Source organism: Equus przewalskii, chromosome 1 (genome assembly GCF_037783145.1).
Source record: "Equus przewalskii isolate Varuska chromosome 1, EquPr2, whole genome shotgun sequence".
Taxonomy (NCBI): Eukaryota; Metazoa; Chordata; class Mammalia; order Perissodactyla; family Equidae; genus Equus; species Equus przewalskii.
Window position 1 is genome coordinate 158,729,175 of NC_091831.1, and position 72,089 is coordinate 158,801,263.

At 36.6% G+C, this 72,089-nt stretch overlaps 3 long non-coding RNA genes and 1 gene segment (V, D, J or C); all 4 read left to right on the forward strand.

Annotated features, from left to right (window-relative positions):
* The first annotated feature begins 11,574 nt into the window (after positions 1-11,574).
* Positions 11,575-15,711, forward strand: LOC103540223 (uncharacterized). The gene is made up of 2 exons (XR_011541657.1): positions 11,575-11,814; positions 11,940-15,711. It is a non-coding gene; the product is annotated as an uncharacterized lncRNA (long non-coding RNA).
* An 11,293-nt stretch (positions 15,712-27,004) lies between these two features.
* On the forward strand, positions 27,005-30,219 carry LOC103540225 (uncharacterized). The gene is made up of 3 exons (XR_011539327.1): positions 27,005-27,324; positions 27,434-27,875; positions 29,413-30,219. It is a non-coding gene; the product is annotated as an uncharacterized lncRNA (long non-coding RNA).
* Positions 30,220-38,497: 8,278 nt separating this feature from the next.
* On the forward strand, positions 38,498-38,954 carry LOC139077681 (uncharacterized). Its single transcript, XR_011530197.1, has 2 exons — positions 38,498-38,615; positions 38,736-38,954. It is a non-coding gene; the product is annotated as an uncharacterized lncRNA (long non-coding RNA).
* A 6,557-nt stretch (positions 38,955-45,511) lies between these two features.
* LOC139084645 (T cell receptor alpha variable 13-1-like) lies at positions 45,512-46,825 on the forward strand. The segment is given in 2 exon segments: positions 45,512-45,591; positions 46,492-46,825. Coding segments are annotated over 2 exon segments (414 nt in total).
* Positions 46,826-72,089: the final 25,264 nt, after the last annotated feature.

The window sequence follows — 72,089 nt, forward strand, 5'->3', positions numbered from 1 at the left end:
ACAATATGATAGGCACTGGTGTAGTGATTGAAGATAACTTATTCCACAACATAGACAAGTTTCCTGCACATCTGGAATTTTTATTCTACTGTGTGGGGAAATAGAACAAGGAAACAATTGAACAAATGACTTCAAAACACAAGTGACATTAAGAAAATAAAACAGGGTGATGGGAAAGAGATTCACAGTGGTCATGGAGCTCTCTGGAGTGGTGATATATGAACTGAGTCTTGAATGACAAAAAAAATGACAAAAAAGCAGGTGCTAAGACATGGGATGAGGAAGAATTTTCAAATGCAACAGTGGTCATTAGGCAGAAGCAAGTTTGGTATATCTGTGAAAGAAGGCTGATGTTCCCAGAAGGTAGTGAGGAGAGTGGTAGATGATAACGGCAAAGAGGGAGTCAGGGGCCTGATCATATGTGGCCTTGTACCATTATGGCTAGGTTCAAATTTTATTCTACATGTAATGCGAAGCATTTGAAGGGTTTTAAATAGGGCAGTCTAATCTAATTTATATTTTAGAAGGATCGCAGTCTGTGCTCTGAGATGGCTCATGCGGGGAGGGTAGGGCAAGACTATGGCACAAAGACAGGAAGAGCTTTTAAAGAACCCAATGAGACCCAATGGAGACCTGATGGAGACCAGTGCCAGGAGGAATCCTATAGTGTGGTCACATGGTCTTTATGTGAACATTTCAAAAGTAAGCTATTTTAACAACAATTGGTTAAAACCAGTCTCTTCCCATACTAATTACCTCTCTATCAGGCTTTCCCTCGTTTCAGTGGTGTTGGAGTGGCTTCAGACATTTTTGGGAATCAGGCCAAGGTGAGATTAAGTTGGCAACACATTTAATTTGCATTAAGTAAGATATAGTTATGCATTCACAGTGACTTCTGTGTATAGTTGAAACTCTGCTAGCCATTCCTTGTGTAGGAATGGCTTCCAGGAATATTCTTTCTGCCTACTGAGTCCACTCACCAAGGTTTGAAATATACAGATTTGTGTCATATAAGTAAGTAGTTTGCCTATGCTAGGCATCTCATATAAGTAGAATGAATTGTACAATATTTGTCCTTTTGTGTCTGGCTTATTTCACTTTAGCATAATGTCATCCAGGGTCACCCATGTTGTAGCATGTCTCAGATTTTCATTCATTTTTTAAGGCTGAATAATATTCCATTGTATAGATAAACCACATTTTGGTTTTTTGTCAATTGATGGACGTTTGGATTATTCCCACTTTTTGGCTATTATGAATAATGCTGCTATGAACATTCATGTACAAGTTTTTGTGAAAATATAACTTTTAATCTGAGACTTGAAGGATAAGAAAGAACTAGGCAAAGCTAGCCAATTAATGAGGGGTGAAAATCAGGAGTATAAGAAAGATAGAAGTAATCTGGGGCCAGATCATTCAGACACTTGTAAGGAGTTTGAATTTTATTCTGAGTATAGTGTCAGAGCCATTGACTGAAGGAATGCTCCATGTTGCCATAATCTGATTTGTGTTTTAATATTGTCACATTTACTGCTATGTAGGGAACGTATTGTAGGGTGAAACACAGTAAGAAGACCAGTTAGAAGACTGCTGCAATAGTTCAGATGAGGGGTGGTGATAGCCTGGATTAAGTTTATGACAGTGAATTTGAAATTTGTGAATGTATTCAAGATTTCTCTCCTCCATCAGGCTTTTTAAAATTAGATATAATTGATGTATTGTGCAAGTTTAGGTTGTACAACATTTTGATTTGATGTATAAATATATCATAATATGATTACTACTGGAGTGTTAGCTACATCATGTCACATAATTATTATTTCTTTTTTGTGGTGAGAACAATTAAGATCTAGTCTCTTATCAGTTTTGAAGTTTGTAATACAGTATTGTTGACTATAATCACTATCTCTCCAGTACTTATTTATCTACTAGTTGTAAATTTGTATACTTAAACAAATTTATTCCTAGGTACTTTATTCTTTTTGATGCAACTGTAATTGGGATTACTTTCTGAATTTCTTCTTCAGATATTTTGTTAGTGTATAGAAATGCAATTGATACTTGTATATTGATTTGTATCCCGACACTTCACTGAAATCATTGATTAGGTCTAACATCCTCTTGGAGGAATCTTTAGGATTTTCTGTATAGAAAATCACATTTTCTGCAAATAGAGTTTTACTTCTTCTTTTCCAATCTTAATGCCTTTTATTTCTTTTTCTTGCCTAATTTCTCTGGCTAGGACTTCCATACTATTTTGAATAAAAGTGGTGAAAGTGGGTGCCCTTGTCTTGTTCCTGATCTTACAGGAAAATTTTCAGCTTTTCACTGTTGAGTATGATGTTAGCTGTGGGTTCTCATATATGGCCTTTATTATGTTGAGATATGTTTATTTTGTACCCATTTTATTGAGAGTTTTTTATCATGAATGAATGTTGTGTTTTGTCAAATGCTTTTTCTGCACCTATTGAGATGATCATATGATTTTTATCCTTCATTCTGTTAATGTGGTGTATCACGCTAATTTGTGCCTGGAACCATCCTTGCCTCCAAGAGATAATTCCAACTTGATCATGGTGGGTGTATGATTCTTTTAATGAACTGTTGAATTTGGTTTGCTAATATTTAGTTAAGGATTTTTGCATCTATGTTCATCAAGGATATTGGCCTGCAATTTTCTTTTCTTGTAGTATCCTTGTCTGGTTTTGGTATCAGGGTAACACTGACCTCATAAAATGAATTTGAAAGTGTTCCCTCCTCTTCTATTTTTTGGAAGAGTTTGAGAAGAATTGGTATAAATTCTTATTTAAATGTTTGGTAGAATTCCTTCATGAAATCACCTTGTCCTGGACTTTTGTTTGTTGGGATGTTTTTGATTACTGTTTTAATCTCCTTACTAGTAGCTGGTCTGCTCATATTTTCTATTTCTTCCTGATTCAGTCTTAGTGGGTTGTATGTTTCCAGTAATTTACACATTTCATCTACGTTGGTCAATTTATTGGTGTATAATTGTTCATAGCAGTCTCTTATGATCCTTTGTATTTCTGTGATATCAGTTGTAATGTTGCCTCCTTCAATTCTGATTTTATTTGAGTCCTCTATCTTTCTTTCCTGATGAGACTAGCTAAAGGTTTATGTATTTTATCTTTTTCAAAAACCTGTCACTTACTTTTGCTGATCTTTTCTATTATCTCTTTAGTCTTCCAAACCTGAGACTGAGGCTGAAACCCCACTTCATTTTTTTGGCTATAGACCTTCGAGTCTGTATTGTGTTTTAAACACATAGACATTTTAAACATCCTAAAAGAAGATCAGTTTCAAAATGGCCTGGTAAATACTAGAACATTTTGCATCAACAATTAAGGGGAGTTAGTGATTTCTTAGTTAGATATCGGGTTTTTGGGTTGACTTTATGGACCATTCAGAGTTCTCTCCTATCAAGGACATCTTAGTGTCAATGTCAAAGAATACCCTTCTTGATGAAAAGATTGTTATCTCTTAATAGCAATTATCAACTTTTCATGGTTATAAAAATATTAACTGCGTGTTATAGGACAAAAACCCCAAAAAATATAAAATAGAAAGTTAAAAAAGAATCCTGTCATCCGGATAAATCATGGCTAACATCAGGTATACTTTCTCCATTAAAGTCTTGTTAAAAATTAAGACCCCGCAGACTGGTATTTTGACTAACTTCCACTTAATAGCATATCCTAACCTGAGCAATTCACATTTGTCAAATCTTATAAAATCTAAATTTTTAAGGATTCATGACTGATTTTATGTTACTATTTTACTTCTTCTTTGATAATCTTGTGGAGTTGGAAAACTTTTCCCTTCTCCCCTTCTAGATTCTTTGGCTTGCCTAATAATTAAATTGACATAAGACAAGTTAATAGGAGAAAAACAGCTTTCATACATATGGGAGCCCCATATCAATATGAGACTCTCTGGTAGCCAGGTGATTGAGTCTTATATACCATCCTGAGCTTAGGTGAAGGGGGTAGGGGTCTGGGGCTCCAAAGGGGAAGAAGACAATTCACAAGAAGATGAGAAGAACAAACGTTCAGTAAATAAATGTTTGCCATACTGTGCAGATAAGTCTTTCTGATATAAAAAGGTATCTCTGGTAATAGCTCTTTCTGGTACATGGTCTCTATCTAAATGCTTTCAGGCACTTAAGGGGGAGGTAAAAATTCTTCCTGAGTCTGCTGGGCCCCGATTGTCTTTAGCTCAAAAAAATCCACATGCCGAAGCGTCGCATTCTGAGGTGGCATTTTCTTCTACCCCCCAATCCCCTTATATTTGTGGTAAAAGGAAATATTTTCCTGAAATCAGATGTTACCCTTTATTTGCTTATTTATTTTTTTGGTGAGGAAGACTGACCCTCAGCTAACATCTGTTGCCAATCTTCCTCTCTTTGCTTGAGGAAGATTGTTGCTAAGCTAACATCTGTGTCAATCTTCCTCTATTTTGTATGTGGGATGTTGCCACACCTGGCTTGATGAGCAGTGCGATGTTTGTGCCCAGGAATGAATAAATAAATGAGCTGAAGCAATAACCTCTCTCTTATTTTATTTTCTAGCATTTTTATTAGTTCTTCCTTCTTGATTTAAATGTTGAAAATTCTTTTAATGAAAAATAATGCATGTACCTGGAAAACACAAAGCTTGAAAGAGAACAAAAAATGCATACAGTAAAAAAAATAAATAAGTCCCAGATTTTTGGTTAAACACAGTTGATTAAATATTCATGTTTATCTCTGCTCCCTCCTGAAACCTTACTAAAATGCTGATTAACAAATTTCAAAATATATATAAGCACACAAACACAAAGTGACCAGAAAAGATAGTGAGAACACAGGAGACATCAAGAAGATGTTAAAAGGGTGGAAAGCAAGTGAAGAAGAGAGAACTGGTTTAGCAGAGGGAGAAAATCTGTGTGTGCAGTGGGGAAAGCCCAGAGGAAGCACTCCTATTGCTGCTACAGCATTCTGGAGATGCTCAAGAATTGGAAGCACCCATTATGCTGGTGAAATGGTGCCAGGCTACAAGCTGCCATCAAACATAGAAAATACTGAAGATTGCCTTTCTGGTTATTTTGAACTAGACAGCTTCTGGATTAGGGAATACCCGAGGCATCTGAGGATGGAGTGAAGTGAGGTGTCATAGAGACAACAGGGGGATTAAGTGCAATTCTTTATTTCTAATGGTAAATCTATCAGCCCTTATGTTCAGTTAAGTTTTCAACTCTAGTTTTCCAAATAATTTTTCATCATTTTAACATTTATTAGTTCTGATAAGAAATCCAATGCCTATGTGATTCTTTTTTTTTCTCCCTTTGGTGATCCTTTTTACTTTTCTCTCTATATACTTCTAGGATTTTTTACATTATTCTTGATGTTTTAAATTTTCTAGGATGTATTTAAGTGTAAATCTTTTTATTCAGCAATATTTATACTTTGTGGGCTCTTTTAATCTAAAGATACAATGCCCTTCAGTTGCAGAAAAATTTGTTCCATCACTTTTCTTTGGTAATTTTTTCTCTTTTTTCTGATTCTCTTTCTCTGGAACATATATTATCTGCTTATGTTATCTCCAAGATTGATTTTCTCTATAGTATTATATTTTATTTTTTGAATCATTGTCTTTTCTTATGTGTCTTGAGAGATTTTCTTAATTTTGCTTTTCACACCATTCAATAATTTTAAAAAAGTTTTGACAGTAGTACTTTTAGCCTTTAAGAGCTCTTCCTGATTGTTGAATCTTTGTTGTTGAGTTTTTCAGGATATATTAAGCAGATATTTTTCAACATTTTCTCCCATTCTTAAAACATTCTGTTTCTTCTTGAGTCAGGTTTTTAAATTTTTTGTCTTAATGTTTATCATTGTATTGCTTGCTTTATACTTATGAGTAGCCCGCCTTCTGTTCTTTCATATTATAAGAATGAAAGACTGTGTAGCTACTAGATATTTTCTGTGCCATAGTTTAAGCAGTTCTGCTTTTTTTTATTCACTATGATTGCAATTATATTTTTAAAATGTCAGAGAAATAATGGGAAGAAATACAGCAAAATACTAACAAGGGTGCTGTTACATTCATGATAATACATTTTTTCTTTTGTCTAGTTTACAATTTTTTATAACATAGTAATGTCAAAGAAACAACAGTGGCGACAACTAAATAGGTCAGTAAATGAACAAACAAACAGTGCTCTGGCCAGATGAGGAGAAACAGGAGGAGAGGAAAAACACCTGGAGAGGTCAAGGATCTTCCCCAAGGTCAGACTATAAATCAGCTGAAAGAGCTAAAAACAGAGCACATAAGTAGTGATGAGAGTCACACCCTCCCTTGATCCAACAACGAGGAAAATGCAGTATAACAGGGACAGCATCAGTGTTCCCAACTCAACCATCACTTTGCTTGGAGGCCCCTGTTTAGAAAAGCAAAAACGTGTGTCCTTTCAGCAGAAGCTACAGAAACAGCCACTGAATCGTGTGGAGATCCAGCCAGGAGAACAGAGGCCTTTCTCTCTTTAGCAAAGGGGACTCACATCCACTGTGTGAGTTGCCACTAAACACCAGCCATATCTTTAAAGCAGCTTGAGCCTGATGTCTCAGCAAGCCCCCAACCTCCCTTCTCTGCTGCCTTCTCCCTCAAGATAAAGAAACCATTACCTTTTCATGTTTTTTTTTCTCACTGCATTTTACTTATTTATTTATTTTTGATATTTCATGGTTTTCTTTTTTCTTTTTTCTTTTTTTATTGCAATAACATTGGTTTATAACATTACGTAAATTTCAGGTGTACATCATAATATATTTTGATTTCTGTGTAGATTACATCATGTTCACCACCCAAAGACTAATTACAATCCATCACCACACACATGTGCCTAATCCTCCCTTTCCCCCTCCTCCCTCTCCTCTTCCCCTCTAGTAAGCACCAATCCAATCTCTGTTTCTATGTGTTTGTTTGCTGTTGTTTTTATCTTCTGTTTACGAGTGAGATCATATGATATTTGTCTTTCTCCCTCTGACTTATTTCACCCAGCATAATACCCTCAAGGTCCATCTATGTTGTCACAAATGGCCGGATTTCATCATTTCTGAGTAGTATTCCTTTGTGTATATATACCACATCTTCTTTATCCATTCATCCCTTAATGGACACCTAGGTTGCTTCCAAGTCTTGGTTACTGCTGACAAATAAAAATGGCAAGCAATAGGATATATTGGAGAATATGAGGAAGCCATTTGGTATAAACCTAATTCGGCCTGACCTTGTCTTTCCAAAAGGGCCTGATGGAGGCCGTTGAGCATGCATTGTATATCTGCTTTAGATTTTCCCTATGGCAAGAACAAAGGCCCTTGAGATAAAGGTGCAACTTCCCTCCCCCTCCCAATGTTGGCGTCTCCTTAAGGATTAAGCATCTTTCCTTAGGCTAGAAACTGATTGCTGCACTCACCTGTGACTGCCCAGCTCGAGACAATAGACTTTCCTCCTGCTATGCCCACTGAGATAGCAGACCCACTACCTGCTGTGTCCATCAAGCGCTGTGCTGACAGGGCAATCTTGTGACTATTCTAGGAGGGACATTTCAATCTTATGTGAAACACCCTGTTTGGGGGTATATAACCACTTCTGTGCACCCCACTTCTTCGGTGCCCTTTCTTCCTTTGGGAAGAAAGGTCCCGGGCCATGGTCCTCAGATTTCAGCTCAGAATAAACTCACCCAAATTTTCATTTACAGATTGGTTATGGATTATTTTCGTCAACACTGCAAATAATGCTGTGATGTTTAAGTAGTTCTGTTTTTTAATAGGTTGTTTTGCAGATGTGTTAAGTTAAGTACCTTTAGATAGAAAGATTATCCTGGTAGACTCAATCTAATCACTCAGGTAATTAAAACTGGAGAAACTTCCCCTGCTGTGGTCAACCAAAGGGAGATATGACTATGAAAGAATGGTCAAAGAGATGAAGCATTGCTGGCTTTGAAGATGGAGGAAGGGGCCATGAGCCAAGGAACATGGGCAGCCTGTAGAGGTTGGTAGAGAAGAGACAAGAAAGTGAATTCACCCCTAGAGACTTTAGAAAAGAATGCAGTCCTGGGGCCAGCCTGGTGGTGTAGTGATTAAGTTACTGCACTTTGCTTCAGAGGCCCAGGGTTCACAGGTTCAGATCCCAGGTGTGGACCTACACACCACTCATCAAGCAATGCTGTGGCAGTGTCCCGTATACCAAGTAGTGGAAGATTTGGCATGGATGTTAGCTCAGGGACAATTTCCTCACCAAAAAAAGAAAATGCAGTCCTGCTGACACCTTGATTTTAGCCCAGTGAGCCCCGTGTTGGACTTCTAACCCACAGAACTGTTAGATAAGTTTGCAGTAATTTGTTACAGCTGTAATAGGAAACTAATACAGTAGTCAAAATATGTCAATTTTCAGCTTTTTACTGAGAGTATAAACAATGTTTTGATGCTGCTTTTCAACCTCCTTACTCTTGCAGGGGAGGAAAAATTTTCCCTCTTCCGTTCTAGCTTCTTTGGCTGGTTTAATAATTAAATTAACATAAGACATACATTAACAGAAGAGAAACCCATTTAATTTTGCACATAAGGGAGCCCCATAAAAATATGAGACTCAAAAGGAAGTCAGGCAAGCAATAGAGGCTTATACGTCATCCTGAGCCAAGGAAATGGATAGAGGCCTGGGGCTTCAAAGGGGAGGAGGTTAACTCACAGGATGATAAGAAGAGCAGGTACTTGGTAATTAGATGTTTGCCCTGCCATTCAGGTAGGTCATTCAGACAAAAAAGTTATCTCTGGTAATAGCTCTTTTTTCTGGTACAGGCCCTCTATCTAAATTCTTTTAAGGAGTTAAAGGAGAGGTAAAAGTTTCCTCCTGGGGCCAGACCAACAGCATAGTGGTTAAGTTCATTCATTCCACTCCAGTGGCCTGGGGTTCATGGATTTGGAACCTGGGTACAGACCTACACACTGCTTGTCAAGCCATGCTGTGGTGGTGTCCCACATATAAAGAAGAGGAAAATTGGCACAGCTTTAGCTCTGGGACAATCTTCCTCACCAAAAACAAAACAAAACAAAACAAAACAAAACAAAACATTTCTTCCTGAGTCTGTTGGACCTTGATTGCCTTCAATTTAAAATAACCCACGTGCTAAAGTGACCCATTTTCAGGTGGCATATTCTGCTTCCCTTCACTCTCCACCCCTCCCAACTCCTCCTGTACACCCATGCCAGACTGAAGGTTTACTCATCATGATTTCCATTACAGTTGTCTCATAGTTTATTATCTTTTCTACTGGGACTTTTACCTCTCTGGTTTCATACCTCTTCTGCATTTCTATTCTTTTATCAGTTGTGATTTTGGAGAGATAGACAGTGAGTTGGTAAGGTACTCCAATAGCTGGAATAGGAAACATCATCCGTGGATGTTTAAAGCCTCAAAATGACAATTCTCACATGTGAGAGACAATGTGCAGGTAAAAACAATCAAGAAAATGAGGATCTTAAGGACAGATTTGATCTCAAGCTGCTGGAAACAATCACAACCCTGGGAAAGAGGCTTTCTGACCTTAGAAAAAGGGCCCTATTGCCTGAGGGAAAGCAACTGGTTTCTTCATTTTTCAAGAAGAAGAGAAAAACATGCCACCCCAAATATGCCTCTTTGACATATTGGTTTTGAGCTGTTTATTTTTAAGAAATAGCAGACATAGGAGAAGCTCTAAAAACTGTGTAGAAGTTATCCTTTTGTAACAGACATTTACATTTACAAGGAAAATTTCCTTTTATAAGGATGTCTCCCTCTCAGTATCAGTAAGAGAAGGGTGACTCTAAATCTCTATAAACTCTCATCAATGACCTCCCATAACTGGTCCTCCTCCCCCACACTGCGCCCCCCACCAACATCTATGGTCTTGAGCTGGAGATGGCATTTAAGGTGATGGCTTGGGACATTTCAAGGAGTTACTCAGTTTTCCTGGGTATCTCCCCTGTATACAGGAGGTTTACATGTTATTAAACTTCTGTTTGTTTTTCTCCTGCTAATCTGTCTTTTATTATGGGGTTGGGAGAGGACCTTAGCCAAGAACCTAGAAAGGTAGAGGGGAAATTATTTTTCCTCCTGGACACTCATTTTCCCTGAAATTGATATCCTCCTGTGATGGTGACTCAGTTCCAGGAGTCTACAAGCTGAAGTAGATGGGGAGAAAAAGCTTTTTCTTTTAGAATTATATCATGCTATTTGGCCACAATCAATACTACCCTCATTTTACCAGACCTGACTTTCATCCCCATAAAATTGCTGGAGGCCTATCTGTGATAGATTTCATTATCTAATTGCTCCCATATCTTTTATTCCTCTCAAAAATTTCTCTTAGCTCTAGTCTGCTGGTGACACTTCTAGGATTTCAGGGTTAATGCTGATATATATATATATATATTTCTTTTTTTTTGAGGAAAATTAGCCCTGAGCTAACATCTGCCGCCAATCCTCCTGTTTTTGCTGAGGAAGAGTGGCCCTGACTAACATCTGTGCCCATGTTCCTCTACTTTATATATGGGACACATGCCACAGCATGGCTTGCCAAGTGGTGTGTTGGTCTGCACCCAGGATCCTAACTGACAAACCCCAGGCTGCCAAAGTGGAATGTACTAACCTAACCATTGTGCCACTGGGCTGGCCCCAATGCTGATATATTTTTTACTCAGTCTTTAATTCTTTCAAAAATTATTTGTGTGTTTATTTTGAAATGCTTTCATCTGTCTACTCAGTTTGATCTGTAGATATGCAAGTCTATCTCTGTTCTCTTGATAATGTGGTACCCAGAATTGGGTGTAATATTCCAGTCATGTTCTAAGCAGATAGGAATGGGATTTCACTTTTTATCCAAATATTATTATTATTGTTGATCTAAAGCCACTGTATCTTCACAATTCTGCTTGATATAGACAAAGATTATCTTTCTTTATTTTCATTGATGAAGCCCTGTGTTCCAAGCTGTTACTTTGTCTGAATTTATCTGTGCTTTCACCAGCCAAGGCAATTATCTCTGCATCCTACCACATCTTCCTCTCAATCTGATGCTTACTGCCAGCAAGGCCATCCAAAGCCCAGCCTAGGGAGGTTGCTCTGGTTATCCCTGCATAAAGAATGGCTCCACTGCTTTTACACAAAGGCTCTAATGGACTCCAAAGTCTGACAGACTTATGGTGTAATCAGTTTCTCTGTAAATTACTCCTCTATTTTACAGGCCTCGTTTTTCATTGAAGCAAGGATTAATATTCCCTATTACAAAGGGTTATATACATATGTTAGGGAAGAAAGAAACATGTTCAGTGGAAGTTTTTGATGTATCTCTAAATAAAAGGAAAGCACAGATGAGCTTCCTGTGGGGAATCTGAATCCTCAATCCTGTGTCTGGCCTCCAGAGGGTGATGTTGCACAAACTAGAGGTCGCTGTTTCTGTTGAAGATCAAAGCCTTCCCCTCAGCCCCTCTTCCCTGCAGTGAGCCTGTTGAAGCACCCTCCCTGACTTCTTTGAGGTCAGACACAAGTAAGAGAAACAGAGATCAGAAAGCACCCAGGATCATCTCAGCAGTTTTGTACATGTACCTAAACAAGGGACTTGTCTAGCCCAACCTTGCTCACACCTCCTATTTCAAAGAGCGGGTTCCACAGCCACTTTCCTGCTTGCTCAGTGGACATCTTCCAGAAAGAAGCCTTCAGCATTCCCACTGCTCAACCATGCTCGTGGTGCTCATCCCAGTACTGGGGATGCTTTTTGCTTTGAGTAAGTAATATTCTATATGGTCTCTCATTCTACATAAGTATCTGTTTTTCTATTCAAAGTTTAGTAGAAATACTTTTCGTAGCCAAGTCTGCACTGCTTTCACTGATATAACATTAATTTTGCAGGAGATGCCAGAGCTCAGTCAGTGACCCAGCCTGATGGCCATGTCTTGGTCTCTGAAGGAGCCCGTCTGGAGCTGAAATGCATCTATTCGTATGATAGAGCTCCTGCTCTCTTCTGGTATGTCCAGTACCCCAGCCAAGGCCTCCAGCTTCTCCTCAAGTACTTTTCAGGGGATACCTTGGTTAAAGGCATCAAAGAGTTTGAGGCCGAATTTAGGAAAAATGAATCTTCTTTCAACCTGAGGAAATCTGCAGCCCATTGGAGTGACTCAGCTGTGTACTTCTGTGTTCTGAGTGACACAGTGCGGGAGACTGTAGGGGGAGCTGAACACAAACTGTGAGACACTAGGGAGGACAACTGCGTCTGAAAGATTTTGGACTCTGACATAGTGGAGGCCATAGTGTTCTTATCATACGGTAGTGTAGGGGAGGAAGACTTTTCCTCTACCTAATGTGAGCTCATCTGGCCAGAGAACGAATTAAATTCACATGAGACAGAATAGCAAGAGAAAATTAAACAAAGCTTTATGAGGACCATGGCCTGGGGCCTTTCTTCCGGAAGGAAGAAAGGGCACTGAAGTGGTGGGGTGCACAGAGTGGTTATATACCCCCAAACAGGATGTTTCACATATGATTGAAATGTCCCTCCCACAATAGTCACAAGATTGCCCTGTGGGCACATCACTTGATGGACACAGCAGGTAGTAGGTCTGCTATCTTGGAGGGCGTAGCAGGAGGCAAGCCCATTGTTTTGAGCTGGGTTGTCACAGGTGAGCGCAGCAATCAGTTCCTAGCCTAAAGAAAGATGCTTAATCCTTAAAAAAATGCCAAAGGTGGAAGGGGGAGGGAAGTCAGTTACAGGAGGTTACCAGACAAGCACAATAAAATGCAGATTTAAGTCCTTGCCTTTGGCATTGATTAAAAGTTTCTAGAGATAAGGTCATTTCCCCTTCTTCCTGGTAGAGAGAGGAAGATATCTTTACAGATGGAGATTTCCTTTACAATGTAAATGTCTCTTAACAAAAGAGCAAGCAAGTTCTACTTTTCAGTTGCTTTCCTATCTGCAAAGAAATCAGCCTCAAATAATCCTCATGCCAAAGAGACATATTTTGGGGTGGCCATTTCCAGGTCCCCACAGTAGAAATGTGCTCAAGGATTTACTGAGCCAGTGTGGGGCTGATACTTCAAGGCATGGGATATGAGAGTTGAGACATGGTGCAGAGGAGTGTTACTTTTTCACTCATCATTTTATCTTTCAATAATCCAAAACAAAAGATGAACTCTTTTATTGACATCACCTTCTTACAAACTTACTCTATTCCCAATTTGGTAATTTTAAAATAGTGATACTGAACCTCTTAATCTCAAATTTTTGTACCTGGATTGGCTAATCACTAAGACGCTGGTGCTTGGAGATGGAGAAAAGTTTATTTGAATTGGCCAAACCGAGAAGGTGAGAGGAAAGTTTCTCTCAAATCTACCTTAATGAAAGAAGAAAGCTAGGTGTCATTTTAGAGCTAAGGTACTTGGGAGGAGGAATTTCAGAGAAATATAGGGTAAATCCATGTTTCTTTCACTCCAGATAAGCCCTTGGGCAGTCGGACTTCTGGGAGTCAACAGTAGCTGCAGGCTGTTTATCTGGTGGTTGTAATTTCGTTAAAGACATTCTTTTTCTTCTGCAAAACCACCTCCTAAATCCTTGTGACCTTTGAGTCACCCCTCAGTTTAAACAAGAAAAGAGCAAATTAACAAGATTAACTTCTTTTCATTTGTGTCTGTGCTGGGAACAAGGTCAAAGGGTAATTATGTTCTTATTGAATATTTGCAGTAACCTCAGGTACGCAGCTTCAATAGTTTTCCTGGAATCTTTCTTCCTGGCTGGTTATTTTCCCTCATTTTTAGGTGCTCCATCTAGGATGGAGGCCGTGATTATGATGGTGAATAGCTTAGAATATGGGTTGCTTATATAGATTTTAGTACATTACTAGGAATATTGCAGAAACAAGGGTGAATAACTCAAAATTTTTAGTATTTCTTCAAGGATTATTAAGGAAAGAAGACATGCTAAATCTAGATGTCAAATTCCATTTATCTTAAAGTGAAGTTTGTTTTATTTTTGCTGATCATAACAATAGATTCCTATTCTTTTGATATCTTAAATTCTGCAAATCCATATCGGAAATCTTCAAAACTGGTACGTTAGTTACTTTTGCCAGTTTCTCACAAATGCAGTCATTGTTTTCATTTTTACTCTTATTCTATTTTTATATGATTTTACTGTTGGAATATTAGAAATCGGTTCTCATCTGTGTGACACTGCTATAATGATTTGCAGTTTAGTAATGTCTGGGCCCTGAGATATACTGATTAAGAATTGCAATGGGAATTAAAAGGTCAAAGGACATGTGATAAATGTATGACTTTCCTCTGGTTAAGATGAAACACTCCAGAAGAAGACTCTGTATTCTTAAGTACCTGAGGCCTTAGAACTTGATGATGACTTTGGAAAGGAAGGGGAAGGATTGGAGGAGGGTTGGGCTTTTTAGTTGCATACTTTCTGACCCTGTGATGAGTAAGAGATTAAGGTTAGAGGAATTCAAAGATACAGAGAATAATAGTGGATTGTTTTTAGGGATTTTCCTTAACCAAAGGGTACACCAGTAGAAATCAGCATTATTTTTCAAGTTATATTGATCTGGCTATTTGTGTTATATGCATTTGAAGGATTTCTGGAAATGGGATAAGGGACATAAAATTATTCATAAGAAATTTATGCTTATTTAATGTTTTATTTTTCAGACTACATTTTCTGCTATCTCTGAGACGATGATTATCTTATTTATTTACTTATTTATTTTTTAGTCATTCCTGGTTATATTTATGTCTGGAGTAATATGGAAAATTTTCAGCCAATAAGTGGGAAGAGGTGTAAGATTTCAAGATGCTGGGGTTACATCAGTGAACTTCTCTCCACAGTTCCCTCACTCATGTCAGTACATATATTGTCTCCCATGTATGCCTCTCTATTTGAACATGTTGTAATCTCTTGTCTAGATAGATCTTATATAGATGTCTTTTTAAAATTATTTTATTGAAGTATATACGGTATATATATAGTATACATATGAAGTATATATGTGGTATATATATGTGTGTGTGTATAAAGAAGATATGGTATATCTTCTTTATCTATTCATCCATTGATGGGTTCTTGAGTTGCTTCCATGTCTTGGCTATTGTGAATAATGCTGTGATGAACATAGAGGTGTATATATCTTTTCAATTACTGTTTTCTTGATCCTTGGATAAATGCCCAGAAATGGAATAGACAGGCTGATTGTCTTTATGATTCTTATGGTCACCAACTCAGTTCCACGACCCAAAGTGACCACAAGTGGGCACTTTATCAGTATGCACGAGAAGGTGAGACGTCAATTTCTTTCAATTCCAAACTGAAGATGAGTATTGAGGAAATATAACTCCTGACACCAAGGGCTTCAGGTACTCGAGGAAACACTTTCCATCCTCATACCATCAACCGTGCCTGAAATATCAAAGTTTGTTTTATTTACAAAATTATTTTACAATTGTGAAAAACTTTACATCATATGTAAATATAATAAAGAAAAAATCCCCATTTATTTTAACATAATTATATTTTCATATGAACAAATTGTAATGTATTTTTAAAAGCTTTTATTTTCTGTATCTCTCTGTATTCATAAATATAGTTATACCCAAATGTAAAAAAATAAATAAAACATTGCAGATAAAATTGCCATCTCTTTTTTCTCCTCAGTCTGTCTTCTTTTCTTTCCCAAGACAAACTTATTATGATCTTTGTTTCTCAAGCCCATGTTTTCACATTTCTAATGCCTATACGTTTATCTCTAAACAATGTTATGTATTTTGTGTTTTTAAAATTTACATGAATGCTATCCCATTGTACATGTAATTGTGAAACTTGCTTTTTTCATTAAAAATACTTTTGAGATATAGAAAAATTTATACATATGGATATATTTCATTACTTTAATGAAAAATTACTTTAATTACTGCTACGTAGTATCCTACTTTAGGAATATGTCATATGTCCCCTCTTGACAGACAGTTGCATTGCGCAACGTCATCCATGATGGTCTTAGGCTCAACTAGACAATTGAATTTGTAAAGCTCAATAGGCCACATAAGTATTGGCATCTCTCACGCCAGGATGTTTTTAAGGGGAGTCCTCTCAGCTGTCTACATATGAGTTGAGGGACTATTCTTTCTGCAACCCCCTCGTCTCTTCCTCTCACATCAAGTGCTCAAGTGTGAGGGAACAAGACCAACAGGTCACCCAGACTTAAAATCCCCATGTTTCAAATAGGATTCAGTATCTCCTGTAACAGTTACAAAACTCACTGCCCCAAAGCTATGGCTTCATACCAAGTATTCACTGTTCATTTCCAGTCTAGATACAATTTAACATTTGGAGATCCTTTTACCATAACATGTTCCCTAGCAATACAGCTGACATTACCTTTATCAGGTTTCCAGAGGAACAGAGGTAGAAAATGTAACCTAATTTTTTATGTAGAAAGAGAAAGGATTTTGTTAGTCCTTCATTCAAGGAGTGTTTCTAATTTTTTTATTGTGATAAAAATTCTTCTAGGAATATAGTTGTTTCCTTATATATAGATGCAGAATGTTTTGTTATACACTTAGAAATGGCATTGCTCTGTTATATAATCTACACTTTAAAAATTTTACTTACTGTTGCCAAATTACTCTCCAAAATGTTCTAACCAATTTTCACCCTCATCAACATGTAAAAGAACTCCTCTTTCCTCACATTTGTGTACTCAATAGTCCCTGTATCATATCTCCTCTTTCCTAGATTTGTTTCTTGAATTTGCCAAGTAAACTAACTATACTAAAATCCTTTTTTTTAAGTTTGGCTTTTGGAGGAACCCAATCTAAGAGTTTGGGTACAGAAGTAGTTTTAGCAAATACACAGAATGAGATTCTACAATTAAGTTGTTCATGGGCAGATGACAACAGGGATCCCATTGTTAGAGGTAAATGGGGTTGATGATAAGTCCTGAGAAGTTGCAGCATCACAGTTACTAATTACTTGTGGTGACCTGGCATGGGATTCAGGCATAAATTGTTGCAGTAGCTTATGCCATACCTTTATCATTTGAGAGGTGTAGTGATACTAGTAATTTTACGTGGTGCTGTGGAGTTGGTTAGTAGTGATTGGTTTCCAACTGGGAAGAGCAAGGTCAAAATGGAACCAGCTAATACCATGTGTTTGTCTTTTACCATCTTTAACCTGCAAGGATGCTCAAAGATAATGGCTGCAGCTTCCTATCTGCTTTCTAATCCTTGTGAAAATTCACTATTGTACTCAGAACCATAAAGAGAAGGGGATTTGGGGAAATGTAGTTTCCTATACAGCCAAATTGTCAATAGAATAACCCACTACAGAAAACTGAGAACCACTATGAACAAGAAGAAAATCTTTACCTCCTGCGTTTCGTTCTCTTCCAATTCAGAGGTTCCTCAAATTTTCTTTCATCACATTCGGTGAGAATTACTCAAGAATCATTATGAGTATCTGAGCAGATGGAATGATTAGAGCTCCAGCTGCAAGACTGAGTGACTATTATTACTACAAATGGGAGATCTTGGATGAGAAAAGGTAGGTATAGGATCAGAAGGCATGGAATTTGGAATTTCAAAAAAATGTATTAACTATAAAAGAGTAGTCACAAGCACATTGGGAGGGTCTCTCTCTTCAACTCAGTGACAGAGTAAATTTCTTGTGTCATTTATTGCACACTCATTCAAAAGCACTTATGGAACAATTTACCAAGTACATGTGGTACATCCTTAGAGCTCCCAGTGAGGACTTAATAAAGGGTTAAAACTTTCCTGTAATAATAGAAGACAGCATATTTGTCATTAGCTTAATTACCGCTTTCCGCGTGCAGTGAGTGGTTCTTTTTGTGTTCAGTCCTATTATTTTGAAAAAGTGACAGAAATTCTAACTGACAATTTATGAAACATCAGAGTAGTCATAATCTGCCTTCAGCTTCTAACTGGTCTAATTATTACAAAAATCTTCTGATTATAAAACATAGCTCTTCTAGTTTCTCTAGGTTTAAACTGCATATAACTTAGTGTAGATAAGGACTTAGTTCAATGGTGTGCTGTCTTGTTTATTGTCAACTGGGCATCTTCAGCATCCCCTTTGATACACTCCATCACTTTGCTGGGGAGAAACCCAAACTACACATTCAATAATCCCTTTCTTTTACTATCTAGTTTAAATTCTGTAATTGAGAAGTGTTAGTGTGATACTAAGAAATTAGAAGAAAAGGGGAGTCCATTATCCTTCTGTAGGGGCTGTGGGAAGACAGCCGAGATGACCAGCAGTGGCTTTGTTTGACTTCTGGGTTTCTTCCTAAGAATCATCCACACTGGTGTTACAGACAGCTGGATTCATTATACTTCAGAATTTCTCATAATCAGGCCTTCTCATCTCTGCTTAGTCAGTTCTTCCAATGACTGTATGTCTAATTCCCTGAATTAAATTTCTTTCTACTTAAAATATTTGAACTTGTTTCTGTTTTCCTGTCTGACTTTTTACTAATACATCTGAGTAAATCTAAGTCCTTTAAGCAGATCTCCTGGGCTCCTGAAGTCAGATCTTCTGAATAAAATCTATTATTAGTTGGTAATTAGCTTAAGCAGCTTTTGTAATTCATCACACAGTTCTAACGTCTTCCACTCAAACCTACTGTCACAATTCCTCAATGACATTCATCTGCTTATTATCTCATGATGTGGACAATGGATTCCCTCAGAGGAGTGGAGGGCTGCTGCAACACAAGGGACAAGGTTGACTTGAAAGAGTAAGGAAATTATGGAAAGTGAGACTGTTCACTTTGCTCATTTCCACTTTGACTTCAGGTAGAGGAGGTTAGGGCCCTGGGGCAAAAGAGCCAGGGAAAAAGGAGGAAGACCCTGCCTGCTCACAGAGATTTGACACAGGGTAAAAGTGAGAAGGAAGAGAGAGAAGTTATTATGAACCTAAACAATATCCAGACCTAAATTTTGTAACCAAGTCTGGAGCTTGTTACTACTTATGCCTTGACACAAGACCACATAGCTGCCTTCTCTGAATTCATGGAGCGTGAGTTTCCCAGAAAGTACACTGAGGAAGCCTTCTGTGTTCAAAGATAAATGTTAGTACAGCTTCACAGACAAAAGGTATCATTTTCCCTAAATTTGTCCTGTGAACATTGAGTTTTCTGTTATAAGTTGAACAGGCAAGAATAGGGACAGTAAGTAGTGTTTGTTTTTGCTAATGCGACTTCAGTACTACCATGAGAAGAGAGTGGCTTTAAAATTCTGTGAGGTTTGGAGGCATTTTCTCATGCTGACCCCAGAAATGGTTCATGGAGACTTCAAGTCTCCTCTGAATTCAGGGTTCCTCAAGGTTATTTTGTAAGTTTGTATTACACTGACTACATCACAAACCATCTGAGAGTTTTAACTTCTCAGACATTAATTCTGGTGACTGTAATTTTGCAAGTAAATGAAGAGCTCTCCAAATGTGTTCTTTTAAGTTGATGATCAAGTAACTCTTATAAACAAAGAAACTCCACCCTTGCTATAAAATGCTTCTGTATATCAGCAGACATATCTCTACTCATCCTGGAAGCTGAGATTGAGCCCATTATTTTTTTTATTGAGTTTATAATAGTTTACATCAATGTGAGATTTCAGTTGTACGTTATTTCTTGACTGTCACCACATAAATGGATTGAGCCCATGTTTTTTTCTTTTGTTTTTTTTTTGTTGTTGTTGAGGAAGATTCAACCTGAGCTAACATCTGTTGCCAATCTTCCTTCTTTTTCACTTGAGGAAGATTAGCCCTGAGCTGACATCTGTGCCAATCTTCCTTCACTTTATATGTGAGTCCTTACCACAGCATGGCTGATGAGTGGTGTACGTCCATGCTTGGGATCCGAACTCGTGAACCCAGGCTACCGAAGCAGAGCTCACTGAACTTAACCACTATGCCACAGGGCTGGCCCCACTTTATTTTGTCTTTTGAGGCAAATTCATATTGTCTGACTACCCTATCTTGTGGTGACACTTTTATTGTACTGTATTGATTAATAATTTGGCAGATGGACATATGTAGAGTGTATACTTGAGGCAAAATTTCCATTAAAAGTTTAATATGGGAATATTTCACCTGATGCAGACAGGCCAATCAGATTATCTGAGAATCATTAAAATCTTAAGGGAGACAAAAGTGATGTCAGATAATTTTATGGGAATTCAGTAACTTTAATTACTGCATTTCTTCAATACTGAGTTATATGTTTTTAACTTTTTAATTAGTATGTGTATATCAAGATGAAGAAGTTTTTTTCTTTGGAAAGCTTTTATTAAATTGTATTTCTTGCAATTGATGTCTTAGAAGTGAAGCAATATGGTATTTCAAGTGGCAGCAATTCCTCAACCAAAGAGGATTCATTTACTCATTTATTTCTGCATTTAAAATCTATTTGCTGTCCACCTGCTAAGTGTATGACATTGCTCTAGGTGTGGGAATAGAGTGGTGAAAAATAATTTAAGTCTCTGCCATTCAAAATCATCTATTAATGACTAAATATGCATCATTGACATTCCTCTGATTTTATCCTAAAACTTGCTTATATAATATTTCGGTGGATCTCAAGGACTCCCAAAATGGCTCAAAAAGAGAAAGTAAAATTTAATTCTTCTCAGGACTGTAATGATACGGAGCTTCCATGTCAGATAGTGTGCTGGTAAGAAAATAGGCTTTTTAAAAATATCAACTGTTCTTTAGATTTACAGAGGACCATCTTGAGAGCCAAGAGATGTCATAAAAACAGAGCCAGGGGTGAACATACAGGACTGAATCTAAGAGGAGAACATGTTAACGTGCTTCTGAGTTTGGTATTTTGCCCACAAGAGGGTGGATCGTCCTGACACATATATATACATTTCCTGCTTAAATTCTGAGTTCTCAGTCATCCTTTCTCTGTGACCTTAAGTTTTCTTCCCATTAAGGAATTGAGACCAAAGAACACCAGAGACAGTAAGAATGAATTCTTCTCCAGGACCAATAATTGTGCTATTCTTAATGTTTGGTAAGTAAAATGACACATATATCTTCAAGTCTTTTATTCTGTTATGTTGGTGTAATCTTTAACCGCAATTTTCTCTGAAAGGTAGAGTTCAGATCATGCCAGGGTAACCAGAACCATTACTGTTACTTATTTATTTTTAAGAAAGAAGCAATGAAGACTCAACGACCCAAACAGAAGGCCAAGTGACCCTCTCAGAAGGGTCTTCCCTGGCTGTGAGCTGCTCCTAGGAAACCACAAGTTACCTGGCCCTTTTCTGATATGTCCAATATCCTGGAGAAGGTAGAAAGCTCCTCTTGAGAGCCTCAAAGGCCAATGAGAAGGGAAGCAACAAAAGTTCTGAAGCCACATACAAAACAGAAATCACCTCCTTCACTTGGAGAAAGCCTCGGTCCAAGATTCACACTCAACTGTGTACCACTGTACACTGTGTGACACAGTAACAGGAACTGTAGGAAGAGCTGAACACAAACTCTGAGCAGTAACAAAGGGTCTGGCTCTGAGTATGTGACCCTATAATCCACTGTGGTTTAAGAATCAGGAGCTAGTCTACTGTTGTTGTCACCCACCACTTTCCCCAGGTATTCTTGGTGGTATGAGAAAGTCATATATATCAACTCTAAGAACTCAGTAGAAGAACAAGAATGAAAGATGCCTCATACAAGGTGATTTAATGGTGAGAGTGAAAACAGAATATGTCACCATAGTTCCTGAATCACAGCTGAAATTTGTGATTTCAGTAGCATAAAACCTTAAGGGGAATGAAATCGTCGATGTGTTCATCTTTGCATAACATTCTAGTCCCCTGACCTTGTTTCAGATCATCCAGGGAAATATTGTTTTCAGAGACACACCTGTAACAGATAAGGTTGCACATGGTTAATGTCTCCCTGAAGAGAGCTTCAGCTCAAGAAGAGTAGCTTCAGCCCAAGACACAATAGATTCTTAAAGGAAGAAAGAAACATAAGAAAGAAAGGAGGAGAGAGTCCTATATATGAACACACAAATGCAAACAAAAGACAACGTTTCTTACAATTTGTTTTTGGGATAATTACATGGTAGGCATAGACTGGTATTCTTCATGCACACTAAACCAGAATTTTACATTCTCTGCAACTACAATAGTGCCTGCATCATAGCAAAATATCTTAAAAAATTTGTCAGTTAATAAATGAGTAGGAAAACCCATTAATGCTACCACAAAAAAGCTACTAATTTTTTTATTAAACAAATTTATTCAACAAAGAATTATTTATGTTTTTCTCTAGCCAATATATTTATATATACATTATTTTGTGTACATTATATATTACATTATCATATAATCTTTAGTTGTCAGTGGTTTATGATTATTTATGTGTAATTTCTTTCGTTTTATTCTGTTTAAGGTTTGCTGACATTCTTGAATTTGTAAATTTATGTCTTTCATCAAATTGGCAAGTTCTTGGCCATTCTTTATTCGAATATGTTTTCTGCTCCAGTCTCTTTATCCTCTCTTTCTGGGACTACAATTACATATATTTTAGACTTTTTGACAGGTCTCCAGGATTCTGTCTATTTCTTGTTTCAATTTCTTTCTTGTTCTTAAGTTTTGTTCATGGTTCCCTGACTTTGGCACTAGTAACATTTTGGGCCAAATAATTTTTTATTGGGGTGTCTGTTCTATGAATTGTAGGATTTTTAGAAGTACCTCTTGCCTCTACCCACTAGACGCCAGGAGTATTCCATCCCTGAGTAATGACAACCAAAAGTGTGTCCAGATCTGCCAAATATTTCCTTGTGAGATGCAAATTCATGCTTCATTGGTGATCATTCAGTTAGATAATTTATACTGATCTATTTTCAAGTTCACTTACTATTTCTCTCTCATCTTCATCCTACTATTGAGTGCTTACTATGAGATTTTTTTTTTTGAGGAAGATTAGCCCTGAGCTAACTACTGCCAATCCTCCTCTTTTTGCTGAGGAAGACTGGCCCTGAGCTAACATCCATGCCCATCTTCCTATACTTTATATGTGGGACATCTACCACAGCATGGCATTTGCCAAACGGTGCCATGTCCGCACCCGGGATCCGAACCAGTGAACTCCGGGCCGCTGAGAAGCAGAACACATGAACTTAACCATTGTGCTACTGGGCCGGCCTCCTTACTGCAAGAGTTTGTTTCATGTATTGTATTTTTAGTCCTAACATTTCTATTTTCTTCTTGAGTAGTTTTTATTTCTTTGTTGAGAATTCCTATCTTAGCATTCATTTCAAGCACATTTTCTTTTACTTCATCAAATATAGTTAAATTTCTTTTTCTATTAGTTCTAGCATCTTAGTCATCTTGACATTTGTCTCTGTTGACTATCTTTTACTTAGATATTAGTTATTTTTTCTGGTTCTTTGTATGTTGCATAATTTTGAATGCATCTGAAACACTTTAAATATATTTTATAAACTTGTTTATTAAAAAACATAATCCTCTGGAGAATGTGGATGCTTTTGTTTTAGCAGGAAAATAACCAAGTTTGGTTCAGACTGTGTTTCATCGCTCCTTTTGTGAGTGAGGCTCAAATCCTAGGTTGCTCTTCCAGTTTTTGACTCCTCTACACAATCTGCCTGCTTTGGTTTAATTTTCACAGTCCACAGGTAGTTACCTTGTGTGTTTCTTTCAGTTTTACTTGTAATCAGTGGGAAAGATGGACTCTAGGTTTCCTAAAGCTATCTCCTATTCTGCTATGTTCCTGAATTAACCTCTGGGTCTCTCTAACATTCATGAAGAATGGCCATTTGCCATTTTTCTCCCGCTATCATTTTTATTATCCACCTTTAGTTAATCTCCTCCAGTTTGTATATTTGTAATAAGGACTTGATTTTTCTGAGTCTTTCACCTCTCATTCTCCAAAGAAGGAAGTTTGTACTCTGGTGCTAGAAAATGAGAGCACCTGTTTGTTTTTACCCATGCTTCAAGTACTGCATTTTTTCCCCTAAAATCCAAAAGTTTCTGAAGTTTTCATTAATTTCCAAGAGTATAAGATGTAGTGCAACTTTCCAAAGACTATGCTTTCTTGGTACCTAAAACAAAGGTAAAACAGGAATTTTCTTTTCAATTTGCTCTTCCTTTCTCTAATTTTTACCAGTTTAAAATTTTTTTTTCTGTTTTTCATGTACCATGATTTGTGATGTTCTGGACCGTGATGGGCTCTTTAATACTCTCTAATCTTTCTGGTAATTAATTTATTTCTTAGAATCCTGTCAACATCTTTAAAGGAGAATATTCTATTTCTGGACTTATTCTTCTCCAACTATGAGATGTTGCTTCTACCACCATCGAAGATTGGAGAATTCCTTTGCATTCTTCCAGGGCAGAGGAAACAGCATTGTTCCAAGGTATCAACAGTCCTTTGGCTTTTGACTTTGTAATTGTGGGGCTCTTACAATGATCAGCAACTTTGACAGGAGCTGCAATGACTACTGGCCTGAAACCAGCAGCAATTGCTCCTCATAGCTTATTTTTGACTATGTTTTTTTCTGTCCTAACTTTAATCCTCTATCTGCTTTCTGTATTCTGGAAATATGTAAATCTCTTATCTCCAGACAATCCCTATTCTTTTAACTCTTATGGATTTTGGCTTATTCCCTTTTGTATTTCTATTCTTTTAGTTATGAGGAAATTTGGAAGAGATGGGAGGTGAGTATACGGTCCCAGAAATCAGAAGTTCACACTCATTGACTGTAAATTCACAAATAGACAGAATTACTAAATTTTCTACGTGAAAGGTAATCTTGACAGGAAGCAACAAGTGAATGAAGAACCCAAGAAGAACACTGAGATCAAAATCCTGAAATCAAAGAAAGGTATTCTGACTTTTGTCAAAAGGCCCCATTGGCCTCAGAGAAAACTGAGACTTTCTCCATTCTCAGGTTTTCAGAGATTGCTCTCTTGGTGTGGTTGTATGTCCTTTAGCCACAGAGGTTTCTGTAGTTCTATTTCCTTTAGCCTTTAGGGCAAAGCCTTCCCATGCAGAGTGACATCTTGCCACATAGCAACATTGCTCTCATTTTAAAAGCCCAGTCTTTTTTTCTCCACCTTCACTCATTTCTCTGCCTCTCCTCTCCACAACCTCTGGCAACTACTAATCTGTTCTTTATAAGTCTTTTTTTAATTCTATGTATAAGTGATATGAAACAATATTTGTATTTTCTGATATATTTCACTTAGCATAATGCCCTCAAGGTTCACGTCATTGCAAATGACAGGATTTCCTTTGTTTTTGTGGTTGAATAATATTTCATTTTATATATATATATAACATATTAACATATTTGCTTTATCCATTCATCTGTTGATGGACATTTACGTTGTTTCCATGTCTTGGTTATTGTGAATAACGCTGCAATGAGCATAAGAGTGTAGACATCTTTTTGAGTTAGTAATTTCAATTCCTTAAGATAAATACCTAGAAGTGGAGTGGCTGGATCATATGGTAGTGGTATTTTAAATATTTTGAGGAATATTTGAGTCTGATATACTGTTAAAAGATGGATTTCTCAGGAACCTGTAGATAATGTCAAGCACATTTTCATCCACATAATGATCTTTTGTATGTCTTCTATGTCCATTCAGATCCTCTGCCAATTTTTAATCAGATTGATTTTTTTTTTGCTGTTGAGTTGTAAGAGATACTTACATATTTTGGATATTAACCTCTTTTCAGATATATGATTTGCAAATATTTGTAGGTTGCCTTTTATTGATGGTTTCCCTTGCTGTGCAGAAGCTTTTTAGCTTGATATAGTCCCACTTGTTTACTTTTGCTTTTATTGTTTACACTTTGGTGTTAAAATCAAAAAATTATTACCAAGACCCATGTCAAAGAGCTCACCCTCTCTGTTTTCTCCTAGGAGTTTCATGGTTTCAGGTCTTACTTTCCAGTCTTCAATCCATTTTGAGTTAATTTTTGTGTATCGTGTAAGACAGGGGTCCAGGTTCTTTCTTTTGAATATGATTGTCTAGTTTTCCCAACATCACTTATTTAAAAGATTATTCTTTGTCTATTGTCTATTCTTGGCTACTTTGTCATGAATTAATTAACCATATATTTGTGGGTTTATTTCTGAGCTTTCTATTCTGTTCCATTGACCTATCTGTCTGTTTTTATGCTAATACCATACTCTTTTGATTACTATAGCTTTGTAATATAATTTGAAATCAGGAACTGTGATACCTCCAGCTTTATTCTTTCCCAAAATTGCTTAGGCTGTTTGGGATCTTTTGTGGTTCTATACTAATTTTAAGATTTTTTTCTTTCTATTTCTGTGAAAAATGCCATTGAATTTTGATGCAGATTGCATTGAATCTGTAGATTGCTTTGGGTGGTATGGACATTTTAACAATATTAATTTTTCCAATCCATGAGCATAAAATATCTTTCCATTTATTATGTCTTCTTCAATTTCTTTCAGCAATGTTTCATAGTAATGGGCCCCATCTTTACATCTAAAACTTTTCACAAGCATCATGTGGTTTCATGTGCATCAACCAAGGAATATATCTCTGAGATCCTCTGTCAACACTGTGGAAAAGCTGGGCCATCCAAAACTCAGTCAGAGGCAAGTGGTCTGATTCCACTTGCCTGATTCCAGAGATTCTCATCGACTGGAATTCCAAGTCTGATATACTGTTAAAAGATGGATTTCTCAGTGAAGTAATTTTATACTCTACTTTTATATGACACCTCATTTCTAAGGGACTCTACGACTAGTACACAATCTTAGATTTGGGAAGGAAGAAACATATTGTGTGAAAATTTTGATCTACCTCAGAAAAGAGAAGCAACTAACTAGCTCTCCATGAGGCCTCAGGACCTTTGGTTCTGTGCCCGGCCTCTAGAGGGCGATGCTGCACAAACTAGAGGTCTTGCTGATCAGCAATATCTGCTCAGCCCTTCCTCCCTGCACCTGGCTGAGGCCTTTGAGCAGAGACAAGCGGCAAGCATGAGAAGTCAGAAAGCATCCAGGCTCATCTCAGCAGCTTTGGTGTTTTTATCTAAGCAAGAAACTCATCCAGCCTAACTTTCTCCACACCTTCTATTTCTAAGGGCTTGGTTTCTACCATCACTTTCCTGCCTGCTCGGGAGATTTTCCAGAACAGAGCACACAGCATTTCCACTGCTCAGCCATGCTCCTGTTTCTCATCTCAATACTGGGGATTGTATTTACCCTGAGTGAGTGTAATTTCATCATGGTTTATGGTTCTATAGATTCTGACTAAAGTTACTTATTTTTCACAGTGAAGTCTGCCCTGCTCTCACTGATATAACATTGGTTTTGCAGGAGATGCCAGAGCGCAGTCAGTGACCCAACCTGATGGCCATGTCTTGGTTTCTGAAGCAGCCTCACTGGAGCTGAGGTGCACCTATTCTTATGGTGCAACTCCTTACCTCTTCTGGTACATCCAGTACCCAAACCAAGGTCTCCAGCTTCTCCTCAGGTACTTTTCAGGGGACACCCTTGTTGAAGGCATTAAAGGCTTTAAGGCTGAATTGAAGAAGAATGAGTCTTCCTTCAACCTCAGGAAATCCTCAGCCCATTGGAGCGACTCAGCTGAGTACTTCTGTGCTGTGAGTGACACAGTGCCTGGGTCTACAGGGGGAGCTGAACACAAACCACTCATGGGAGTGGAGTTTTGAGAGACTCAAGATCACTTCCTGTGATATTTTCAGCAATCTTTTGCTGTTTGATGGCAAATGAGGAAAAGAGAACTGAGCAGACCCAGGTACATCTATATAATCCTACAAGTCCATATCTGATAAATTTAATTTCAGAGGCTTTTTGCTCTTTGTAGAAACTACATAATACTAAATAGTCATTATTCCAGAATGATGGAGGAGGCTGTGTTCTTATCACATAATAGTCAGATGCTCAAGGCCTTGCCTTGAGGTTTACTGCTTTAAGGGGTTGACCGTGTGGGATTTCATTTATCATGTTATCTTTCAATCAGCCCAGAAAACAAAAGATGAATTCTTCATATTCTTCCCTTGCAAAGCTTGCCTCTTTTTCTACTTGATCATTCACAGACAATTTTCTTGGAACTTTTCCCTGGGTCTCACTGTGCTGCTCACAATGTGTCAGAATATTTTCTCTGCCTTTAAGTATCTCTATTTAGGACAGATTCTGAAAAATTATTGGTCAACAGTATGCAATTGATTAGGGCTTAGAAAAGTGTTATCATCATGTTAGTTCTGGAAATTGTTTAAGAATAGTGTAGGAGAATGAAGATTTAGAACTCATCAGTGTTTGTTCAAAGATTTTGTTTTTTTCAGTTGTGAAAGTAGTTTCCTATTCTTTTGATATCTTAAATTCTGAATTCTACATCAGAAATTTGTGGATGTAATCTCTTTTGCTGCTTCCTGTTATAGACTTTTTTTTTCTCATTGCTTTCACCCTGTTCTAATATGATTTAACTATTGGAATATTAGAGATTGATTCTTATATGTTAACTTTGTCATAATTAATGATGTAGTAAGTTTAACAATACCAAACTCTGCTAGAAATATTAACAAGAATTGCAGTGGGAGCCAGCCTGGTAGCCTAGTGGTTAAAGTTTGCTGTTCACCACTTCAGCAGCCCATGTTCATTTCCCAGTCATGGAACCACACCACCCATCTGTCAGTTGTCACGCTGTGATGGTGGCTAACATAGAAGAAATAGAAGGACTTACAACTAGGATAAACAGCTGTTTACTGGGGCTTTGAGGAGGGGAAAAAAAAAGAGGAAGATTAGCAATAGGTGTTAGCTTATGGTGAATCCTCCCTTGCAAAAAAAAAAAATTGCAATAAATACTAGGGGACACTGGACCAAGTACAACTTATGACCCAGTATAACTGTTTTGCGTAACATGGGAAGAACCATATAAGAATATGTTATAGTTTTTGTGTTCTTGAAGTTTTAGAGGATAACAAATACTCTGGAAGAAGAGGAGCTTTCTAGCTGCTATTTGGCTTGCACTATAATAATATAGATGCATAGGAGTCCTCAAAATATAGAGAGAATAAGTAGATTGTGACCAATATGTAGATTGTGACCAATTTAACCAAACAGTGAACCAGGAGATCAACAGTAATTTTTAGATTATAGTGTTATGGTTATATGTAATAAATGTGTTTGATTGCTGGAAAAGTACAAGGAATGTACATGGGGTGTTAGAGACATAAAATTATGAGTAAGAAATGTATACTCATTTAATATCCTTCTCTCTCCCTGCCTTCCTTTCTATTTTTGGTCATACTCTCTTTACCTCTGACTATTTTCAGGTGATTCATTGTCATCAGCTGAACCATGTTGTCCCAAAGGACCACAGTGGGCACTTCATGCAGATTGGTATGAGAAGGAGAACTACCAATTTCTTTTGATTCTGAACTCAAGCTAAGTTTGAAGAAAAATAAGTCCTATGCCAAGGACTCTGTAGTGGATCAGAATTTGCCACCCAAAAATGTGTGTCTTTGGCTTAATTATTATTAAGTACAAAAGACTCAGGAAGAAACTTTGACCTTCCCCAGAACTGCCTAAAAGAATTTAAGATAGAAGGCCTGTTTCAGGAAGGAGCTCTCACCATGGATCACTATTGCATATGAACTAAGTGTGATTGACAGAGAGGAACCTAGCAAGGCCCATTTGATCAAAGTCTTCCCCATGTCCAAGTGTTTTTTGCAAGGTATGGCAAACATTTGTTTACCAAACATTTGCTTTTCCATTTCCCTGTGAATTGCCTTCTTCCCCTTTGAAGTCCTAAACCACTAACCCCAACATTCTCCTTTGTCTTTAGCTAGAGATGGTACACAAGGTGGTGGATTTGGCCATTACTCAGTTTTCCTGGGTTTCTCCCATGTATACAGGTTATTAAACTGTGTTTGATTTTCTTCTGTTATTCTATCTCATGTCAGGATTTAAATAATCCTGGACAAGCCAGAAAAACCTAGAGGGTAAAAGAATTTTCTTCCTCCCCTACAACAGCAAGCAGCTGGGAGATAATACTCTTACCTTCCCAACCTAACTCTGCCTGAGAAATCAAAGTAGTCTTCCCTCCTCCTTCCCTTTTTCCCTCTTTGCTTTGTTTAATAATTCATTGCTTATTTATATTATTATATAATTTTTATGAACAACTTTCTACAATAAAGAATTATGTTAAGAACAAAGTAGAAATCCTGAGTTATTTTATCAATGAAAGTAATAACTCTGACTTTTTATGTAATTAACTGGTCTTACTTCATACCCCACTCCTCAGAAGCAGCTGGCCTAATTGAGAGGTGGAATAGCTTACTGAAGACTGAGTTACAGTGACAGTTGGGAGGCAACACCCTGATAAGATGGGGCTTTGTTTAATAGAATTCAGCATGTGCTTTGAATCAGACACCATTAGTATAGGTTGCTGTTCCCCATGTAGCCATAATATGTGGGTCTGGGAATCAAAAAATGGACATGGGAGTGGCTCCTCTCACTATTACACCTAATAACCCACTAACAGGCTTTTAGATTCCTAATCTGGAGCTTCATGCTGTGTTTATTTAGAGATCTTAGTTCCTAAGGGAAGAATTCTTACCCCAGGGAACACAAAATGGCTCCACTCAATGGGTGATGAGACTACTTTCTGGTCATTTTGGGCTCCTTAGCTGCTGAATCAATATGGAAGAAAAAAATCTATTGGCTGGAGTGATTGATCCTAACGAGAGGTCTTTGGGTTGCTACCATACAGTGGAAGCAAGCAATACTATGTTTGGAACCTCTTAGTATTTTCATGCCCAATGACAAAGCTAATGAAAAATTGCAGTAACACAGAACAATTGAGAATGCAGATCTTTCTGGAAAAAGATTTGGATCACTCAACCAGGGAAAGAACCAAGACCAGCCAAGGTTTTGGTTGAGGGCAGGGTAAATAAAGGGTAGGGATGGATGAAGGAAGCCATAGATATCAATTCCAGCTTGTGGCCAATCACAGAAACAAAGACTGTAGTACTTTTGCATATTTTCTATTTGATTGTTATATACGTATGTGTTTATTTGTATATGCCAAACATTTTCCTCTTTTCATCTTCCCATTTTTATTTTATAAAGTTATTGGAAATTAACTTTACAATTTAGTCTATAGGTAACAGCATTTTTAGAAGGACTTTGGATTTGAAGAGATATTAATGTAATCAGTGATGGCACAGTTGCAACTGTGCATTTCCTCATTTTGGGGAAATGGAGAGAAGTTCTTCGCTTGTAAGAAGGGTAGCTGTACCTTGAAAGAGGTAGAAATATAGAGCTGTTTTACTGATATATGTGTTTCAAATGTGTGTAGAAGGTTGCATATAGAAGGCGAGTAGTCAAAGGTGTAGATTGATTCATTGACTTTTAGCTCCAAATGCACCTTTGAAATTTCCCTCTCCTGAATGGACTAAACTTACTCCTTCACCAAAGAACTCAAGCAGCTGGAGAGCATCCTCGTCTCCCCACCCCTAACTCTGCCTGAGAAATCAAAGCAAATTTATTATTTTATTTATCCTTTTATTTATTTATATGATTATTATACAATTAGAAACTTCTTATGATAAAAATTTTATTAAGAGGAATTTGGAAATATATGAATTATTGTATCAATGAATGTAATTTTAATTTTTCACATTTTGTGCTTATTTGACACAAAATTTCATTATACCATAGAAGCAGATTGTAATCAGTTTTTAAAGATATTTTATTTTAACTCAAGACACGAATAAGCCTTCATTCATTAATGAGAATGTGCCTGAACATTGTAGTTCCAAGTTATCTTTCTTGCAGGTAACTCCTTAAATACATCCTTGTTTCTGACTTTTTTTGTCTTTAAAATGAGATAGGAGGACAAAAATAATTTTAAAACAATCTAAAGACAGAATACTTCTATCACCTGGGCAGATTTCATGTGTCCCTTTCCAGTCAACCACCTCCTGAGGACAATGGCTATTCTTACTGCTATTGCCATAGATTTGTTTTGACTGGTTTAGAACTTCAAATCAGAGGAATCATATGACAAGTACTCTTTCATGCCTAGTTTCTGTCACTCAACATGATTCATGTTCTCTTGTGTACCAGTCATTTATTACTTTTCATTCGTGATTGTCTTATTACACGAACATATCACAATTTGTTAATCCATACAGCTGTATTCACCACAGGCTAGACACAGGATATTTAGGGATGAATCTTTGGTAAATATGTATAAACATAAATGTGCAAGGTACAGGCTGCTGTAGATTCTTATATCCTTTCATGCAAGAGTAAGGTGTGTCTCTAATATATTTTAGCTAAAGTACCTATCTTAAACACTTTTATTTAAAGACCCATATCTAACATTCATTGTTAGTTAACATGCCACTAATTTTTGCCAGGAAAAACCCAATGTCTGATATTCTCTATGCTATTTAGCAGTTTCAGGTGTCAATGAAGATGTGGATAGCTGAATTATTGCTTCCTGCATCGTAGCCTTATTACAATGCAAGCTGACAACCCCTGACTACTTTTCTGAGTAGAACAATTGACTCTTCTTAGAATTGAAGCTTAATTTAGGTGGCACACATACAGATATCCTATTGTGTGGAAACAGTTTTAATGTAAATTACAGATCCTAACACTTTGATATATTTATTCTTACTTGAGTGACATACAGTTGCTAGAAAATTTTGTGGCTAATGTTGGAGGCAAGTTCTGTAGATCTATATTTCATGTAACTATAGTCCTTTTTAATTAGTTATTCACAGATTTTTTAGTTTAAGATTTAGAGACACTTTGCCATGAAAGAATATTAAAATACTGGAAAGCTTATTTGGTAATTTTTGAAGAAAATTTCACTATTTTATTATTTAATATCCAACAGACAACAAATTCAAAACACATTTCCAATCTTTTTCGCACATTAACAAAATTGTTAGGATAGTTAGACCTCCATATACAATTCCTATGGGGATATCAAAGACAAGGAAACCTTTATTTAGTAAAAAAATGTACTAAAGCGTGAGTATAAAAGAGAGATTGTTAAAATATTTAAAATATATTATATGTATAGGTATGACTTCCAATTGCTTTTGGTGACATATTTCATATTATAGGATATCAAGTTTATTTCTAAATATTTTATTATTTTTGATATTATTGTAAATGGAATTATTTTTTTTGGATTGTTCATTGTTAGTGAATAAAAATGCAAGTGAGTTTTGTAGGTTGTTTTTAGATCTTGAAATTTTACTGAATTCATTTATTTGTAGTAGGGAGAAGCATTTTTAATTGCGGAATTTCACGTGCTGTGACAGTTGAGTCAAGATATCTGAGAACAAGATATCTGGGAACAAGATATCTGTCTCATGTACTTCAGGTACTGAAGTAGGCACCAAATCTTCAAGAATTTCTAGGAGTATGAACTCCACAATGTAACCATTTTATATCTTTAACATGTTGATTACCATTAAAGTTTAATTTAAAAGTTGGGACATGAAAAGATGATGTCTGTCTAGGAATAAATGTTCTAATACATGATGGTATGTTGAATAAGATGAAGAATTTGTAGCTGAATAGGGATTTTGAAAGCAATGCTTAGCTAGTAATTAAGAATACTAAAGCAGAAGAAAATGAGGTCTGCTCTATTTTTCATATTATAGACACAGCAGCATTAAGTTTTATCTCAGTGCACAAATCTAGTAAATGAAAGAGCCAACAATTAAACTCAGGTCATTTGGTTCCAGTTGATAGATTTTCACTAAACAAGTGAAAACTAAAATTAAATAACTTCAGCACACAACTCAAGAAGTTAGAAAATGAACAACAAAACAAAATGAAAGCAGATCGAAGAGATTAAAGATAAAAGCAGAAATTGGTCAAAGGAAAATAACAAATCAGTGATAAAACCACAATCTGATAGTTTTGAAAAAGAACTAGACTACTAACATAATCAAGAAAAAAAATGAGGAGGGACAAATATATGTACAAAATGAAATACAACATAAATTGAGTTTATTTCAGGAATGTAAGGATTATTTTAATATTTGAAAGTCTATTAATGTAATTCTTCATATTAAAAAATTGTAAATGACTTGAAGATGTTCTCAAGACTAGCTTGATGGATTTTATCTGGCGTGATTTCCTCTGGAGATGAGCTGATTCCTTGTACCTGTTCAGTACATGTGTGTTTGTGTAAGCTTATTTGATTTTGGTGGCTTTTACAAAAGTTTGGATTCTCTCTCTTAATTTGACTGAAATTATAGGTATAGCGTGTGTTCATTTTCTTTCATTTCCTTGTTGCATTTAGATTAATCCTGTGAGGTAAGGGGGAAATTGTAAGTTTATTCAACTATATTTATATGGAAGTCTGGGAACCAAGTCTTGGAGCTAAGACTTCATATTACTGTTTATGTACTTGTCTTTCATTGTTGGGTGCTGCAATTTTATTCTAGAAAATTCTGGGCCACTATGGTTCAAATTTATGAGATGTATAGACTCTTCAGATTCCTGGAATGTATCTGAAAATGATTCTCATTTTTGTCTTTAAACCTCTGTAATCTTGTGAAATAAAGCTTCATAAACGTGACCCATTATGTGAACTCCAAACCCTGGCTTAAATAATGTAGTTATAAAAGAAGGACCAAGCTATTATCTCATATATGAGAAACAAGTATACTGGCTAATTTAAACAACTATGCTCTAGACTCCTTTATCGGAAGAAAATTTCATGGAACAGAGAGAGAGAGAGTGATAACTCGCCGCGAATGAAGTTCCAACACCCTGGAGGTTGACAAAAGCTTAGAAGTGTGTATTACCCTTGCTACAGTGCCTTGCTCAAGTCGGGTGCCTAATAATTAGTCTGCAAGGAATGCTCATGCCACTATCTGGTGGCCAGCTCCTGAACCATAATTTGTCCATCAACTTTTGGTGAGAGCCAAACCTGCAACTATTTAATTATTTTTCCAATATATCGATATGGATGAATACAGAACTTGTTAACATACTGTCCTGAAATATTCCGAGGGCTTGAGAAGAGCTAAGTTTGCTACCTTCCACCTTGTTTCTGAAATTTCTCTGAAAACAACCTATAGTGTTAAAAAGAGAGAAAATGGGTTTTCCTATCAGAGAGCTCTGTGTTCAAAAGTATTCGGTCTGCCACCTACTTGCTAAACACTTGTGAGCTTTGTTTCTTTATTTGCAAAATGAACAATATCTTCTTTCTTTTCAAAAAATATCTTCTTTAATATTTCCTGTGACAAGTTATCAATAATGAACCCAAAGAGACTGACAAGTAGCAGATGACCAGTGAATGAGGGTAACCTCAGTATGTACAGAAAAAAGCATTTGACAAATCCAGCATCCATTCTTGATTTAAGACTCCCAGTGAATTAGAAATTTCCTCAACTGAATAAAGGGCATCTACTAAAAACCTACATCAAATGTCATACTTGGTAGTGAAATATAATGCTTTCTCCCAAGAGCAGAAATAAGGGAGAAATTTTGTTTCTCATTACTCCTATTGATACATTACTAGAGATTCTAGCCAGTGCAATGAAGCAAGAGAAAGAAACAGAAGACATACAGTTTGGAAAGGAAGAAGTGAAGCTATCTTTACTCACAGACAGCATCACTGTCTGGGTAAAAATCCAAGGGAATCTATTTTTTTTTTTTAAAAAGCTACTAGAATGAATAAGTAAGTTTAACAAAGTCAAATATAAACCTACCATATGATCCAGCCATTCCACTCCCAGATATTTACTCAAGAGAAATGAAAGCATCTGTCCATATGAAGAATTTACACATATGTTCATCGCAGCTTTATTTGGAACAGCCTCAGACGGGGACTAACCGAAATTTACATCAACATGTGCATACGAAACCAAATTGTTTTGTATCTATATAATGAAATTGTACTCAGTAACAGAAAGGAGTGAACCATTGATACTTATAAGACCATGGAAATCTCAAAATAATTATGCTGGGTGAAAGATGTCAGAGTACATATGAGTCCATTTATAAAAGTTTATAAAACATGTAAACTAATTTATAATGACAGAAGTGTTTCCTGGAAAAGGGGCTGGAAAGTGAGGAGGAGGATGAGAAAGAAACATGAGGAGACTTGGGGTGATGCATTTGTTCATTATCTTGATTGTGGTGATGGATTCACAAGTGTATACATATGACAAATCTTATAAAATTGTTCACTTTAAACACATGTAGTTTTTTTTAAAGAAAACTGTACATTAATAAAACCATTAAAAAATCCAAATTTAGCAAATATCCTCCCTCAATTTTGTACAAGTCCTATTGCGTGACCCAAAACGAAAAATATTTCTCCTGCAGGTTCTCATTGGCCTAAAAGTGTTCTCTTTTTTTAAAATACAGATAACAACTTTTTGCTTCCATGTGTTATACTGTTTATTTTCAACCCAGAACCATCCCAACCTATTTTGCATTCTCCCCTGTAAATCAGAATAGAAGTTTGTAGCTGCTTTTCCAGAATTCCTTTCTAACATAGTTTTATGCTGGGTTCTGACCATGTGATTTGAAAGGCGGGGGAGAAGGGAAGGGACGAGTGAACTCCAGCAGTATCCAGGGCTGAATTTCTTATTGAAAGCTGCAACTGGGAGCCTATTCAAATGCTGAATCTGGACTCATGAAGCTCCTTGATTTGAATGTGTGGAGAGTGAACTCCAGGAAACAGACTGAACCATCTGCACATCTAGGGATAAACATTTACAGGGTCTTACAGAAAGATGCGTCTTTCTCCAAACTGTATTCTGATAATGCTCAGAGCTGTTGCTTTTTTCAATAAAATGAATGGTCATAAAAAATAAATGTCAGGAGCATGTGATGTACAGCGTAGGGAATGCAGTCAATAATATGGTAATAACTTTGTATGGTGACTAGATGACTTTGGATGGCTACTAGACTTGTCATAGTGGTCATTTCATAATATACGTGAATGTCAATCACTACGTTGCACCACTGAAAGTAACCCAATATTGTATGTCAACTATACTTCAATAAAAACAATGAAGGGAGCTAAAGAAGTGATGTTTTACTGTGGGCACTTAATAGAAAAAGACAGTTTTTTCAAATTTTATGTGGTCGGGGGACATTTTCCCATGCTGATCCCAGAGATTTCTCTGTGGTCTTTGAGGACCATCTTGGTCTAGGAAAGTTATCAAAAATGAAATCTTGTAAACCGGTATCAGACTGGTTACAAGAAAACCACCTGGGGAGGTTTTAAAAATTACAACTTAGTGGGTCTCTATCCTGGAAAATTTGACTTATGTAGTTAGTGGTGGGATCCCAGAATCTGTAATTTTAAATCCCTCACACATTGATTCTCCTATCAGCTGCTGTGTGAATATCAGCTGATATGTCTTTAACAATTTAAAAAGCTGGGAAAGAAGAGAGTCTTAACTTCTGCTCCTGCCTTTTGATGAAAATCCATCTTTTCAGTTCTGCTCCCCGTGGGGGAAAATTATTTGATTAGAGTTTGGCATCAAAACATTGGCGGAGAGACAACAGTGGAAAGAAATCTTGAGGCTAGATCTCCATGAAGAGTGTGGGATTAGTACTCTACTCCTGACGCACACAGGCTAGCTACCTCGTTTTAGAGCCAATGAAATAATGGGAGAATAAGATATTGATCTCAGTTCATTCTACAGGGATTCACTAATTTCAGTTATGGTGGCTTTTATTATCTAGGATTCATATTTTTCACGTTTTCTGAAATTCGGGAATTCGGGAATATTTGACTATTGGTAAGATAGTGTGACTTTTTCTCCTAAAAAAGCTTTTATTAAGAAGATCACATTCCTTACATTGATATAATTAAGGACTGGCAAAATATTGTAATTCAGGTAGTAGTGATTCCTTTCCCAAAGATTGTTTATTATTTTTGTTTAACAACTATTTAGTAAACAGACAATAAATGCCAGTCAGTATTCTCTATGTTAGGTTACAGTGCTGAAAACAGAGAATCATTCACTTTGATTCTACTTCTTAACCTTTCCTCTGATTTTAACCCAAACTCTTTTCTGACATTCTAGTGGATTAGGGGTTGGCTCACAGTGGATCCATGAGAATATTTAGCGCTATATTAAAACGCTCAAGAAAATTGATCTCTCTTCAGTGGCAAGAAATATTCTGGGATTCTCTGTTAAAAAATTTCCATGTCAGGTGGGTCCTAAGAACAAAATAGACCTTAAAGGGTCACCTGAAGACTGACATGTGTCTTATAAATGAGGTCAGGGATGGGAACAGAGTGCTGATTTGGGAGGATTCTAGGAAACATGTATCCCATTTCAGTCCCTGTCCACCAGAGGGTGCAGCTTCCTAACACAAACACATTTCCTGAGTGAAACGTAGGTTTCCACTTATCATTTCACTGTGACTTTGACATTTCTTCATGTTAAGAATCAAGAACATTATTTAGGCGACACTCCAGAGATGAGCTCTGCTCCAGCCTTGGTGACTGTGGTACTCTTAATGCTTGGTAAGTAAAATGTCTCTTAAAATTTGTGCTCTTTCTTCTATGTCAGCAAAATCTTTAATCGTTATTTTATCCCAGAGCTTTATGCCAAAGGTGATACAGATCCCTTTTATTTTTCCCCAGGGCAAACTTATGGAGATTCAGTGACCCAGATGGAAGGCCAAGTGACCCTCTCAGAAGAGGCTTCCCTGACTATAAACTGCACTTATTCAGCCACAGGGTACCCCACTCTTTTCTGGTATGTTCAATATCCTGGAGAAGGTCCACAGCTCCTCCTGAGAGCCGCGACACCCAACAAGAAGGAAACCAACAAAGGTTTTGAAGCCACATACAATAAAGAAAGCACCTCCTTCCACTTGGAGAAAGCCTCAGTCCTAGAGTCAGACTCAGCTATGTACTACTGTGCTATGAGTGACACAGTGACAGGAACTGCAGGGGGAGCTGAGCAAAAACTCTGAGCAGTGACTAGTGGCCTGGCTGCTGAGTGCCTCTGACTGTTTGATCCACTCTGATTTCATCCAAGTCTGTGATTGTTAGTCTCTCAGTCTCTGGTTGATACAAATACCATACAAATGGCTAGCGCATGAGAACAAGAAGTGAAAACTCACCATGCTCAACTCTTCATCAGTGAAATTGAAAACAATCTGACACCAATAGTTACTCATTCAGGATCAAAGTAATTTCAAAGTAAAACCATACGAAGAATGTAGTGGTTTCCGTGCTCATGCTTGCAGTTAAAGTCCAGCCCCCACAAGCTGTTCCAGGACAGGCTAGTGGATATCGGCATGTCTTATTACACTTTTAGACAGAAAAAGTGTGCCAGAGAGGGTGGCACCTGCAGAATGTCTTCCTGACAGAATATGGCAGGAGAGATGATAGAAGAGATACAGCCCCCAAAATCAAGTTCTTAATTATGAAAGAAAGGAAGAGATGAGAGGAGAAGGAACAGAATCTCATATGTAACTGAACAATGGAAAGAGGAAAAGAACATTTGTTCTAGCTTCTTTTTTTGGTCAACCAGATGGCAAAGACAGGCTCATACTCAAACTGAAGGGGAAAAACGAAGAACATAATTGAGGAAATGAGTCATGTATAACCCCTGAAGAGTGCCCCTTATCTTGATCCTGGCCAGTCATTTAGATCAATTGGCTTTCTAACAATAAGAACTCAAGTGAGATAGTTTTCAGTACCAATGATTATGGTGAGAAATTCTTAGAGAATTTCTTAGAAATTCTTCATAACATTGTAGATAGTGACACTGGCTGAGGGAAAGCCTATAGATTTCTCTAACTCCTGTTTTGCAGCTTCTCACAGAGGAGGGAAAATCATGGGATTGGGAGAAGGTATGGCAGTAAGAGAAGAGGGTGTAGTGAAAAGAAAAATTTAAAAAATCAATCTTTTGTGTTGCCTTGCAAATATACTGCTGGTCTTTGCAAATATTGGTGCAATCTTTTAAAAATAATATCTGTTTATTGTTACACTAAGAGTACTTTCACCGCTTGGAAGAAAGTTTTTTAGCACAGGAGTGAAGGAAATTATGAGTGTTCTTGGATTCTGCAGTGCCTGTTATGGTAAGTGTGACTACAAATGTTACTGACTTTGAAGTGTCCGTTCCTTCTAAAATATTTTTCTTTTTCACTTCTTCCATGCCCATGAAAATTTCCTCTTTTTTTTCTCAGAGGCCATATTTGTAGATTTTATGAATGAACTATGATCACAACACTAATATATTTTCTTAATTAAACTTAATTGATTTTTTTCTTACAATTGATTTAAAATGTAAATTTTATTTTTAAACCTTCATAGATATAAATGCATGCCAAAATGTACTTTAAATAATACGAAAGGGTATACAATAATTTTCTCAGACATTTGAATAAACATCGCTGATTAATAATACGCATTTATCTCTGCATCCCTCTGAAAGTCTATTAAAAAGATAGTATGGAAATTAAAAAAAGCATCAACCTGCAAACACAAAGAGAACAGAAAAGGAGATCACGGCAAACAGTGATGTCAACAAAATTTGAGAGAGTGAGAAGTATATGGAGAAATGAAAATTTGCATAACAGACCAGATAAATAAGAGACCTAAGCCTAGTGTGAGAAGCCAACAAGAAGCATTGCAACGTGTGCTGTACACTTGTGGAAAGGATGGGTCACTTCCTTTTAGCACTGAATAATGTTCCATTGTCTGGATGAAAGGACCATTTATCCTTTCACCTACCGAAGGACATCTTGGCTGCTTCCAAGTTTAGGCAATTATGAGTAAAGCTGCTACAAACATTTGTGTGCAAGGTTTTGTGTGGACATAAAGCTTTCAACCCATTTGGGTAAATACCAAGGAGTGTAATTGCTGGATCATATGGTAAGAGTATGTTTAGTTGGGTAAGAAACTGCTACCTTGTGTGCCAAAATGACTGTACCACTTTACGTTCCCATCAGCCTTGAGTGAGATTTCCTATAGCTTCACATCCTTGCCAGCAATTAGCGTTGTTAGTGTTTTGGATTTTGGCCGTTCTAACAGGTGTTTAGTGTTATCTCATTTTTCAAAAATTTAATTTTATTAAGAACTCTCGACATGAGATACACACTCTTAAGAAAATATTGTGTATAATACATTTTGTTGGCTGTAGACACAATGTTTTACTGCAAATCTCTAGAGCTTTCATCTTCCTTGAATGAGTTAATGCCTGTTGATTAGTAACTCTCCAGAACCTCCCCTCGCTAGTCCATGGTAACCTCCAATACACTCTTTGATTCTATGAATTTGACTATTTTAGATACCTGGTTGAAGTGGAATCATACAGTATTTGTCTTTCTGTGAATGGCTTATTTCAGTTGGTACAATGTCCTCAAAGTTCATCCATGTTGTTGCATATTGTAGAATTTCCTTTATTTTATTAAGAATGAGTAGTACTCTATTGTATATACTCATCAAATTTTCTTTTCTTTTCTTTTCTTTTTTGGTGAGGAAGATGGGCCCTGAGATAACACCTGTTGCAAATCTTCCTCTGTTTTGCTTGAGGAAGAGTGGCCCTGAGCTAACATCTGTGTCCATCTTCTTCTATTTTGTATGTGGGATGCCACCACAGCATGGCTTGATGAGTGGTGTTGGTCCACACCTGGGATCTGAACCTGTGAACCCAGGCCACTGAACTGGAACATACTGAACTTAACACTAACACTACCAGGCCAGCTCCCCAAATTTTCTTTATCCATTCATCTGTTATTGACTTTTAAGTTGTTTCCACATCTTGGCTGTTGTGAACAGTGCTGCAATAAACATAGGACTGCTAGTATCTCTTCAAGCTCCTGATTTCAATTCTTTTGGCTAGTAATCAGAAGTGGAATTATTGGGTCATTCAGTAGTTCTACTTTTAATTTTTTGAAGAACCTTTATACTGTTTTCCATAGCAGCCACACAATTTTGCGTTTCCACCAACAGTGTGCAAGGGTTCCAGTTTCTCCACATCCTCAACAACATTTGTTGTCTCTTATGTTTTTGATAATAGCCATCCTGACAGGTGTGAGGTGATGTGTCATAGTGGCTTTGATTTGCATTTCCCTGATGATTGGCGATGTTGAGCATTTTTTCACATACTTCTTGGCCATTTCTAAGTCTTCTTTGGAGAAATGTCTATTGTATCCTTAGTGCATTTTTTATCACTTGATTATTATTTTTTTTAACTATTGAGTTGTAGGAGTTCCTTATATATTTTGGATATTAACCCATTATCATACACGTGGTTTGCAAATATTCTCTTCAGTTCCATAGTTTGACTTTTCACACTGTTGATTGTTTCCTTTGCTGTGCCGAAGCTGTTTAGTTTGATGTAGTCCCACTTGTTAATTTTTACTTTTGTTCCCTGTGTTTTCGGCGTCATATCCATGATCATTGACAAAATCAATGTCACAAAACTTTTATTCTCTGTTTTCTTTTTTAAAAAAACAATTTAGTTTTATTGATTTTTTTCTAGTGCTTTAATATTTTCTGTTCTAATCTTTGTTTATCCTTCCTTCTGTAGACTTTAGGCTTAGTTTGTTCTTTTTCTACTTCCTTGAGGTATAAATCAGTTTGTTTATTGGAGAGCTTTCTTTTTTAATGTAGATGTTTATCACTATAAACTTCCCTCTTAGTACTGCTTTTTCTACATCACATGAAAGTGGTATGTTGTGTTTTCATTTGTCTTGAGATATTTTCCAACTTCTTTTTTGATTTCCTCTGTGACCCATTGGTTGTTCCAGAGTGTATTGTTTAATTTCCACATATTTGTGAATTCTCCAAATTGCCTTTTCCTGTTGATTTTGTTTCATTCTATTGTGTACAGAAAAGATACTTGGTATAGTATCAATTTACTTACATTAGTTAAGACTTGTTTTATAACCTACCATGTGATCTATCTTGGGGAGAGATCTGCGTGCACTTGATAAGGATGTGTATGCTGCTATTATTGTGTGCACTGTTCTTTATATCTATTAATCCATTTGGTCTACAGTGTTATACAAGTCATATATTTCTTTATTGATCTTTTGTCTGGATATTCTGTCCATATCTGAAAGTGGGGTATTGAAGTCTCCCATTATTGTGTTGCTGTCTATTTCTCCCTTCACTTCTGTTAATGTTTACTTTCTATATTTAGGTGCTCTGATATTGGATGCATATATACTTATAATTGTTATAATTTCCAAGACTCAGACTGATTACATCAACAGCCTTCCTAGTTCTCCAGCTTGTAAGTGAAGGTTGTGGAACTTTTTAGCCTCCATTACCACCTGAGCCAATTCCTATACTGAATCTCCTTTTATATCTCTGTATATATGTATGTATGCATGTATGTATGTATATATTTATTTATTTGTCTAGATAGATGGATAGGTATAGAGATAGATGGTGGTGTAATTCAGTCTGACTCAAAAGGCATGAGAATTGGGGCACTGATGGTGTAAGACCCAGTCTCAGTCCAAAGGTCCAAGAACAAGGAGTGTCAATGTTTGAATGCAGGAAAAGATGGATATTTCATCTTCAGTAGAGAGATAATTCACCCTTTCTCTGCTTTTTTATTCTATTCAGGACCTTATTGGAGTGGATGATGTCCACCCACATTGGGGATGGTGATCTTCTTTACTCAGTCTGCTGATAAAAATACTCATCTACCCAGAGACATCTTCACCGACACACTAAGAAATAACGTTTTATCAGCTCTTTGAGTACCTCTTAGCATAGTCAAGTTGATGCAGAAAGTTAGCCATCACAATCTCTAAAATATTTTAGCCAAAACAGATATCTTTAATGCCTTTATTAAAGAGTGAATTTCTAACATTCATTGTGCTATTTAACATGCTACTAATTTTGCCAACAAAAACCCAACATCTGATATTCCTCACTCTCTTAAGCAAAGTTTCAGGTATTGATCAAGTTGTGGATAGCTGAATTGAAGTGTCCTCTGTCATAGCCTTCTGTCAGAGTGCTCCATGACCACCCCTGAAATTTGCTTTCTTGACTAGGACAATTGATTTTCCTTAGAATTCAAGCCAAATTTAACTGGCACACATACACAATATCTGAGGGTCTGTGCTGAAAAAGTTTTAATGTAAATTACACATCCTAACACTTTGACATATTTGTTCTTACTTGGTAAGTGATACACAATTACTATGAATAATTTGTAGATAATTGATGCTGAAAATTTTAAAGATATATAATCCATGCAACTGTAAATATTTTCTAATCAGTTATTTCAGAAAGTTTAAGTTTGGGATTTAAGGACACTGCTTTACAGAATATAAAAATGTTGAAAAGATTATTTGGTAACTTTTGAAGAAAATTGCACTCTTGTGTTTAATATCTAATACACAGTACATTCAATAAAAATTTCCAATCTTTTTAACACATTAACAAAGTTGTTGGATAATTAGGCCTCCATACGCAATATCTACGGGGATATCTAAGACAAAGGAGCACTTTTATTTAGGAAACAATGCACTAAAATGTGAATATAAAAAAAGATAGATTGTTGAAATGTTTAAGATATTTTGTATGTAAAGGTATGATTCCAAATTGCTTTTTTGTGATATATTTCATACAACGGGGTATTAAAATGGACCCTCCTAGTCAATCAACGTGAAGTTCATAGACAAGACAGTTGAAGCTTTCCCTGCTTCAACAATCCACTAAAACAATCCACTAATTACTTGTTCACGGAGTAATTATATACAATTTCAGTGATGAGGGTTTTCCACCTTCTCTTAGTGTGCTTTTGGGGAATTAGAAATGTGCTCTTATACATAGTGTACAAGAGATTCCAAATTGTAAAAGAATGAAGGTTGAAGGGCCACTTTATACTGATAAAATGTAAAAGTTATTATTTACTTGTGACTTCTGCATCCTCTGCTATAGCAAGGTATGAAATTTCCTTAATTTTAGTTTATCCTTTTCTGTAATTTCTTCTTGGTGTTTCTTCTCTGCTATCTTCTTTTTTTTCACTTTCTCTTTTTATCCAAATATTATTTTTTTAACTCTTTCTTCTACATCTCACTTTTGCAAGGGTTAATTTAGTTCACTAACTTGGGGTTCTCTTGGACTCCTCCTTTACCATCCCTTCAATAGAACTGACCTTCCTTTGAGATATCTGTTTGGTGGATGTGGTGGGTCTAGTGGGTGAGAGAGGGGGCTTCAGTCTTGCACAAAGGGGTGTCGAGCGAAAATAATCCACAACCAATCTATAAATGAAAATTTGGGAGAGTTTATTCTGAGCTAAAATGTGAGGAGCATGGCCCATGGCACCAAAGAAGGGAGGAGTACAGAGTGGTTATATACCCTCAAAGAGGATGTTTCACATGTGATTGAAATGTCCTTTTTACAATAGTCGCGAGACTGCTCTGTCAGCGCGGTGATTGATGGACACAGCAGATAGCTCTGCTGTCTTAGTGAACACAGCAGGGTGGCAGGTCTGTTGTCTCGAGCTGGGTGGTCACAGGTGAGCTGGGTGGTCAAAGGTGAGCACAGCATTCAGTTCCTAGCCTAAGGAAAGATGCTTATCTTTAAGGAAGTGCCAATGTGGGGGGAAGTTGCACCTTTATCTTAAGGACATTTGTTCTTGCCATAGTAAATATTTAAAGCAGATATACAGTGCATGCTCAACGGCCATATCGGGCCCTTTTGGAAAAAACAGGCCGAATTAGGTTTACACCAAATGGCTTTCTCATATACTCCAATATATACTATTGCTTGCCATTTCCATTTGTCAGGGGGAGCAGGAAGAATCTCATCCTATGTGCTCAGCTTTCTTAGTTGTTTTCTTTTAAGTTTGTCTCTTAAGCAATATGTAGCAAGATATTTTATTTCAATCAAATAATTTCTTTATATATATGTTTTGATTATTGATATATTTGGACTCATTTATAATATTTTGGGTTTTCTCCACATACTCTTGGTTTTTTCTTTTCTTTTTCAGTTTGTCTTCTGTTGCATTGATAAAATTTTCTTTTTTCTCTCTGTTGATTTATAAAATGTAAAAAATGTATTTCTGTTCTTATGACAAGTAACCTTAAATTTCACATATACCTAACCATATATATTTTTTCTATTCCTAATGTTATTCTCTAACATTTCCCCATATATCCCACTCCTTCTCCCTTCCTAAGTGGGAGGAAGAATGAAGGCATCCATTCAAACTTGATTCATGATCTTATGGCTGCAGCTGTACTGTGAGTTGAGGGATTTTGGGAAACTGAGTACATTAGAAGATATTCTTTAGAAGTTCAGGAAGGAAACTGGCTTTATTCAGGTTTCCTCTAGTTACTATAGAAAAGGAAAAGAAAATTCTAGTGTAATGACCTAGCAAATGTTCTCCTTTTTGCTTTTCTTTTCTTCACAGAGATCAGCAAAGGAGAGAATGTGGAGCAGCATCCTTCGACCCTGAGTGTCCAGGAGGAAACAGCTGTGTTATTATCTGTACTTACTCAGACAGTGCCTCAAACTACTTCCCTTGTTACAAGCAAGAACATGGAAAAGGTCTCCAGCTCATTAGAGACATTCGTTCAAATGCGGACAAAAAAGAAGACCAAAGACTCACTGTTTTATTGAATGAGACGGCCAAACATCTCTCCCTGCACTTTGCAGCCACAGAATCCAGAGACTCAGCTGTCTACTTCTGTGCAGCAAGAACACGTTACTTCCCAGACACCTGCAACCTGTACTCAAACCTGTGACCAGGGCAGCCTCCTTTCATCTGGCACAGACCTTCAATTATAGCATTTGTCATTTTGTTCATCTGCAAGTAGAAACTAAGGTATTAGACGTTAAAAGCATATAGTAAGAAGATTAGTTTCAAGATGACCCAGAAAAGGTTAGAACATTTTATTAGATGACTGTTGCCTAATGAATTCTTGAAAGGAGTTAGCAATGCTTTATTTTGAAATTCAGGCTTTGAAGACATTTTGCATTTACTATTCAGACTCTTCTCATATAAATAAATCCTTAGTAATAATACCGCATTCCTATTGTGGATGAGCTTTTAACTCATGTCTTTCAAAAATTGCATGTTACTTTTTGTTGATTATAAAAAATTATGTGCTAAATGTAGGAAATATATAAAATGGGTGTGAAATTGATGATCTGCACCTGGATAATTCATTGCTAATAATTGGCGTACTCTAGTATAATTAGGATTGTGATTTTTGCCTGCCTATTATTATATCTTGAATTGAGCATTCCCAATGGCTTCATCTTATCCTCTAATACCTCCTTTTTAATAGCTGTGTGAGAAACTTTCATAAGTCACTGTTATATTTTCACTTTCTTCCTCTGTATATTTTTGTGATAAAATTTGTCCTCTGACCACTTCATAGTTGAGCAAATGTGGCTTGCATTTTCCTTTAGAGCCCAGTGATGTTTATATTGCTTGTGTGTTTGAGGGAAATTAAAATAGGAAGTGATTTATTCAAGAATGTGAATTTAGGAGTAGAATTACAAAATTTTCTTATTTTTGAAAATTTTGTTAGTGTGTGTTCATACTTACTGTCATAGAATTTAGAAAGGAGAATTGCGTCTTTTAGTCATTGCTGCATAGCACACACTTGACAATCTGCTATGCATACAAAATTTTAATTTAAGCTTTGTGATTCAATTAAATTTATGTTGGCTTGTGAATAATAAACTGAATGTGTATACTTGATTATTGAAGAACATAGTGTTTCTTTCATTTATTTATATCGTTATCCATCATTCTCAATTGCTTAAGATAATTACATTTATTTCTGGGAGTTTAATTTTTATTATTACATTTATGATGAAATTATTCTTTCTTGGGTATGTGGGAAAATTTTTATGTGCCTTTATCATTCACCTTATTCAACTCTTATTAGTAGATTACAGAGGGTATTTGGATTAATGTTTATTTTAGAGAGAGCTTGTTAGAAATTTCCCTACCTCATTTTGATATTTTGACTGAATTAAACATTACTTTCACAAGTTTCTTTTTAAAAAAGTTAATTCTTTCAGTGTTGTAGATAAATAAAAGAAAGGAAAAAATTTGCATAAAAATTAATTCCCTCATAGTCTTCGTTGGGATGGATATGATTGGCAGTTGATTTGGTGAAATGATACCTCCTGGCTGAGTTATGATTAGTTAGTTATTAGTTAACTGGTTTGTTCTTACAGGGAAAGTCATTCAGTTAAATTAGATTTAAAACATCTGAAGAAGAAAGGTCAGTATTGTAGCCCAATCCCTCAACTGGCTTTGGTTATTTTCCTCACTAAAACCACTAGCTCCTGTTCAGTAGAAGCAAGTTGAGGCTTGATTGTCCATTTCCTCTGACACTGATAATGGAGTGAGAGGGAAGCATGGCTTATATTTTTCTTGGTTTATTCTTCTTAAATCCAAGTTAGAAGAGAGAGGGTGCAATTACTATTGGCTTATCTGCTTTATCAGACTTAGGTGAGAATTTATCCAGAAGAAGAAAAAAATTTTCTAGGCAGAGTGTGCAGGATCAGCACATAGTTATCTCAGATCCAGACACATTCAAGCTTTCAACCTTCACCATGGTTTGTGTCTTAGTTTCCTATGCCTCTGACAATTTACCACAAGCTTGGTGGCTTAAAACAACAGGATTTTTTTCTCTTCTGGTCCTGGAGGCCAGAAGTTGAAATCATTTTCACTGGGCTTACATCAGGGTGTCAGCAGGGCTGCACCCTCTCCAGAGGCTCTAGAGGAGAATCTGCTTTTGCTTTTTCCAGCTCTGTTGGGTGTCGGCATTTCTTGGCTTCTGGCTTCATCCCTCTAATCCCTGCCTCCATGGTCTCATTGGCTTCTCTTCTCTTGAAGTTGAATGTTCCTCTGTGTCTCTTAAAAATATATATGTGATGGCTTTTAGGTCCATGTAATCCAGGATTATCTCCTTATCTCAAGATCCTTAACTTAATCACATCTTCAAAGTTTTTATTTTCCATGTAAGGTAACATTCACAGATTACAGGGATTAGCACCTGATTTTTTTTTTTTTAGCCATTATTTTGCCTATTACAGTTAGCATGGCTGGTGTTTTTCTTTTCCCATTTGAGAAAATAATATTCATATTAGGCAGAATCCAGTCATGAAAATAGAAACCACATCACCTTATTTTATTTTCTCACTGTTTTAAATTTTTATTTTAAAAAAGTTATAAAGGAAAATTTATTAATGTATAGAGTTATATCTGTGAATTTTTAATTCTCCATATCCTTGATATCACTTATATTTTCTGTCTTTTTGGTAGTAGCCATCCTATTGGGTTTGAAGTGGTATCTTCTTGTAGATTTGATTTGCATTTTCCCAATGATTAGTAATGTTTAACATCTTTTCATGTGCTTATTGACCACTTGTATATCTAGGAGGAATGGATATTCAGGTCCTTTATCCATTTTCAACCTGGGTTGTTTGCTTTTCTGAAGAGTTGTAAGAGCTCTTTCTATATTCTGAACATTAAGCCCTTATCACATATATGATTTGCAAATATCTTCTCCCATTCTGTAGGTGGTCTTTTTATTCTGTTGATTGTATCCTTTGATGCACAGAAGATTTAAATTTTGATGTAGTCTAATTTATCTATTGTTCTCTTTTGTAGCCTCTGCTTTTGATGTCATATCCACAAAAGTGTCATTAAATCCAATGTCATGAAGATTTTCCTCCATATTTTCTCCTAAGAGTTTTTTGGTTTTAGCTTTATGTTTAGGCTTTTTATCCGTTTTGAGTTGATTTTTGTATATGGTATAAGTAAAGATCCAGCTTCATTCTTTTGATGTGCATTTCTCTTTTCCCAATGCTAGTTGTTGAAAAGACTGTCCTTTCACCATTAAATGCCTTTGGAACCCTGCTGAAATTAATCTAATCACTGATTTCTGAGCTCTCTATTCTATTCCGTTGGTCTAGATATTTATGTTCATGCCAACACCACAGTGTTTTCATTACTGTAGCTTTGTAGTAAATTTTGCACTCAAGAAGGGTGAGACTTCAACTTTATTCTTCTTTTCCAAGATTGTTTCAGTTATTTGGGGTTCCTGGAGATGCCACATGAATTTTTCAATGGATTTTTCTATTTCTGCAAATAACAGCTTTGGGATTTTGAGAGGGATTGCATTGAATGTGTAGATCATTTTCAGTAATATTGGCGTATTAACAATATTTTATTCCAATCCATGAACACCAGATGTCTTTCCATTTATTTTTATTTGGTTTAATTACTTCCAGCAATGTTTCATTGTTTTCAGTGTACAAGTCCTTAGCCTCAGTGGTTTACTTTATTCCTAAATATTTTATTATTTTTGATATTATTGTAAATGGAATTGTTACTTCTTTTTCAGATTCTTCATTGTTAGTTGATAGAAATGAAACTGAGTTTTGCATGTTGTTATCGTATCCTGCAATTTTGCTTAATTCATTTATTAGTACTAAGGGGAAGCATTTTTAAGGGTGGAATTTCAGGAGTTGAGTAGGGAAAAGGATATTTGTCCCATGTACCTCAAATACTCATGTAGACCCAAACTTCAAGCGTATATAGGATTCTGAACACCATAATGTAATCATTTTATATCTTGAAAACATCAATTACCTTCAAAATTTAATTTAAAAGTGAGATGTGAAAGGACAATGTCCTTGTAAAAATATATATTCTAATGTATGATGGTGTGTTGAACAAAATGCAGAATTTGTAATTGAATAGTGATTTTTAAAGCAGTGTTACCTAGCAATGAACACACATTATATCTACAATTTCAATCTAACACTTAAACTCAGGTCATTTGGCTCCAGATGATAGATTTTCACTAAACAATTAAAACTAAAACTAAATAAAATCAGCCTCCAACTCAAGGATTTAGAAAATGAACAATAAAACAAATGAAAGCAAGTAGATTAAAGAGATTAAAGATAAAAGCAGGAATTGATTGGTCAAAGGAAAATAATAAAATCAATGATAAAACCACAATCTGATATTTTGAAAAAAGCTAGAATACTATCATAATCTCCAAAAACTGAGGAGGGGAAAATATACACGCACAAAATGAAATACAACGTGATTGAGTTTATTCCAGGAATGTAAAATTTATTTTGGTATTTAAAATTTTATTAATGAAATTCGTCTGTTAACAAATCTTAAAAGACTTGAAGATGTAATCAAGACTGGCTTGATGCATTTGATCTGGAGTGATTTTCTTTGGATCTGAGATGACTCATTGTACCTGTTCAGTAGATGTGTATTTGTGTAAGCTTTTTTGATTTTGGTGTTTTTACAAATATTCAGATTCTCTTTTAATTTGATTGAAATTGTGGATATAATATGTGATCATTCTCTTTAATTTTCTTGTTGTATCTCGATTATTTTTGTAAGGATAAAGGGAAATGAGGAGTTTATTCAACCATATTTATATGGAAGTCTTGGCTTCCATATTACTGCTTATGTATTTGTCCCATATTGTGGATGCTCCAAGTTTTATTCTAGGAAGTGTTGGGCCAGTAACTATGGTTCAAATTTGTGAGATGTATAGACTCTTCAGATTCCTGAAATGTGTCTGACAATTATTCTTATTACTGTCTTTAACATGCTATAATTTTGTGAAATAAAGCTTCGTATCTGTGATAGGTTACGTGAAGGCCAAACCCCATTAAGTAATATAGTCATACAGGAAAGACCAAGCTATAATCTCATATATGAAAAGCACTTCTACTGGTTAATTTGAACAACTATGCTCTCGATTCCTTCACCACAAGTATTTTCAAGGAACAAAAAGAGAGAGAGAGAGTGATCACTGGTCATGAATGAAGTTCCAGTACCCTGGTGGCTCACAAAAGCCTAGAAGAGTTTGTCAACCTTGCTACAGTGCATTGCTCAAGTCAGGTACCTAACAACTGGTCTGAAAGGAACACTTATGCCACTTCTTGGTGATCGGTTCCTGAGCTGTAGTTTGCGTATCTTTTATAATATGGGGTGTTTTTTTTTTTTTTTTTTGCATCTTTTGGTAAAAGAGCCAAATCTGTAATTATTTAATTATTTTTCCAATATATTGATTTGGGTGAATATAGAACCTGTTAACATGCTATCTTAAAATATTTCCAGGGCTTGAGGAGGGGTAATTTTGCTACCTTCTACCTTGCTTCTCAAATTTTCTACTAGAACAACCCATAGTATTAAAAACAGAGAGCATAGGGTTTCCTATCAGAGAGATCTGTGTTCAGAAGGACTAGCTCTGTCACCTACTTGCTAAACACTTGCAGCCTGTACCCAACCCTGCAGCTCGGTCCAAGCCAACCCCTCCTTTGGGGTCTCAGACTGAGAGGTACATAGACCTGCCTCCATTTACACATGGCAGGAACAGAGGGGGTGCTTTAAAGTAGGGGAGAAAGCTGAGCTTTAGGGAAGACTGATATGTGACAAGTCCTACAGATGAGTTAGGGACATTCCCTGAGCCTTAAGATGTCTAAGAGCTTAATCATTCTCCCTTTTCACTTTCAGAGTGAGTTTGCTGGTTTAGCCAAAGCACTCATCTCTGGTGATGCTTTGTTCCCACTGGCTCCTAGAATGAGAATACCCTGTTTCCCCTGTATCTTGGAGGAAAAGACACATTGGGGAGGGGGAATCCAGGGTCCTGCTGCAAGTTCTCCCAGTGAATGTTTGTGTGCCCTTGAGTATCAGCAATCACGTGCTTCATTTTTGTGTCAAATGAACACAATAATCCCTGATTTTTGTTTCTGGATAACTGTGCCTTTACATTAAATGCATTTGAGGTTGTGTATGTTATAAGCCACATTCATTTATTTGTTTCTTCACTTACAAGTTATGTCTAGGCTTTGCTTCAGTAAATCACTTACTGTGTACTCTCTTTCCCAGAAAAACATAGAACTATTTGACACATTGTCCATCAGTAAAAGGTGTTGCCCTGTGGAACACAATAACAAACACAGGCATGTCATGAAGTGGGTCAACCTCAAAGATCTTGCTATTGGTAGCCATCCTGATTATCAGTTGAGATGGATATAAGGCATTGAGCAGTGAGAATGCAGCTCAAAGTTGAGAGTGAAGAACTAGGCCAAGGACCACAAGAACTTAGAAATGTGGGAAATATCTTAAATGTTGGTTAAATCAGGGGTCTCCAGTAGGTTGTCAGTTAATCGAAAACGCAAGCAGTTACCAGCTTCAAATTTGAGTGATCTAGATGGCAAAGTCACCTATGTGAGATTCCCCTTCCCGACAAATGAGTGGTAATGAAATGAGTGAGTTAACTCATAAAAAATATCTTGATGTTTTGCATTTTAACTTCCATTGTCAATCTGTGTGACCTTTGGCAATTCTATTAGTCATCAGATTTCTTCATTTGTGAACTATGGGTTAGAACTAGACGAAATCTATTTCCTTGCATCCCAATGGCTATATGATTCCATTCACCCAAACATTTACTGACCACTGGTTTTCTGCTTTTCACTTATGTCTTGAATACAAGGAAATTAGTCAACCTGAATTTCTATGAAAAGTTTTTCTTATCCATTCCTAGAATTGTTCTCAGTCCCTTAAATACAAAATTTCAATCTAAAAACAAAAAAATCAATGCCAATTATCAGAAAAGAAAAAAGAAAATAAAATGAGATGTGGTAGCTTTCCTGAGAACTCAAGAGACTACTTGTGTAGATAATGTATATGCAGTGTAGTGTCTACCTCCCTGTGTGTGTGTATAATATCTGTAGAGGAACTTTCTCCTAATTCTTATTCACCCAAAATCTAAAGGTGTTCCTAAAAATATCTTCCTAAGAATAAAATCATGTGGCCATGCAAAGTAGCCCCTGAGTTAGGAAGCTGTACATATTGCACAGGAGACTGTTTCAGAAGTAATTACGTTTTGGTTGGGCTCAGAGATACTAGGTCTCTGGAACCATGAGACATATAATCATGGAGTCAACATAGAGATCATTGGAGAGCCTACCTACTCTACTGTAATGCAATGTATTCTTACTTTCTTGGAGTCACACCATAGGCTGTTCAATTAAGCACCCACAACACCTGGTGTTTCTGTTAGCTGCTGTTACAATAACGATGCATAACTCCAAAACACAGAAGCTTAAAACAATAAATTATTTCACTCTTAAATGTGTGAATTGACAATTTAGACTGGGCTCAGCTGAACAATGTTTCTGGGCTTGGCTGAGCTCACTGTGATGTCTGAGATCAACTGGCTGTTGGCTGGTCTAGAATGGCCTTGTCTAGGATAACTAAAAATACTCAACTCTCTCCATCTGCTTCATCTTCCAGCAGCCTAGATCAGGCATGTTCTCATGGTAATCATGGAGGAGCAAGAGCAAGAAGTGAAACGTGAAAGCATCTTTTAAACCTCTGCCTCCATTATAACTTGCAATACCAAATAGGCCAAAATAAGCCTCAAAATCCCACCATATTATTTCACAATATATTATACATACATTGTCTGTATAAATGTGTATACATATGTATTATACATATAGTATGTATATATATATAACATGTATATATATACACACACATTTTATATATATATATTCCACAACAGTAAGGGTTGGCTGGGGAAAATCAACAATATAAAATAACATGATACAATATTATATGTTACATTTTACCATATAACATATATTATTTACCTATACATGCATTTTATATATTTATTGCATAAGTTTATACATTATATTGTTATGAATTCAGTTGTTTTATTGTTTGTTTTTTCATAGATTTTTTTTCCTACTTCTCCCAATTTCTGCTATCTCCCAGCCCCTCGCGACCACTTTTTTACTCTCTGTTTCTATGAGTTCAACTTTTTTTAAAGATTCCACATATAAGTGACACCATGTAGTTCATTTCAATTTCAAGAAATATGGAAATACAGATGAGTAATCTGTCCAGTTATTGTACATCCTTGTTCTTATCAAAACTATTTCTATCACCCTAAGTCAATGAATCAAACAGCTTATTTTCAGATATATTTAGGATGATTTATAAATTATTGCAATCGCTTGTAAAGTTCTGCTACAATGGACATTTCTCACTCCCATTGCCATTGTACTTACCTTATTTTATGTCTATGTGTGAAGGCCGGCTATAATATGGGAATATATTGATGCCTTCTCTGTGTTCCTAAGACTACACGAAAAGTCATACCAGAAACAGGAATGCTACATAAGATCTCATTGCTGTTACTTTTGGTCAAGTTCTTCATACTACACCATTCACATTTCATTCATTCCCATAGTTGAAAATCTATCTCCTTTCCTTATCTGGTATTTTTGAGAAGCAGTATTGGTAAAGAGCTATTTTCTACAATTGACCTAGCTATGAGTGTGCTCTGTCATCTTGAACAGGTGATCAACTTCTTAGCATCTTCTATCAGGACTTCATATGTCATTCATGGACAGTAATTTTCAGCTAACATTGCTTTCAGGTTTTATTCATTCAATCAATCAACAATTCTTCATTGAGTAACTGCTAAGTTCTATATACATGTTACATACTGGAAGAAAAGAGCTATGAGAAATACATAATATCTTCTCTCACTGAATTTATAATACAATTAGTTATACCGGTAGCTAATCATACAGAGTAAAGCGAGACAAGGACTAAGCCAGGGAAAGCAAAGGATAGTATAAAGGCATATAAAGAGGCCCACCTCTACCCCAGCCTTAGTAGTGAGTCAGAGAAAGCCTGAGTATGTAATGCCTAAACCGAGACCTGAAAATTTAGTAAGAGTTAATCAGGTTGAAAGACAGAAGAGTTGAGGAAGTGATCTTAAAAATAGGAACAGCATGTACAGGGATTGAGATCACAGTGAATTTCAGGACTGAAAGCCAAGGTTATGCTGTGAATAAAATTTTATGTGTAAAATATGAATAAGGGCTGATCCCCGTGGCCAAGTGGTTAAGTTCATGCGCTCCTCTTTCGTGGCCCGGGGTTCACTGGTTTGGATCCTGTGTTCAGACCTACATGCGACTCTTCAAGCCATGCTGCAGTGGAATGACTTATAGCTAGGACATACAACTATGTACTGGGGCTTTGGGGAGAAAACAAAAGAGGAAGATTGGCCATAGATGTTGGCTCAGGGCCAATCTTCCTCCCGAAAAAGCAGGAAAAAAATAAAGAAATCAAAACACTATGAATAAAATTATAGATATAGAATTATACATATAAATGATTCTAAAATCAGCACTCCAAATTAGCCAGAATCTCAATTTTACAAATGAACAGTCATAATCTTTGTGAGGTTACCAAATGTATTCTCTATTTTTGAGATTCTTCTAATAATTTATTCATTTGAAGCCTAACATATGTCTTAGTCTCAAATACAGGAGAAACAATTGAAAAGAAATAGACATTGTGTCTGCTTTCAGGAAGCATGTAATATTGTGGAGTGTGTTATACAATAGTGTGATCAAACTTTCACAGGAGGAAAGTTAAGTACACCTAACAGAGGCATCTAAATTAGAGATAGAAAACAAGGGAAAGTTACCTAAGAGATGTGATGTCTAAGTTAAGACTTATAAAGGAGTTAGTCAAAAATGGACCCAGGGAAAGAGTATTCTAGAAAAAAGAGAAACAGAATGTGCAAAGGTATCAATTCAAGATTTAGTTTAAGAGAATGACACTAAACTAATTTAGAATGGCTGGAGCATACAACTCAAAATGGGCAACAGTAAATATAAAATTAAAGAAATAAGCAGAAACTACATTGTGAAAATAATTAGAAGCCTTATAAGATGCTTGCACATTATCTTGAAGGCATTGGTGAGCACTAAAAGGGATGTGAACAAATGGTATAATGAAATGTTACTCTTTGAAATATTATTGTTTCCACATATGCGTATGTGTATAATATATATATATACACTTATATATATAAATGTATACCTATTTTTCCCTTGATTTTTCTTTTTTTCTTAATCCTGGAGTAATTCTCGCTATAGCACAGTACATTAATAGGCCCTTCCTCATAGAAAGAAAAGACATATCTTAAACGTACACTTATTCAAGAAAAGCTAAAACCCACATTTTAATGAACAGTTCTCAGCCTGGCCACAGGTGAGATATATAAATAAATATATAATATTTAAATAAATATATATAAAAAATATATGTCTATATTTTAAAAGTAGTCTACATGTATATAATTCTGCGTTAACAGTGAACATATTGTGACGTCTCCCTGATTGGTTGTCCTCCAAAGTTGCAATATTCTTGAAACAACTACAACAGGCCTCACTCTGAGCTCAGAGTAACTCCTGCTGAGGAAGCCCATTCAGGAGCTCACCGGGTCCATTGGATTTGCTGGGGATCCAAGGGATGGTGACCCTCCTGAAAGTGCTTTCATGCCCTCTGTTGTGGCACTTGGTCTGTGAGTATACAGATCACTCTAGGAGAGGCTTAGAATGGTGACAGCATGCTGAGGGCTGGGAGCTGGCTTATCTTTCTGTTCTGGGAAGGGTCCTTTTGAGAATCAGAGTTGAAAAGTGCGGGAAATATTCTGTAATTATGTGGGGATGTTTGTGTTCTGCATAAGGAAAGAGTGGAGAAAATATGCTTCTTTTTATAAAATTGAGCATCTCCTGAGGGTTTCCTGTGTCCTTCAATTGTGTTTCTGATCAGGCGTGAGAAGCCAAGAAGTGGAGCAGAGTCCTCAGTCCTTGATCATTCAGGAGGGGGAAAATGCTACCATCAACTGCAGTTTCTCAAAAACTTTATATGCCTTACACTGGTACTGGCAGAAACATGGTGAAGGTCCTATCTTCTTGATGATGTTAATGAAAGATGGAGAAGAGAAGAGTCATGACAGAATAGCTGCCATACTTAGTGAAAAAAACCAGCAAAACTCTCTGTTCATCACGGCCTCCCAGTGCAGTCACTCAGGCACCTACTTCTGTGGAGTAGAGGCACAGTGACACCCAGCTGCCCAAAGCCTGTACTCAAACCTGATGCTGGGCCACAGATACTCTCCAAGCACATTAAAAAGATAAACCTGAGGGAAATTCAATTGCATCAACATATAATGCAACAAATGGGCCACACTATTAAAGTCATATCTAATTTAACATTACTTTCTTGATAATTACTTCTTTCAGTAATTATGTAATTGAATGGTAGGTAACTTAGATTATGAAGAGAATGCCATAAATTTCAGTTTCAAAAACAAGAGTGAATTATCTAATGACTTAAAATACATATGTGAACTACTTTTGTGTCTCTATTCTTGTCTAAGAATTAAGAGTAACCTCTCTTTCTTTGCTAGGTGTCCTCAGCTTCTAGTTAGGAAGATAGTGGAAAAAAAAAGAATTAAAAAAGTTTTTCTGGTTGCTTGTGGGACACCAGAATTGTACACGGCTACATTGCTAATGCCGTCACTTACTGAAGAGGTAAGTAGCAATTATCTTCCAAGGTTTTAAACATCTGTTTGGGGAGTGTCATGGAGAGCACTTCCACTTTTAGACTGACCTCCACTTTTTTTCTCACTGTGCCTTATTCTGTTGGGTTTTCAGCTTTGCCTGGGGTACTCTGAGTATCACATGACTCCTTCTCTTTCCAGGTTGCCCAAATATGCAACGGTCAACATCCTTCCTCAATTGTTCCCCTACATCAAATCCAGCGCGACACTGGCATATAGTCAGTGCTCAAAAAGTTCGTATTGATTATTTACTCATAAGAATGTAGACCCATGAAGAGGAAAATAATGCTTCTTCTTTATTAGAGAAGTTAAAACACACAAATGGAACCATAGTTGTTAATCTTAACTACACAACCAAAAATTACAAGGAAAATATGACTCAGTCAAGAGAAAGCAAATGGAAACTGACTCTGAGATGGCTCAAGGTCTTAAATTGAGCAGACAAATATTTTAAAGCAGCTCTGACAAACGTGCAAAGAACTCAAACAAAATTTATTAAAAAATGAATAAAAATATGTTCTTAATAAGTGAACAGAAGTAATAACTCAGCAGAGAAATGAAAACCATAAAAAAGCAGAAATCTTAGAACTGAATAGGGTAACAACTGAAAAATTCATTGGATGTGCTGGAGCAGATTGGAGATGGCAGAAAAAGTCTATAAATGAATAAAGAAACTCGTATATTCATAAAATTGAATAGCCCTCAGCAACAAAAGTAACTACTGAGTCATCCTACAATAAGGATGAATTTTTAAAACATTATTCAGAAAGAAAGAAGTTAGAAACAAAAAAGTAAGTACTATATCATTTCATAAAGATGAAATTCTAGGGAAAATGCAAATCTAATCTATGGTGACAAAAATCACATCAGTAGTTGTCAGAGGCTGGGGATGGAAGGAGGGCATTGGCTACAGCAGGTCACAAGGAAACTTATAGGATGATAAAAGTAACCTATCTACTGATCAATGTAGTGGTTAGACATGTGTGTGCATTTGTCAAAACACTTTACATTTAATGTATTTCATGTAACTTATATCCAATAAAATTGATTGAAAAAATAATGGGGATAAAAGTATTTTGGTTCTAGATCTCACGATAACCTGTAACACTTCTTTTAACACAATAGTTAAGTAATTCTTCTGTTTTAATTTGGAACAAAAAACAAAAGAAGGAAAAGTAGCAGATGGGAGAAGATAAAAAGAGGTAGTATGTAGTGATCGAAGTTCCATCTCTTAAATTAGACAGCATTGTACCTCAAGTCCTCCATTTACTGTGATCTTGAGCAAGTTTCTGAGCCTCTATCCCACTCTGTAAAATAGGGGGCAGGGGGTAGCGAAGTAATAATCTCTTACAGGTTCACCTTTCACGTAAAGTGAGGATTAGTGAAATTATGTACATGAATTTCATAGAGCATGTTAACTTCAGGGAATTTTAGCTACCATTTTTATTACTCATTTAGAGTGAACCTAGGTTCTCTGAATAAAATTGCGAGAGATGACCAACATGGTATGGCGGCTCCAGGACTTTTTTTTTTTGTTGGGCAGCTTGAGGGGCTGGACGTAAGAATAAAGAAAAAAGATAATTTTCTATTAATCCCACAGGCTGGCTAGTGACCTGGAATCATGAGAAATGATATCTCATCATGAAGTGATCTACAGTAGCTGAACCAAGGGTAAAGGACATTGAAAAGAACAGAAACTCTTTTATCCTAATGACATGCACTTACCTAATCACAACCAGAAACCTAAGATAATAATAATTAAAAAAGAGTAGACTTTAAAGGAAAACACTTGAAAACATGATTTGAGAGGGAAAGGAGATAGAAAAGAATGCATGGTTTCCAGTATTACCATGTGAAATATGTGTGTAAGAATATATATCTATCCCCTTAGAAGAATACAGAGCTACATCTGCATTTTAATTTAAAGTATCTTTTCTTAATTTGGAAAAGAAAACATAGGTATTGTATTTTTTTAATGTCAACCTAAATCTGGGAATAAATTTACCTGGTCCCCAAATTTCAGGAGAAGAACTAAACAACGTTTATCAGGAGAAAAGGCTGTCTTAAACACATCTATTAGCTCAACTTAGTCTTTGCCCATTATGAGTAGGATATGATCTGATGACTCACCCCATTCCTTCCCTACCAAACAGATTTGCTGTTCTGAAACAACTGCATTTTGTCCATCACCAACAATTCTAGACAGAGTTTTACCCAAAACTGAAGGAGACTGAGCCACAGGCTCAGAGCAGAAGATATTTTCCTAGAGACAAAAATGACTCTTCTCAGAATATTATGGGCACTGATAGCCATTATCTCCGATATTAAGGCAGTTTAGAATTGGGGGGAGATAGTGGGGAGGGGCAGATGGGATGAACAATGGCCAACTGTAACAAACACTCCAGGAAAATAAGAAGGAAAGGGAAAGCAACAAGATTTTGACACAAGGTCGACTGAAGATTCAACTCCTGTCCTAAAAGATCTTGAAGACTCCCTTACAGGACAGCTCAGAGGATCAATCTTGTTATTTCATTTGTGTACAGGATCCAGTATGTCCCAGAGGTCGTTCATTCTCAGCCACCAACATCTAGGCAGGAGGGTGAGATTGTAGAACCAGACGATTGATATGACACCAGGGTTGTTTATTATGCATTCTGTTGGTACAAAAGGCCTTCCAGTGGGGAAATGATAGTCCTCATTTCTCAGCACACAGACGAGGAAAGCAGTTTAACAAAGGGTCGATATTCTGTGAATTTCCAGAAAGTAACTAAAACTATCAGGCTTATCACATCACCATCACAGCTAAAAGATTCTCAACTTATTTCCGTTGTTTCAGAGAGCCCACTGCAAAAAAAGAAATATGCTAGAAGGGCCTTACACCAAGCCCAAAACTCAACCAGAGACAACTGCCTATTCCCATATTCTCAGGGAAGACTCACAAACTTTACCCAGGCATTTGCTAGCCGTTAGTGGTTTAAGTGCATCAGATAAGATCTAGAAAAGAAATTGATGAACTCATTCCAGGAAGCACTTCCTCACAGCTGGCTCAGAGACCACAGAGGACCATGTATAAAAGCTGTAGTTCTTAGATATCATCATATTTCTATTTCTTCCCATGGAGTATGTCATAAAAAATTCAAGATATGAAGGACAGTATTTCAAAATTATGCTTGGTTGTTCCAGAATTTTTATCTGCTCAACTCCTCTTTTGGGGAGGATGGTATGGAAGACAGAAGGAAAAAAATAAGCACATAAAATAGAGGTTTATATACACGGATACCTAAAGCCTAACTAAAGAAATGCAACCTCGGCTGAGATTATAGACTGGAGTCTATTACACCACGTATAACAGTAGCCCATTCTGGACCGGACACATTTTCTTATCTCCTTGGCTACGTTTCACTCTAACCCTTGACAACTCCAGCTTGTTTAGCTGCCTTTTGATTCTCATGTTCCCTGTAGTTGGTCCTGTGGATTGAGGTCCTGCTACAGTCACATGTGCATCACAAGTTTGGTTAACAACAACTGAGAAAGGATGTAGTGATGAGGCACCACTACAGACGCTAAGGTCTGGAGTTGATCTTGCAGCCACCTGACTAGCTCATGGAAGCCCCAGAAATAAGACTGCAGTTTCTAAACCACAGTATTCCTTTATTTAGTCACCTACTTCCCAACTCTTTTGGTCAAGTTCAGAAGACTAGTCTCTCGACTCTGATGAGTCATTTTGCTTGCCTTAGGCATTCCATAGAAATCTCACTTAGGAATCCTCTGCTAAAGATGCTGAGTGGACCTTACCTCATGTGGCTGCAGGCCTGACACAGTGCCTAATCCTAAACCTCCTTTCCTCTTAATCCTGTGCCCTCAGCTAAAGATTGGAAAACTTATCAGACCCCAAAATGTAATACAAGAAGTGTCAATTCTTTCCTTGCTGTTATCTATTGCTGGACAATTTGGACATTCCTCCACTGAAATATTATCTACCTGAACTCAAAGTAGGATTGCCATGCTTGCTGGATGCTCACTCTCATTAGTTTGGTCACTCACTTCTTCATTCAAGAAAAGAAATAATGCCCTATGTAAAACCCTTCAGTTGCTTCTGATTGCTTTAAGCAAAATGTCTATGTCCCCGATCCCTCTTATGTATTACAAAATGCTTCTCCTCATGATCTTTGGATCAAGACCAAGGTGATTAACAATGTGGAAGATGTTCCCCGGATAACCATAATATCCATAGTCCCATATTCAAAACCCATTTTGAAATGTCCCAAAGAGAAAACATCTGGATCAGAATAAACTACAGTTATTTGATTCCTCAGCATTGTAATGTTGCTTGGGATTTCTCCTTATTGAGTCCAAATTTACTCCCATGATTCACAACATAGTTGAAGCCACAGAATCAGTAATGATGCTCTTAGGAGCTTGCCCATTGCTACACCAGCAAAGACCCAAGAAAGAGTCTAGTTTCTCTGAGACTCTTAAAAATAAAATATAAAATCAGCTCAACTTTTTTTAAAAAGGTGCTTAGTGACCAATAGAAGTCAAAATATGACCAGGAGAAGTTACAACAGTGCCCTCCTTCTTTGACTGAGTAGGAAGGAGCTATTTCAATTATGAGTTATGATTTACAATGATAATATGTTTTGCAAGGCTTCCTATGATTCAGAGAGAGTGCTGCATTGCTGATATCAACATTTCAATTTTAGAGACAGTAGAAGATGGACAGAGTTCCAATTCTTCCTGGGATATACAAAGCATGAAAGATTGTTGCTTCTAACTTAACATGTAAAACCGGATAAACAGCAAAACCATAACTTTAAGCTAACAAAGACCTGAGGTCACAGGGCAACCAAGTAGGCTGAAGTGCAATGAGGAACACGCTTCTCCAAGGAGAGACAGGCATATGGACTGGCACAACTAAAGCAGAGTAGAGATAAAAGAGGTGCTGGATGCCATACAAGCAAGAAAGAGAAATCAGCTAAAGGACTGAGTGAGCACTTTCATGACAATATAGAACTGCTGGGAGTCACGGACACAAGAGGAGTTTGTACTCACTGGTAGGGCCCTTGTCACAGACCTTCATGGTGTGTTCACAAAAATAACTGAGGACAGATGGGTGACAGAAGGAGCCTCACCAGACCTATGGGCCTGCAGGATGTGATTGGCTGTAATTGCAGGAAAGCACAAATCCTGACACTTTGCCTAGATCAGTTTCTCATATGAAGGAAAAACCTGGACTGTTGGGTATGGAGATAAGGAAATGGCAGCAAATTCTGTCAGAAACACACACACACACACCCAGCACAGGGTACAGGTCATTGTTCATCACAGCAGAGAGAAGAGTCAAGGAAAATGGCCTCTATCTTTGTGTAAGGGACACGAAACCATTCTGAGCTGATGATACTATAACAATTCTGTTATAATTCTGCTACCAATGAGAGACAGACAGAAAATTCTGTAACAAAGCCCATAGAGCGGCATGGCAGTATTTGGTCTCCATGGGGAGGAGAGGCATGAATACTGATAAAATTCTAAATCTGAGATCCACACACATGGACCAGTCTGATTGAAGCTGGACCAAGATAACAGAGAAGTCCGTATACCCACACAGTGAGCCTAGACAGCACTAAATACAAACAACAGCCATCTATTTTGGGGGGAGAAGCATGAATGAAAAAAAAGAGAGAGAGATCTCTCTATGCTGCAGGAATGCAGGGATAACTTAAAATTGAGGGTGGAGCTAGAAGTCCAGGCTGGAGTGCTCTAAAAGGTAGAGATTCCTTTTTAACATAACTACGATAGAATTAATAGTCTATGTAAATTAACAGTGATTCAAGAAGCTAGACTTTTGGCAGCTCGAGAAGCAATAAGATTGTTTCAGGAAAACTTTGATAATTTAAAGGCAGCTTTGTTGTATAATCCTCTATTTCCATGTCTTCTACTTACCTCTTTCTATTCCTAGAGATGGCATGGATGCACACAACTGTCAGAGCCATATTCAGCTGAGTGAACCACCATTCTTACTTGTGTTGTATTATCTTCTCTCAATCCTTTATCTCCTCTGTAAAGTCCATCTTCAGGGTATGAGTGCTCAGTTATAAAAGGTACAATTGAAGCAGAAATCAGAAGAATTCTTGCAAAGCTTTTTCCCACTGCAACTGTTCTACATTCAGCAAATATTTACTGACAGTCTACTGTGTGCCAGACACTGTTCTCAGTGATAAAGATTGAGCAGGATGAACAGAAAGGGATGGCAACATTTAACTCTGGTCGGCCTGTTACCTCTGATGGATGTCTGCTCACCAGAAATAACTGAGAAAGTTTTTGATGACAGTGTACACCGAGGGTTCAATGAAAGTACTCAAGAGCTTTGAGATTTTGCCCAAATATACCCTTATTCCTTATACCTCTTAATCTGTATATACATCAGCAACAGTATGAACTGTCTCAGTTTTTCCCAAAGTTCCTTCAGGAAAGGAAAATAATAACTATTTTAAACAAATCATTCAAATTATAGAAAAAAAGCTCACCAATTCCTTTATAAGGCAAAAGAAAGTAATTAAGATTTATAAAGGAGGGCTAAGAGCACCGAAAATATTTTTAATACAAATTATTCTTGGACTTTTGAATAGGTAATAAATACACATATATAAAATAAAAATTATACAGGGGCTGGCCCCGTGGCCGAGTGGTTAAGTTCGCGCGCTCCGCTGCAGGCGGCCCAGTGTTTCGTTGGTTCGAATCCTGGGCGCAGACATGGCACTGCTCATCAAACCACGCTGAGGCAGCGTCCCACATGCCACAACTAGAAGGACCCACAACGAAGAATACACAACTATGTACCGGGGGGCTTTGGGGAGAAAAAGGAAAAAATAAAAATCTTAAAAATAAAATAAAATAAAATAAATAAAAATTATACAAAAGGAAATATAGTGAAAAGTTACATTCTCTCTCAACTTTATCCTCCCTATCTCCAGAAGCTCAGTAAACCTACTGTTACAATTAAAATTTTCCTTGAGTCATTCTCTTTTTATTGTTGAACTGTAAGAATTCTTTATATATTCTGGATACTTGACCCTCAACAGATATATGATTTGCAAATAGTTTCCCGTATTCTGTGGGTTGCCTTTTTCACTTTCTTGATAGTATCTTTTGAAGCAGAAGTGTTTTTAATTTTGATTAAGTCTAACTTAACTATTTTTTTTGGTTACTTGGTCTTTGATGTCAGATCTTAAAACCGTTGTCTAACCCAAGGTCACAAATATTTACATCTGTGTTTTCCTCTAAGAGTTTTAGTTTGTAATTGAGGTCATTAATCTATTTCAAGTTAATTTTGAATATGATGAGAGATAGAGATACAACTTCATTCTTCTGCATATGGGTGGCAAGATACTTGCAGTCCCTAAGCAAAAGAACGCTGAGTAGCTAATCTATTACCAGATAAACTAAACATTAAAACAGGAATTATTGCTAGAGATACAGAGTAATACTTTAAAATGATTAAGTGCACAATCTATCAGGAAGATAGAACAGTTCTATTTTTATATGCACCTAATGGCATAGCTTCAAATTACACCATGCATTAATCAGCAGAGTTGACAGGTGGAATTAAATTAGTAGAATTTATTGATATAAAAAATCAGTAAACAAATATACAACCAAGTGGCACACATTAACATACATCTCTCAGTAGAAACATAGAAAAAATATGACCAACACAATCAATATTTTTTACCTAATTTACATATATAGAAGAAATTACCCCCCAAAAATAGGATACAAATTCTTTTCAAATGTACAAAGAATATTTATCAAAGTTGACTCTATTCTGGATCTTAAGGCATGCCTTAATCATTTTCAGAGGATTTCAATCATTCAGAACATAGTGTCTGATTACAATGGTATTAAGCAATAATTCAATAATGAAAAGATTATTAAATTTCATTCCTGTACCTTAATAGATATAACAGCCAGTTTTAAATGTATTGCCATTGAAAAAACTTCAAAACAAAACAGAGGTTTGGGGTAGGGTAGACGTTCTAGATCTGAACAGGGCACTGTAGCATCGCACTTATGAACTTTACTTCCTGTTTCTGGGTAGAAACTTCAAATAGCCCCAGAAACTCCACATTCAGGCACTCGGAGAAGGGCTGGTCCCTGGGCTTTCAACCAGGATAAGAATTTCTATCATGTTCTGCCCTGGCCTCCTGTGGGCATTCCTGGCCTCCTTTGGCTTCAGAATGTGTGGCCGTAAACATGGGGCCTCAGCTTCCTCTTAGAGCCCAAGGGAAGGACTATGCAAGTTGTAACTGGCTGGGGTATTAAGAGGGAAGAGACGTGGGGAAATGAAACACCATGTGATTCTTTTCATTCTCTTTGTGTCCTAAATGAATCTAGTCCTCATGACCCATCTGAGACATTTCAGAGGACCAACTCTGTCTTCTCCTTTTCCACAGGATTCAGCATGGCTCAGAAAGTAACCCAAGCTCAGATCATAATAACAAGGCAGGAAGGAGACGACGTGACCACAGACTGCAAGTATGAAACCAGTTGGAACAGTTATGATTTGTACTGGTACAAACAACCTCCCAGCGGAGAGATGGTTTTCGTTATTCATCAGGATTTTTCTAAGCCAAGTGCAAAGCAGGATCACTTCTCTGTGAACTTTCAAAAGGCAAAAAAAATTCATCAGCTTCACCATCTCTTCTTTGCAACTGGCAGACTCAGGGATGTACTCATGTGCTCTCAAAGATCTCACAGTAATAGAAATGATGGTGGAAGATAACAAAAAACCTCAGAGCTCCATATAGGCAGCCACCTGCTCAGAGACTTGGGAAAAACCCATGAACCACAGACAGGAAGAAGGCAGGCACAGTGGAAGCACAGCTGACACCTTCTAATGTAAATTCTCCTTATAAAAAATGTTCCCGTATTTGAGCTTAGCGTGTAAAACCACATTCTTCACAGAGATTCCCAGGTGTTATGTTTGTATCTTGGGTTAAAATAAATCACAAAGTGCTTTTCAACTTGCTTCCAAATAGCTAAATTGAATGAACCCATTTATTTCAGGAAAATAACAGATCGTTTTCAAATTATCATCTTGAATTCCTGGATTCTTAGATCTGAAATAGCACTAAAACCATTCATTTTCTCTTCTAATATCATGCTGGTTATAACAGTGCTTTCAACTATAATAATTAATTATATTAATTTACATATTTATGTATACATAAATTTTATAAATACATACATTTATTTTTCTGTTTTTTAATACATAAATATATTACTCTTACTAGAATCAAATAGATAAGAAGGCAACTAATCTTGTGAAAGAGCTATATGGCCAAAGGCAGCTTTGACTAAAACAAACTATGATCTCTAATGATTCAACGTAATTCCTCAGCTTTAAGAAAATAAAGCAGACAATGGGCTGAGAAATCTATTCTCCAAGGAAGGCATAGACCTTCAGATGGCCAAATAAGATCGTGGAAGAAGAATATTCCAGAGGGTTGAGCTACAGAGTGTGAAAAAAATGAGCAAGAGAGTTCCTTGCATAAAGCACAGTCAGAGTCTCATAGCAGGGGGGCAAAGAATGTCATAATGAATGCCTCCTGGGATCTCAGTCTAGCTTCAATCCAACACTGCTTTTCTCTCTTCTCTTCATTCTCTTTTGCAAGAGAAACTTGTGCTATGTAATCCTATAACTGTTCCATTATTTCACATTGAATGCGTGAAGGAGACAGTTTACTTGTTTGTTTTCTGCTTGTGTTTTGTCATAGGTCTTCAGACCAAGAGGAGCCACATCAAGGCCAGAGGGAAAATATAGTAGATCAATCAGAGATCCTGCCTTTGATCAGAAGGAGTCACTGAAGGGGGATCTTAAGTTGTCTCCCTTGGAGAAGGAGTACCTGTCTCTTGCCTGAGGAGAAGAGAGGAAATGAATTCTTGGTTTCAAGTCCAGAGGTTGACTGTTCATCACTGTCTGGTTCCACTCTCTTTTCAGCAACCCAGGAGAAGGGTCCACCTCCCAGAGATTGATGTGGCTATATGACTTTCTTTGACCAAAGAAACGTCAGTAGAAATGGCATGTGTCATTTCATGACAGAGGCATTTAATTGCTTAGCTTAACTTTCAACCTCTGCTTTTTGGGACTATGGTGACTCGAATTGTGTATTTACATGGAGGTTCAAACATCCATCATCACATGTACTACAGTTGATCCAGATTATAACCTTGATTCAAATTGAATATGTATGTGCAAGAAATAAAAAACTATTTCTTTAAGTCATTGAGATTTTGGAGTTGATTATTGATTATTATGACAGCATAACCTGTCATAACATGACTGTTGCACCAACCTTACTTAAATATAGAAAAAAAAGAAGAAATATTTCGCAAAGACAGAATAATCTTGATACAAAAATCTGAATAAAAATATTTTAAAAATTATAAGATAATCTTAATCAATGAACATAAATTCAAAACTTCTAAGCAAAATATTAGCAACAAGAATTCGCAGTATATAAAATGACAGTATATCACAAGCAAGTTGGGCTTTATGTAGTGTCTATTTAACATTTTAAGTCAATCCAAGTAATAGTCCATATTAAGAAAAACATCATTTCATCATCACAATAGTTACACAAAAGTATTTGATGTATAAAAAACATTCATTCACAATAAAGAAACAAATTCCTAGCAAATGAGGAATAAAGGAAAAACTTCCTCATTCTAGTAAAGGGTGTATACTACAAACATAAAGTGAATACCAAACTTCATGGTGAAATGTTAAATGCCTTCTTTCAAGGCAACCAAAAACCACTATTTCTATTAAACAGTGTACTGGAGGCCCTAGACAGTATAAATAGTAAAGAAAAAGACATAAAAATTTTAATAACTAGAAATTAAAGAATATAAATAACATCTGTCACAGATATGATTGTCATATAGACAATCCAGAATATTCTACAAATATATTACATTACCAAAGCAGTTTAGCAACATAGTATTTAAACTTACATATTGTATTCAAGCAACTAGAAATTAGAACCGAAGTTTTTAAAAATACTCTTAAAAAGGATGACTGCAAAATACTTATGAACAAATTTTTAAAAAGTATTTACAAGACTTCAACATAGAAAAATATAAAACCTAAACTTAATAAACTGAAAATGTAAATGTGTGAAAATATGCCATTTATGAATTAGAAGCATAATGCAAAAATGTTGATTTTCACCTTTGGTAAATAAATTCTATGAAATCTCCATCAATCTCAACAGTGTGTGTGTGTGTGTGTGTGTGTGTGTGTGTACAAGCCAATTTTAAAATATATATGAAATAAAAGATCAAGAATATTCTAGACACTCTGAGAGAGGAAGAAGGAGGGCTTCCTCTACCTGACATTAAGCCTGTGAAATTAGAACTGTGGTATAAGTGAAGAAATAGACAACTGGACACAGACCATCAGCTAAAAGCGTTCCATTTGCCTCCGTAACCACTCTCCTCTTTCTCCTCCTTCATCTCTTCTTCCCTCTTGCCTCTGGAACTTGATCTGAATGGACCACATCAATAAAGCTCCTTTTCCTTCTGGGTTCTGGTGGATTTCTGTGGTTGAGGAACCCCCTGCAGAAATCTGAAAGAGGTAACAGAGTGAGGTCAAAGTACTTACCCCTTGTTCCCATCTGGAGGGATCTCTTTGAGTAGGTTGCATCATTTGTTCAAAGACGGTAGCTCCTTTCGGGTTGGCTGCCTATGTGACCATCTCCTTTCAGCTTCTAATATGCCCTACTTTCCATATACACTTTGGACCTAGGGATAGTAAAAGCTCCGTTGGCCTACAGCTAATGAGGCTAGAATGAAGACACTTCCTGGGTATCTTATAGAGGAAAAAGTCTGAAAAGTCAGAGAAATGGGAATGTTGAAATGGAATTTACAAGTGAAATCTCATCACATACTTGCTAACCATACTCCCTGGGAATGCCAGAGGATACTCCCTTCACCAAGGTATCAAGAAATTTATTGTTGAGTAGGTCACCAGAATCCTTAAATGTTACTTGCAGGCAATTCCTGTAAGGTAAGATGATGGGGACAAGAGGGGAGACAGAAGGATATTGCCATATAGGTTGCTTTCCTGATTTTGATCATTATGGTGAGATCCTTGGATGATAGATGGAAGAATTTAACAGACAGGGACAAGGTTTGTGATATTACCACAATCAATCACAGGGAACAAGTATTAATCAGAGTTTTGTTTTTGTTTTTGTTTTTTTGTGAGGAAGATTAGCCCTGAGCTATCATCTGCTGGCAATCCTCCTCTTTTTGCTGAGGAAGACTGGCCTTGAGGTAACATCTGTGCCCATCTTCCTCTACTTTATATGTGGGACGCCTCCCACAGCATGTCTTGGTAAGTGGTGTGTAGGTCTGTACCCAGGATCCGAACTGGTAAACCCCAGGTCACAGAAACAGAAGGTGGGAACTTTGCTGCACCACCAGGCTGGCCCCTAATCAGAGTGTTTTACCCTTCAGAGATCTTTGGAGAGAGCTAATTAATCACTGAGTATCTAGAAATGAAAGAGGCAGCTTACTAAGGTCCTGCTTTACATCTTCTAGATTTACTGGGGGAGGGGGACCATAAACTGAGTTGCTATAGTGGGGATCTGTAGCTTCCTTATTCAGTTCCTAGAACTAAGCCTATTGAGAGGCATAGAACCTCTCAACTAAGAAGAAGCTTGAGTCCATTTGAGAAAGACTGCAGGACAATACCAGGTGCTGACCAGGATAGGGAGTTACTGCAACTCTTATAGGTTTATTACGTTGTTTCTGGGAATGTAAAATTGTGCCACACATTGGAATATCTTTTAACATTTTTAGAAGGTTAAATAAAAACATACCACATGATCTAACAATCGTACTGTTAGGTTTTCCCCCAAAAGACATAAGAAAAGTATGTCCACAGAAATTTCTGTACTCGTATATTTATATTAGCTTTTTTCGTAATAGCCCAGAACTAGAAACAACCCAAGTGTCCGTCAACAAGTGAACTGAATGCTACTCAGCAATAAATAGGAATGAGATACTCATATACACAGTGGCATGGATGCATTCTCAAAACACCACACTGAAAAAAAATCCAGATGAAAGGAATTTGCTCTGTATGTTTCCATTTACTTTAAACTCTAGAAAAGACAAATTTAATTTATATTAAGAGAAAGAACATCAGTGATTGCCTGGGTTCTGGAATTGGGAAGACTGACTGGGAAGGGGCACCAAGGAATGTTTTGGGGTGAAATAATTGTTCTATATCTTGATTTAGACAATAGTTACTTGAGTCTATATTTCAAAACTCACTATATTTCAAAACACTTAAAATGGGTTCATTGTACTACACCTAATTTATGCCTCAATGACATTGATTTAAAAACAAATGAAATAATAAAAACAATGAGCTATTGCTACACACTAACCAGAAAGTCTAAATTTAAAAAGAAAGACAATACCAAGTAATAGAGAGAATGATTCGCTGAGACTCATAGGCTACGACCAAAGTTACAAATGGATAATA